General features: G+C 40.8%; 1 pseudogene; it reads right to left on the bottom strand.

The window, feature by feature from the left end:
- Nucleotides 1-45,964: 45,964 nt before the first annotated feature.
- Nucleotides 45,965-46,082, bottom strand: LOC126212961 (5S ribosomal RNA; annotated as a pseudogene).
- Between the last annotated feature and the right edge of the window lie 26,007 nt (nt 46,083-72,089).

The following is a 72,089-nucleotide window of genomic DNA, read 5'->3' as shown; positions in this document are numbered from 1 at the left end:
ATTATGCCATAGGTGGTAAATCATTGGAAGCGGTAACGACCGTAAAATACTTAGGAGTTACTATCCGGAGCGATCTGAAGTGGAATGATCACATAAAACAAATAGTGGGAAAAGCAGGCGCCAGGTTGAGATTCATAGGAAGAATTCTAAGAAAATGTGACTCATCGACGAAAGAAGTAGCTTACAAAACGCTTGTTCGTCCGATTCTTGAGTATTGCTCATCAGTATGGGACCCTTACCAGGTTGGATTAATAGAAGAGATAGACATGATCCAGCGAAAAGCAGCGCGATTCGTCATGGGGACATTTAGTCAGCGCGAGAGCGTTACGGAGATGCTGAACAAGCTCCAATGGCGGACACTTCAAGAAAGGCGTTACGCAATACGGAGAGGTTTATTATCGAAATTACGAGAGAGCACATTCCGGGAAGAGATGGGCAACATATTACTACCGCCCACATATATCTCGCGTAATGATCACAACGAAAAGATCCGAGAAATTAGAGCAAATACGGAGACTTACAAGCAGTCGTTCTTCCCACGCACAATTCGTGAATGGAACAGGGAAGGGGGGATCAGATAGTGGTACAATAAGTACCCTCCGCCACACACCGTAAGGTGGCTCGTGGAGTATAGATGTAGATGTAGATGTAGATGTAGTGCTGTTTTACCTTGCGCAATCAAAACTGCCTATAAACGGTGAGACGAGGTGCTGAAGGTGAGTTATTGCGCAAATCTATTAGCGGTTGTTTACCTAGAACATTGCAAATGGACTGATCTTTTCTGGAAAGATGAGGCTTGGCTTTGGATACTGAAAGATCAACAAGTCCAGAAGAAGATGAAAAGTGGAGCTCTAGTGCCAGTAATTGAAGGAGGATTTTATAGTTTTGTGCACTGGCCGGACTACTGCCCAAAAAGAAGGATGTGGGATTGGCCTTCATAGGTATTTCACTAAACTGTGGAAAATTTGGAACGGATCTGTGTTTCGTACGACAGAGGAATTATAGTAAGACATTTAACATGAAACAGTACAAAATTCAACAATTTTTTCAGCCACAGGAGCAATAGCATATTATTTATTTGGTCGCACCAGTGCGTCTTTCGTGGTCAATAACCACACCGTACACAATAAAGCGGTCCTGAACACGTAATGCACAGAGCAAAAGTTATTTCTGACGACGACCACATACAGTCTGAATTGCAGCAATTGAGATTCAGAAAGAATGGTTATAGCGAAAGAGAAATTTCAAACGCTTTCAGGTGCCTACGAAGAAGAACACCTTGCGAATCGCCAATTGACGTCACTCGGTCACGCGGCGGGCAAGAGCTGCTATGAGCTTGTCCAACGCACCTTCCCCGCTCGCGTAGTTTCGGCCCTCTCTGACTGGTGCCAGTGACCGTGATCGTGGCTATTTCATCGGAAAATCGTTCCAGTCCCGGCAGTCAGTAGTCCTACTCCTGATGACGATCGCGGAGATAGACATCGAAAGCTCGAGAGTTTTATTTGCATTGGCACGGCTTGAAAGCCGGGAATAATTTATTCGATGGTGTTTAAAGACAACACATAATATTTTGAGAAATGGCTGTAAAAGTGTTCAATATTTCTGTGTGTGTCAAGCAAAAGATTAATATGCAATTTAATCATAAGATTCCATAATACGAGGACATTGCTAATGGCCACAGAATAGATGACTCACAAGTCAGGACTGTCGCTCGGCCGCCGCACGTCCGCCGCGTAATCGCTTTACACCGTTTTTCATTTCCTTTTCGACGCTGCCACGCTGTCGTTGTTCTCGCACTCGCTCGGCAGTGGATTCTGCAGGTTTTTTGTATTCCTTTCGACGAAGGCTTCCTCTAACTTTCTGTAAACTCCAGCATATTTACGAGTTATATTCCATTTTTCATTGCCTCGTAATTTTCAATTTAATACCATTTTTCATTTGCATTCTGGCGAATATTTTTATTGTCTCTCTTTGGTTCCCAGTAGTGCTTCGCATGCTATTCCAAATGACACCTGAATCGATGTCCTAGCTTAATGCATTTCCACGCTACACCAGTTTGTACAAAGCCAATTCATAACAATGACGCGTATGCGCCTACGCTAGTACGATGACGCCACAGAGAACGAGAACGAACAGACATGATCTATTCTTTGTGGGCTCAACAACGTTTACGCGTTATTAGCCTCGTAGTTATTAGTGATTAAACTTTCATGGCATATATATATATATATATATATATATATATATATATATATATATATATATATATAAAGAAAGATGATGTGACTCACCAAACGAAAGCGCCGGCACGCATATATATATATATATATATATATATATATATATATATATATATATATATATATATATATACTCCTGGAAATTGAAATAAGAACACCGTGAATTCATTGTCCCAGGAAGGGGAAACTTTATTGACACATTCCTGGGGTCAGATACATCACATGATCACACTGACAGAACCACAGGCACATAGACACAGGCAACAGAGCATGCACAATGTCGGCACTAGTACAGTGTATATCCACCTTTCGCAGCAATGCAGGCTGCTATTCTCCCATGGAGACGATCGTAGAGATGCTGGATGTAGTCCTATGGAACGGCTTGCCATGCCATTTCCACCTGGCGCCTCAGTTGGACCAGCGTTCGTGCTGGACGTGCAGACCGCGTGAGACGACGCTTCATCCATTCCCAAACATGCTCAATGGGGGACAGATCCGGAGATCTTGCTGGCCAGGGTAGTTGACTTACACCTTCTAGAGCACGTTGGGTGGCACGGGATACATGCGGACGTGCATTGTCCTGTTGGAACAGCAAGTTCCCTTGCCGGTCTAGGAATGGTAGAACGATGGGTTCGATGACGGTTTGGATGTACTGTGCACTATTCAGTGTCCCCTCGACGATCACCAGTGGTGTACGGCCAGTGTAGGAGATCGCTCCCCACACCATGATGCCGGGTGTTGGCCCTGTGTGCCTCGGTCGTATGCAGTCCTGATTGTGGCGCTCACCTGCACGGCGCCAAACACGCATACGACCATCATTGGCCCCAAGGCAGAAGCGACTCTCATCGCTGAAGACGACACGTCTCCATTCGTCCCTCCATTCACGCCTGTCGCGACACCACTGGAGGCGGGCTGCACGATGTTGGCGCGTGAGCGGAAGACGGCCTAACGGTGTGCGGGACCGTAGCCCAGCTTCATGGAGACGGTTGCGAATGGTCCTCGCCGATACCCCAGGAGCAACAGTGTCCCTAATTTGCTGGGAAGTGGCGGTGCGGTCCCCTACGGCACTGCGTAGGATCCTACGGTCTTGGCGTGCATCCGTGCGTCGCTGCGGTCCGGTCCCAGGTCGACGGGCAGGTGCACCTTCCGCCGACCACTGGCGACAACATCGATGTACTGTGGAGACCTCACGCCCCACGTGTTAAGCAATTCGGCGGTACGTCCACCCGGCCTCCCGCATGCCCACTATACGCCCTTGCTCAAAGTCCGTCAACTGCACATACGGTTCACGTCCACGCTGTCGCGGCATGCTACCAGTGTTAAAGACTGCGATGGAGCTCCGTATGCCACGGCAAACTGGCTGACACTGACGGCGGCGGTGCACAAATGCTGCGCAGCTAGCGCCATTCGACGGCCAACACCGCGGTTCCTAGTGTGTCCGCTGTGCCGTGCGTGTGATCATTGCTTGTACAGCCCTCTCGCAGTGTCCGGAGCAAGTATGGTGGGTCTGACACACCGGTGTCAATGTGTTCTTTTTTCCATTTCCAGGAGTGTATATTAGGAGTCGTACTGTGGGAAGCGAAGAAGTTCAACGGGTTGTCCTCGCATTTGGTTGGCATACTGCACGCCTCTGCCGTGAATTACACCCATGAGTAAATTGTAAATCATTACCAGAGTGTCCTGTTCCCGGCGTCAGTCCTTCAACCGTGTCAATGGGAGAGCTGTACAGACAGCAGGTGATCTTGGAGGCCAAGGTACAAGCCCTGCTCGACATATCCTTGTGGGACCATATTGGTGCGTTAGCAAAATAAGCCGGTGCCCCACCATTTCCCAACTATAGACCACGGATCAAATTTGAGTCAAGCCAGACAAGAACATAATCGAAAAGTCTACCTTTCAAAAACATTTATAGCCTACTTACTGGAAGAATATTCCATACTAAAGTCGTAACCACACGACTTGTTTGTGGACGCTTGAAAAGTTTTTGCTTCTGTTATCTTATACTCTCACCAACATCAGTTTCCGCTATTAGTTAAGATCACGGGTCACTATCCGCGTTATAACCTGCGAGGCATCGTACGAACGAAGGAACAAAGATTTCACAACGGAAGAAAGCACATACTGAGCCTGCGAACATGATCCAGGCCACAGCGCCACACACAAAATGGCTGTAAGCACATCTGAGGTCATCAGTCCCCTAGACTAAGAACTACTTAAGCCTACCTAACCTAAGGACATCACACACATCCAAGCCTGAGGCAGGATTCGAACCTGCGTCCGTAGCAGCAGCGCGGTTCCGGACTCAAGCGCCTAGAACCGCTCGGCCACAGCGGCCGGCGCCACACACACATCCGGCACTCCACCCCACTCCAACCCTGTTCATCGTCCCACTGGTAGTGATGTTCTGAAAGATTCGAAAGGAATAATTTACACTGATTAGCACTCTTGTACTTAGAGCACTCCGATCGCATTTGCCCAGACAAAGGTCGAGGAGGATTCTGGCGAGTTGTGTCACCCCAGTTCCCCACCTGTTTAACGTTGCCGATGTTGTCATCACGGTGTAAGCCATGGACAGCACTTCGGGCGTCCTCGTTGTCGTATTTGGTCGACTTCACTCGATGGGACCAACCGAGGTTGAGGTGGTCGCCCACAACCTGGGTGTCGACGACGTGGGCGTCGCCATGTTTTACCGCCACGATGTCCGGCTTCTGGAATCCTCTGGGCGCGGCGTTCGGACGTGAGGCTCAACAAAGTCGTTAAACTCCTTCTGCGCCAGGCTCCGCGCGATACATTTGATGACCCGGTCGTGCCTCCTGACGCGCGAGCCATGGGTCCTGCTACAGCTCTGGACAACGTGGTTGGTTGCTTCTACGGAGTTGCAACCTTCCTTGCACCTCTCCTCCGCTTCCCGGCCGCGACTACAGAGGGCCTTGGATGCAAGGTGTTAATGTGCGCCGGAACGTAGTTGATGAAGTCGCTGCTCTAAAGGAAGCGGCTATTGTCAGCGGCCCACTAATACTGGCCAGGTGTTGCGGCATATGGCATCAGACCAGCCGCATCAGAGATCACGTCCGCGACTTTCCTCGTCAAAACAGTGGACGGCCTTTCCATAGAAGCTGTCGTTCTACCGCTTTCATCTCTTGATGTATCTCTCCTTAGCTTCCCTCACCCGCTGTGAAACAATATTTGTAGTTTTTCTTCCAGAAGTTTCCCAAATACATACAGTGAATCGGAATTTTTCGCTGTGAATGTCAACACCACGACTTTCCGCTAGCAATACCGAAAACTCTGAAGGAAAAGAACAATGAGAACTAACAAGCTTGTGCTACTTTCAGTTCTGTCCAAGCCGTTCTCATTCACAACAGTTGGGGTGCTTGCATATCAGATGTCTTCAACGGAACTGTACTATCTGATCGAAAGTATTCGGACACCCCTTTGCTATGTGGAGCTGACCATCCAATGTCACGAGAGGCCGACGCTCAAGTTTAGAAGTAGGCGGGAGTATTGTGTTGACAGGAGAAAAGTGGCAACAGTAGAATGTACAGGTCAGGGAAGCTTAGTAACAGCGAACGTGGACCAGCCATTGGATGTCACCTGAGTAACAAACCCATCATGGACACTTGAGCCCTTCTAAAGCTGCCCCAGTTGACTGTTGGTGATGTAACTGTGAAGTGAAAACATGATGGCACAACCTAAGCTAAAGCAAGGCCAGGCAGGCTTCATGCAAAAACGGACAGAGGCTGCCGACCATTGTTCGAAGGTGGTTGTAAAATATCGCATGAAATACTAGTGAGTTCCAAAGAACGATTCCAAACTACGTCCAGCAGCCCAGCTAGATGAATGAGTAAGAAATAATGGGTTACACTGGTTGAGCAGGGTCTCATAAACAAAACATTTCTGTAATCGATGTTAAGTGACGCTTGAGGTAGCATAAAGGGCGACGCCACTGGACAGTGGATTACTGGAAACGACTGATTTGGAGTGATGAATCATATTACACCCGTGGCAGTCGGATGGGAGGGTTCGGGTTTGGCCAATGTCGGGAGCATATTACCAGCCACTAACTGTAGTGCCAGCAGTGGAGTACTGAGGAGGTGGTGTCACACTATGAGGTCGTTTCTCGCGATTACATCGTGTTCCTCTTATTATGCTTAAAAATGTTAAATGCGGATGGGTATCGACACACTTTACTGCATTGCGTTCTGAGTACAGTAAAGCAAAAGTTCGGAGACGAGAATTGTTTGTATCAACATGACAGTCCACTCGGTCATAAACCAACGTCCCTGAGGCAGTGATTTGTGGACAATAACTTTCCTGAAATGGAGTGACTTGCCCAAGGTCCCGACCTGAACCCAATGGAACACCTGTGGGATGAGTTAGGACGTCGACTCCGCTCCATAACCCGTCAAGCATCACTATCTTCTCTACTTTCGATACTCGTAAAAAATTGACTGCCGTTACTCCGCAGACTCACTGAAATTGTCCCCAGAAGAGCTCCAGCCTTCATAAAGGTGAAGGGCTGATACATCCCATATTAATGTGTACTAAGAGCCCGGATACTCTTGGTCACATAGTTTATGTATTAATGTAATGAGAATGTGACAGTGAAATGTTGTGTTTGTGTGGGTGATGATGCAAGATGGTAAGACTGGAACCTTGAATCGGTAGACTGGCTGCTCCTTCCGAGTTCCACCAAGTACCAACCCGAATTCAACCATTCCAATGAACTAAAGTGCCATAATCCGCCCCCCCCCCCTCCACAAAACACGTCGGAAAAATTTCTTGTATATAGAACGCAGGCCACTATACTGTGCATGTTTGAGGACGCATTGCCATTCCAGTTTCCGTCCTATTTCATTCACGTATGGACTGAGAGGAAAATGACTCCCTATGTGGCTTCGATACGCACCCATATCTCTCTTATCTTATTCTCTCGCTCCCTATGTGAGATATGCGACTGAGATAACCGAACAGTTGCACAGCCGTCCTCGAATGTCGGTTCTCTGAATTTACCAAATGAAGTGCAGAGAGAACAGTGTCTCCTTTGTTCAAACTTTTTCTATGTCTGCTACCTCAACATCCCCATTGAACTTTCGTAGGGGCTGTACTGACCCATTACGATGCTAACAATGAGTCTCTTGATTTTTTTTCAATGTCTGATGCTGTGGAGCCTATAAGGACTCAGAATACAGACGAATTACACTACAAAATGAAGCGTTAGCGACTTGGTTTTGTGTATAACAGTGTCCACCATTGAAATCTTGGTTATAATGATAAACTTCTGTGCATAACCCTGGATCCAGGTTAGGTCGCAAGGTGACATTTTGTGTGAGTTGTCGATGCCAACTAATGTGAATACAGAATAGCCAGAGATCTGTGGGGTAGTCCTTGGAGTACGTTCCCTCCATATTTTACACACTTCTCGTTATAAATAAATAAAACTGCAAGGTAAATTTTTTAAAACTGTGTTGCGTAATAAAAAAATTTACAGTGGGTATTTCGGTGCATACTATGTACGTGTTTTGTACATGAACTATAAACAACGCAAAGCAGCGACTTTTGTGTAGGTTTCAACACACAAACATAGCAGTTTCTTTTTAGTCCTCTCAACAAATCTATTGTAACGTCCCGTTATAAAAATTATGAATGACTGTGCTAGTAAGGTTCTACATTATTTGATACAAAGACAGCTGGCTAAAACTGAACGAACTCAAGACAGTTCTCTCTTTACTTTTTCTGGTCATCACTAAACTGACACAAAATATTTGTTTTAGCGCAACACAATCTGACTTTCAACAATCCCTACAAAAGATTGGCCCTGACAAACAATAACCTATATCTTTCATGAATCACTTACCTCACAAAAAACTGCGTTACTCGAACTACTGCAATACAGCGAGCGCCACTACTGCCAGCTAAATAAAAGATTCCAACTACTGAAGGCACTAACTACTGATAGCATATGTAGCAAATGAAAGATTTTGATAGAGAACAAACAATGTATTTACCTTAATAGCGTTCAAAAGTCATTATTTAGATATAATTTTGTGACATCCAATTAAACAAATTTCCTTTTTCTGACGACGGACATACGTCCAGATCGTCCGCTCAAAACTCTGGCATCTCTCTCCCCACATCCACCACTGCCGGTGGCTCACCTCCAACTGCTACGCTACGCGCTGTTCACATCCAACAGCACAACACTACACTAGTGAATATTTCAACAATGAGTCCAACCAGCCACAGACTGCACACAGCGCAGCCAGCGATTTTCATACAGAGCACTACGTGGCGTTACCAACATAAAAACTTAAACAGCCTACTTACACTATGTTTTCCATTCGCCATCACTTTGGTTTCTCGTGTTGACATGTGTCCTATAGTTTCTTAGTTTTACACTGAGGCGATAAAACTCATGGGGTACGTCCTAACATCGTGTGCGAACTCCTTTTATCCGGCGTAGTGAAGCAACTCGACGTGCTATGGACTCGAGAAGTTGTTGGAAGTCCCATGTAGATATATTGAGCCTTGCTGCCTCTATAGGTGTCCACAACTGCGAAAGTGTTGCAGGTGCAGGATTTTATGCACGACTATGTCCCATAAATGTTCAATGTGATTCATGTGAGGCGATCTTGGTCGTCAGATCCTTCGCTCGAATTTTCCAGAATGTTCTTCAAACCAATCCATTAAAATTCCTTAAAAATTCCCGTTGTTTCGGAACATGAAGTCAACGAATGGTTGCAAATGGTCTCCAAATGGCCGAAAATAACCATTTCCAGTTAATGGTCGGTTTATTTGGACCAAAGGACCCAGTCCATTTCATGTAAACACAGCCCAAACGATTATTGAGCCACCACCAGCTTGCACAGTGCCTTGTTGACAGCTTGGGTCCGTGGCTTCGTGGGGTCTGCTCAACACTCGCACCCTATCGTCAGCACTTACTAACTGAAATCGAGACTCGTCTGACCAAGTCACTGTTTTCCAGTCGTCTAGGGTCCATCCAATATGGTCACGAGCCCAGGGGAGACGCTGTAGTCCATGTCGTGCTGTTGGCAATGACACCGGCGTCGTTCGCCTGTTGCCATAGCCTATTAATGCCAAATTATACCGCACTGTCTTAACGGGAACGTTAATCGTACATCCCACATTGATTTCTGAATTTATTTCATGCTGTGTTGCTTGTTTGCTGGCACTGACAACTCTACGCAAACGCCGCTGCTCTCGGTCGTTAATGATGAGAAGTAATGTCTGAAATTTGGCGATCTCGCCACAGTCTTAAGTCTGTGGTTCTCGGTATATTAACTGCAGACTGCAACTATAGATTGTGTTGTTCATTGTTAATCCTCCGCTTCGTAATATAGGATGGAAATAGTTCGCACTTCCAGACAGGCAATCCGATGAACAGATTTGCAGAGCGGGCTGCTGTCCTGCCTTCCCGGACAGCTCGTGTCAATGATCTGCAGGCACTTACTGACGTTTGCTGCATCACAAATGGAGCCCATATTGACCACCCGTGATGTGTGTTACGTACTTGGAGAGATGCTGTAACCACTGATCTGTATCTGTATCTCTTGAAGTTTTTGTGCAGTCATCTTCTGAAACCTCGGAGGAAGGCCTGCCCCCCCTAGGCTGGAATACAAAACAGCCAGAAATATATTTTTCGTGTTGTTACTTCTGACTACTATATTAATTAAAATACACATATATTAATGTCTGTCACTGCGAAAAGCTATTGCTAGTAAAAAGTTTAAACTATCTTAAAAACCTGTAGAATTTTACCACTAACATAATAGTCGCATAATGCCAAGCTATTCATATTTTTTTGCATATTATCTTGCGTTCATCTATACTGAAAGAGAGGTGATTCATTATACGAAGTAGAAGGATTCTGGAACATATACTGTATTCGAAAATTGTGAATTATCTCGAAGAAAACGACTTATTGACAAACGTTCAGCATGGATTCAGAAAATATCATTATTGTGAAACACAAGCTTTTTACTCTCAAGAAGTAACATGTGCTATCGACAGAGATGTCAAATTTATTCCGTATTTGGGATTTTCAGAAGAATTTCAACACCGTTCCTCACACGCGCCTTCTAACTATGGCGTACCTTCTCAGTGGTGTGATTGGGTTCGTGACTTCGTGTCAGAAAGGTCACAGTTCGCAGCACAGTTCGAACAAACCATTAGTGATATCTGGCGTTCCCCAAGAAAATGTTATAGGTCCTCTACCGTTCCTTATCCACATTAAAGACGTAGGAGAAAATCTAAGCAGCTCTCTTAGATTACCTGCAGATGATGCAATCATTTCCTGTCATGCAAAATCATCAGATGATCAAAACCAATTACAAAATGCTTTAGACAAGTTATCTATATGGTGCGAAAAGTGGCAATTGAATATTAGTAATGAGGAGTGTGAATTCATCTACATAAGTATTAGGAAAAAATCCCAATAAATTTTACTTACACGATAAATCCACAAATCTAAACACTGTAAATTCAACTAAATATTTAGGGATTACAGTTGCGAATAACTTAAATTGTAAACATTACATAGATAATGTTGTGGGTAAAGCAATTCAAAGACTGCGATTTATTGGCAGGATACTTAGAAAGCGCAACAAGTCTGTTAAGAAACTGCTTACACCACACTTGTCCGCCATCTCCTGGAGTATTGCTGTGTGGTGTGGAACCCGCATCAGGTGGGACTGACGGAGAACATCGAAAAAATTCAAAGAAGGGCAGCTCGTCTCGTATTATCATGAAACAGGGGAGAGAGTGCCATGGAAATGATATGTGAATTGCGGTGGCAGTCATTAAAACAAACTGAGCGAGGTGGCGCAGTGGCTAGCACACTGGACTCGCATTCGGGAGGACGACGGTTCAATCCCGAGTCCGGCCATCCTGATTTAGGTTTTCCGTGATTTCCCTAAATCGCTCCAGGCAAATGCCGAGATGGTTCCTTCGAAAGGGCGCGGCCGACTTCCTTTCCTAATCCGATGAGACCGATGATCTCGCTGTCTGGACAACCCAACCAATTAAAACAAAGGCCTTTTTCGTTGTGGTAGGATCTTCTCGCGTAATTTAAATCACCAGTTTTCTCATTCTATTACGAAAATATTCTGTTGGTGCCCAACTGCATAGGAAGAAACGATCATCAAGATAAAATAAGAGAAAACAGAGCTCGCACGGAAAGAATTAAGTGCTCGTTTCTCCCGTGCGCCTTTCGAGGTTGGAACCGTAGAGAAATGGCTTGAAGGTGCTTCCATGAACCCTCCGCCAGGCAGTTAATTGTGAATTGCAGAATAATAATGTAGATGTAGATCTAGATGTGAAGATATGTCTAAGTCGCTCCGCATTTTCTTATAGAAATGCAGCGATGATATTTCCCTGCAGACAATAGCGTGATCAGCGAACAATACGAGCACTACATAATAAATCTTTTATGTAGACTGTATTTACATAATGAGTGGTTCTATAACGTTTCCTTTAGGCACACCTGAAGTTTCCGACATTTCTATTCGACATTCGTCTACCACTATAGCATGCTGGGTAGTATCAGTCAGCATACTTTGAGGTAGTCATGTTATTTTTTAAGGCACTTTGTATGATCACTTTTTGGATATCAGAAGGCAATCTTCCTGATGATCATCTATTATTTGCAGGACACAATGTGTGAAAATAGCGAGCTTCGTTTTATCTGTGTAGTTTTCTGATGGACTGAGAGAAGGTACGTATTACCTAGAAATGTTGTAATACTATATCACCGTACAGTAAATTTACCATGGGGGTGTTTGTGTGTAGCTGTGTGCGTCCGTTCTTCTACTCTTTTTGTAAATACCGTGGTTGCACACTTTTGCAGTAAGGCTGGATTTCTCGCTCTACTAGAGGATGCCCATAAATGTACGCTAGAAAACTAGCTGTTTGCACAGTGTATTTTATTTGAAATCTAAACGGAATGCGATCAGATCCTGGATCATTGATTCAAAAGAAACTAAAACGTAACATTGTCCTCACGCGTGAGTAAAACATGCCGATATCTTCGAATATAGCGTCACACTGGACTTGTATTTCGAACGACAATTTCAATTTTGCAGCGCGCGAAATGATTTCTTAACACAATCTTACGGACGTACACCATATCTACAAGCGGCTTACGAGGTAATCGAGCGATTGATGTTTGAGGACCTACTGCACATCTACTATTGCATGGCAATCAGGAGCCTTGAAGAGAATGACTACTGTTTATTGCCTTTACCTACCTATACAGCTGAGTTCTTTGAAGATTTATCAACTTAGTATGAGGGATTATTGTCTACACGAACGAAAACACAATGCCTCATTCCTGTAAAAACGAACTTACAACAAGACAAATATACCTAAAAACAAAGAAAGATTCAGTTAAAAATGGTATCCAGAAAACCCTCTGTGTTAACATGAGTCAGAAGGCACAAAGAAATAGAAACCAAAATACTTTTATAATCGTTTTAATAGTTAGAAAGATAAAAATCAAAAAGTTTGAAAAAGAAAACAATATTGTTGCTTCAGTGGCTTCGTGTCATCTAGGTCACATTAACTCAGATGCTTAAGTTGTTTCTCATCTACATATACAAGGTTACTCTACAAATCCCAGTTAGCTGTTTGCCACAGGGTTCATAGAACCACCTCCAGAGTATGCGATTGCAGGCTTTCTCGGCGTATTTCAGCTATGAAATCTTCACGGGTTATCAGCCGAGTGGCGTCGTCTTCTAGTCGCGACGTTTCAATGGATTGCGTATCCGTCATCTTCGCCTGAAGATGATGGATACGCATTTCAATGAAACGTGGCGACTAGAAGACGACGCCACTCGGCTGATAACCTGTGAAGATTTCATACCTCCAGAGTATTTCTCGATCACTCTGCGGCGTGTCTGTTGAACTGTTTAGCATACCCTCCAAGATGCTGTAAGTCCGCTCTCCCTTGACATATAGGAAAGGGAAACTCCTCATAAGATCATAGAAATTTAAGAAAAACAATGTCATGCAAAATAAATGTTTTATTGAAAGAAAACTACTAGGGCTGACCTAATTAAGCGTGCAACACTTGTGTTATTGTGTAAATAAATTGATGTACGTATTGGTAAATAAGTGTCGTGGTTCTGATACCAAGCAGTGACAGAATCAAACAAAATAGTAACACAATCACAGCATATCTTCATAATAAACATAAAGAAACAAAAGAAATACCGTCCGAACAGGCCATGTTTGCATTTATTAAATATCATGTTATCTGCAACTTTAATTTGAATGTATCTCAATAGGATGACTCAAGTTTTAACTGGATAACCACATAAGAATTCATATCAGTTGACAGGTGAGTAATTGTTTATGTGTTCAATGGCGAGTTCATATACACTTCCTTGTGCAGTCCTCCCACACAGATTCACTAATGATTCGGGTTGACTTATAGCCGGTCTGATAACTAACATTGTCGACGTGGTTTAGAGGACCTGCGCAGCATCTATTCATGATCAGATCAATGGCTGGCATTACGTCTGTCGTGGTCATTCCGCACGCCGTGCTCTTTTGCAGAAGCTTCCATGATGAGCAGAGTGGACTTTTGCACTGGGCCACTGACTTGGTGCACTTCCTCAGGTATGCGACCTGCAGCTGGGCTGTTCCCCTGCAACAGAAGTCGCTCTGTGGGGTGTCCCTCGTCAGCCAGCACTCAGTCAAGATCTCATCCCTTTCTCTGAACGGCTACCACTCTGCTCAGGTGTCCACCTCGCCTTCTTGTGTGGCTCGTATTGCTCATAATATTCGTAAGCCCTTCAAACAGTGTTGTATTGGAATATTATACATACAGAAACAAAATTTACATAAAAAGTCATTACGTTCAATATCCTTGTTTAATAAAACTACTGTCAACAAGCATGATAATAACAATTATGGCTCTCTAGCCTCAACAATTCAACAACTAATAAAGTATTGTATCCCTTAGGTCTTCAAAAGTTATGAAAGTATTGGTGAGGTACATATTTCTCTGGGCTGCATGCTCTCTAAAAGAGAAAATACTAAGCTCTTGCTCCTGGGTCTCTTAATAAATGAATAAACAAATTTTGATGATTAATATATAAAACCGACTTTATAACAATTATAGTTTTACAGATGCTTATTTTTTATGTTCCCTGGAAGGCAAATGATTAGTTATTGCTGTGGTAGTTAGCATCCATGCAGTTAGTATACAGCAAGTGCGATGTCGTTAAAAGTTTTCTGCGGTATCTGCAGATGTAAACAGAATCCTCTCTATTTATTTGAGCATGTGCCTTACATAAGTGCCTGACATGTTATTGGTGTACCATACAGTTAATTACTGCGCTGGTAGCATGTGCTGACATACTCCCTGATTATCACGACGGCTTTTCTTCTATTTCTATCTCTCTATGATGCTTCCTTCTTCCTACAAACCTTCGAATTCTGGAAACTATTGTTCCAGATACATCCCAGATGACTCCTCTGAAAATGCAGAAATATAAAGTATGGTTGACAGAAATATGTTTTGTTTATAAATATATCTCCTGCTACCTGTCACGATTTTCTTTATATACTTTTCACACGACGCATTTCGGGAAATGATACTCATTTTCCAGTGCGTTTTTTGTGTCTATTATGCCATTTCTGTGTGATGTTGTCGATGTGTGAAAATCTGCTTCATTTCACTGACTTTACTGCAGTATATAAGAAACATGCGATTTTTTAGTTGGTTCTCGGTCTTTTTGTGAAGTTAGTGACGAAATTTAGAAGAAGTTGTTCTTACAGTTTTCTAATGGTCCATTTGTGCAGAGTCCAACACACACTAAACATCACAGACAATTTGCTATACACTTAAAACATCGAAAATGTCTTACATAAACAAAACAGTTACAAAGATGTTCTTACAAGTAGTCCACAGAGATAACATTATAGGCCTTCACAGAGTATGATACGGTTTTGTACAGAGGTTATATGCCTTAACAATTTATATCATAATTTACTTACATCGATTTTACAAATGTGCTTATTTCTATGTGTTAGTATTTCTATTTAAGTGTACTATCGAAACATCTGAAGAAATTCACTGATTCACTTTCAATTTATTCGTTTAATATTTTGTCTTCATATTTTCTGGTGTTGAAATTTCGGCCTGTTTGTCCTAGGCAGAATACAGAGCATTCCTGGCATGTTACCTTGTATATTCCAGAGTTTCAATATGGATCTTGGTTACACTTTATATTATGTATTAGTTTTCGTTGCAGTTTATTAGATGCAGAAAACCGAATTTTCACTTTGTGATTTTTGAAAATGTTTCCAATCTCTCTTCCTCATTTTCACTTGTGTTTCTTCGTGAATCTGGCCCATGTATTTCTTTGATTTCTCTGATCGCTGAGTCGTCTTTAATGTCGACTATCGTCAGTCCAATGTGGGGTGCCATCGGAGGATTGTTCCTACTCCACTTGTTACCATTATTACGGGAGGGATGCCTCGCTCGCCAGTTCGCATTAGACGGTCCATGTCGTGGCGGCTTGTCTTGCATGTGTACACGACACTCTGGTTCCCTTACATCAACTTCTCGATCATAGCCAAGCTCATCAAGTAAATGTAAAAATGCGCTGCTGCTTTCATACCACAAACGGCCAGTGAAATATCTTTCTGAATTCGGTTAGGGAACTTTGTTTGCCAGATCCATATGAACTTTTTTTACTCAAATAGTGTGTCTAAGAACTGATTTCTTTTGAACATTTGCTTTAAACACAGTACTGGAGTATGAAACAGCTGTCTCGCACAGGGATCCATCATCAAAATGCCTAGTCTGGCACACTTCTACTTCTCTTGCGCCCAAAATTCCCGAAGAAACGCCTGTTTAAACTCTTTGTAAGTCCTGCAAGTTGCCACAATTATTCACTTCATTCCATTTGCCTCTTCCTACAGATACGAGCAAATGATATTGCTTTTATAATCAGCAGACCTAGGAAGTCTGTTCTGGAACGTTCGATCTAAATTTTGGGATGCAAACTGTTCTTTCTGTCTGGAAACAGCGCATACTTCTGAAAGAAAACAAACTGTTTTCTAATATTGTCCTCTTCAACTTCTTAATAATTTATTCCTACCGGTACAGACGATTGTACATTCATTGTTGGCCTCTCTGGATCGCCAAATATATGACAGAGTCTGTCTGTTAATCCACGTAGTTCCTTCTGATGCTTCCGTACATCTTCCGAACTCATTAACATCTTTCCAATACGTATACTGTAGGCTAAACCACTCTTTAAACAATACCCCCGGCGCTTCACGATTGTGACGGTTGCTGCCTGCTCGAATTTTTTTAAAGTGGAACAACAATTTTATTTCTCCTGATCTTTTAAGTCTACCGGGAAGGTCCTATCCAAAACCGTATCATTATGCACGGACAGTTTCTTTATCTGTTTTTCGACTTGCGATACAATATCCACAACTTCATATTTCCAATCTTTAATGACATCTGTGTCCCTGCTTATTTCTGTGGTTGCGCTATTCTCCTCTTGCGTTATTATGCCCAGTTTATTTTCGCAAGTGTTGACTTCTTCCTCGTTTAACTGTTCCGTATTCTCTTCAGATTTCTTCCCCGACCTTTTTTTCTAATTTGTCAGTTCTTCCGTTACACCATTGTACGTGACATGTTACCTCGTGTTCTAACCTCTTAAAATGATCACTATGCACCCTGAACTGTTATTCAGTCTTTCTGAAATGCGCATCATTCTTCTTGTCTTACTTTTTGAAATTTTGGTCTCTCTTTTTTAAATTTATGTCTGTCTTCTTGCAAATTTCTTCTGTCTTTTTCTAACGCTCATCCATCTTCTTATGTTGTTCTGCGATCGTTTTGTAATGCAGGTCGTTTCCTCATGTGGATACTTGTTTTCCAAATCCATTTAGACTAACAAAGACTTAGATCGAAATGTGGCGGTGAAGAAGAATTTAATACGCGTTAGGCATCACTCTGCGTCACAGCTTACGGTAAAGTGGGACTGGAGTTCTCCATTACCTACGACAGCCTCACATTCTCTTCACATAGCAACTTCCCCCATGAACCATGGACCTTGCCGTTGGTGGGGAGGCTTGCGTGCCTCAGCGATACAGATGGCCGTACCGTAGGTGCAACCACAACGGAGGGGTATCTGTTGAGAGGCCAGACAAACATGTGGTTCCTGAAGAGGGGCAGCAGCATTTTCAGTAGTTGCAGGGGCAACAGTCTGGATGATTGACTGATCTGGCCTTGTAACATTAACCAAAACGGCCTTGCTGTGCTGGTACTGCGAACGGCTGAAAGCAAGGGGAAACTACAGCCGTAATTTTTCCCGAGGACATGCAGCTTTACTGTATGATTAAATGATGATGGCGTCCTCTTGGGTAAAATATTCCGGAGGTAAAATAGTCCCCCATTCGGATCTCCGGGCGGGGACTACTCAAGAGGACGTCGTTATCAGGAGAAAGAAAACTGGCATTCTACGGATCGGAGCGTGGAATGTCAGAGCCCTTAATCGGGCAGGTAGGTTAGAAAATTTAAAAAGGGAAATGGATAGGTTAAAGTTAGATGTAGTGGGAATTAGTGAAGTTCGGTAGCGGGAGGAACAAGACTTTTGGTCAGGTGATTACAGGGTTATAAATACAAAATCAAATAGGGGTAATGCAGGAGTAGGTTTAATAATGAATAAAAAAATAGGAGTGCGGGTTAGCTACTACAAACAGCATAGTGAACGCATTATTGTGGCCAAGATAGACACAAAGCCCATGCCTACTACAGTAGTACAAGTTTATATGCCAACTAGCTCTGCAGATGATGAAGAAATTGAAATGTATGATGAGATAAAAGAAATTATTCAGGTAGTGAAGGGAGACGAAAATTTAATAGTCATGGGTGACTGGAATTCGTCAGTAGGAAAAGGGAGAGAAGGAAACATAGTAGGTGAATATGGATTGGGGGGAAGAAATGAAAGAGGAAGCCGCCTTGTAGAATTTTGCACAGAGCATAACTTAATCATAGCTAACACTTGGTTCAAGAATCATAAAAGAAGGTTGTATACCTGGAAGAATCCTGGAGATACTAATAGGTATCAGATAGATTATATAATGGTAAGACAGATATTTAGGAACCAGGTTTTAAATTGTAAGACATTTCCAGGGGCAGATGTGGATTCTGACCACAATCTATTGGTTATGAACTGCAGATTGAAACTGAAGAAACTGCAAAAAGGTGGGAATTTAAGGACATGGGTCCTGGATAAACTGAAAGAACCAGAGGTTGTAAGGAGTTTCAGGGAGAGCATAAGGGAACAATTGACAGGAATGGGGGAAAGAAATACAGTAGAAGAAGAATGGGTAGCTCTGAGGGATGAAGTAGTGAAGGCAGCAGAGGATCAAGTAGGTAAAAAGACGAGGGCTAATAGAAATCCTTGGGTAACAGAAGAAATATTGAATTTAATTGATGAAAGGAGAAAATATAAAAATGCAGTAAATGAAGCAGGCAAAAGGGAATACAAACGTCTCAAAAATGAGATCGACAGAAAGTGCAAAATGGCTAAGCAGGGATGGCTAGAGGACAAATGTAAGGATGTAGAGGCTTGTCTCACTAGGGGTAAGATAGATACTGCCTACAGGAAAATTAAAGAGACCTTTGGAGAGAAGAGAACCACTTGTATGAATATCAAGAGCTCAGATGGCAACCCAGTTCTAAGCAAAGAAGGGAAGGCAGAAAGGTGGAAGGAGTATATAGAGGGTTTATACAAGGGCGATGTACTTGAGGACAATATTATGGAAATGGAGGACGATGTAGATGAAGATGAAATGGGAGATAAGATACTGCGTGAAGAGTTTGACAGAGCACTGAAAGACCTGAGTCGAGGCCCCGGGAGTAGACAACATTCCATTAGAACTACTGATGGCCTTGGGAGAGCCAGTCATGACAAAACTCTACCATCTGGTGAGCAAGATGTATGAGACAGGCGAAATACCCACAGACTTCAAGAAGAATATAATAATTCCAATACCAAAGAAAGCATGTGTTGACAGATGTGAAAATTACCGAACTATCAGTTTAATAAGTCACAGCTGCAAAATACTAATGCGTATTCTTTACAGACGAATGGAAAAACTGGTAGAAGCGGACCTCGGGGAAGATCAGTTTGGATTCCGTAGAAATGTTGGAACACGTGAGGCAATACTAACCTTACGACTTATCTTAGAAGAAAGATTAAGAAAAGGCAAACCTACGTTTCTAGCATTTGTAGACTTAGAGAAAGCTTTTGACAACGTTAACTGGAATACTCTCTTTCAAATTCTGAAGGTGGCAGGGGTAAAATACAGGGAGCGAAATGCTATTTACAATTTGTACAGAAACCAGATGGCAGTTATGAGAGTCGAGGGGCATGAAAGGGAAGCAGTGGTTGGGAAAGGAGTGAGACAGGGTTGTAGCCTCTCCCCGATGTTATTCAATCTCTATATTGAGCAAGCAGTAAAGGAAACAAAAGAAAAATTCGGAGTAGGTATTAAAATTCATGGAGAAGAAGTAAAAACTTTGAGGTTCGCCGATGACATTGTAATTCTGTCAGAGACAGCAAAGGACTTGGAAGAGCAGTTGAACGGAATGGACAGTATTTTGAAAGGAGGGTCTAATATGAACATCAACAAAAGCAAAACGAGGATAATGGAATGTAGTGAAATTAAATCGGGTGATGCTGAGGGGATTAGATTAGGAAATGAGACACTTAAAGTAGTAAAGGAGTTTTGCTATTTGGGGAGTAAAATAACTGATGATGGTCGAAGTAGAGAGGATATAAAATGTAGACTGGCAGTGGCAAGGAAATCGTTTCTGAAGAAGAGAAATTTGTTAACATCGAGTATAGATTTAAGTGTCAGGAAGTCGTTTCTGAAAGTATTTGTATGGAGTGTAGCCATGTATGGAAGTGAAACATGGACAATAACTAGTTTGGACAAGAAGAGAATAGAAGCTTTCTAAATGTGGTGCTACAGAAGAATGCTGAAGATAAGGTGGGTAGATCACGTAACTAATGAGGAGGTATTGAATAGGATTGGGGAGAAGAGAAGTTTGTGGCACAACTTGACTAGAAGAAGGGATCGGTTGGTAGGGCATGTTTTGAGGCATCAAGGGATCACAAATTTAGCATTGGAGGGCAGCGTGGAGGGTAAAACTCGTAGAGGGAGACCAAGAGATGAATACACTAAGCAGATTCAGAAGGATGTAGGTTGCAGTAGGTACTGGGAGATGAAGAAGCTTGCACAGGATAGAGTAGCATGGAGAGCTGCATCAAACCAGTCTCAGGACTGAAGACCACAACAACAACAACAGCAACTCAAACGCGGAGAGTTCTGTTACTCTGCCAGTTATTTAAATCTCTGTCGCTAATGACTTTCACAACTTTCTCTTATCTTAGCACTGTTGAATTGCCTTGTTCGACTTAGCTTGCATATTAATATCGCGGTCTACAGATAATGATGGATTCGCTTCTTCCCTATAGAGTGTACTTGTATTTTTTAAACTATGTGCACGAGAATAGAATAATTTTTGCATAACTAAATACTGACGCAAAACTCAAACACTTCCTCCTAATGATCAGTATCTTAACTTAGACATACCCTGAAACACAATACAAGCCTACCTTAAACGAAACACATTAAAATTTTTCCATCGAAATTGAGGGGTCTAAACTCTGGACAATAATTAACTTTTCCTTACGTCCATTTCCTGTAAGAAAAGCGCAAATTAGTAAATTTTCATCTTTATTTTTCTGGTTAAAAGGTCATTAATAAGCAAATGATTCAAATAGTGAAATTTGTTGATCTAAAATTTTGAGTACATAAATTAGAATACCACATAATTTCGTATATTAAACCCTGGACAGGATCGCCAAATTCCTGTACGAGATGTTGATGGAACTGTTTATAATATTCCTCACATGCTATAAATACAGTCCCCAATGACCTACAGGGAAGGGAAACTCTCCATAAGATCGTACAAACTTAGGAGAAACAATGTCAAGCAATGGAAATGTCTCAGTGAAAGAAAACTGTTAGGGGTAGTCCGAGTAAGCAAGAAAGTACGAGTATCACTCCACATATGGGTTTACTAAGGGAGGGCCTTACCTACCTACAACAGAAACTATTGATCACTATAACGAGTTGGTTTATCACCATGAAACATCAAACAAATGAAATATCCATTGAAATAAATATGTATCAATTCAATAAGTGGACAAGAGAAGCATAGTTATGACATCTATCCTTGGCACACATACGCATGTGGATTCATGCAAGCATAACATGAAGCCATATCACTGATATTGCCGGAGACTGTGCAAATGGTTAGCGGTTGAAGAAATAATATGAACACCAGAAGAATCGACAGGGTACCTAATGGAAGCAACTACCTGGCCGTTAACATTACAACCTGTGTACTCAGTTATAGCAAATAAACATCTCTTCATGCGAAACTTTGGCAGAAAGCGTGTCTCCTGAGGGGAAGTGTTCTGTAATTGGTCGTCTGGCAGAAGTCTTGCCTCATCGAGCATCTGGCACCAAGAGTCGTCCAACTTAACTCTTCGAAACTAGGCTGTTTCTTCTTAAGGTGGCATCTCAAGGGCCAATTCCAGCAAACCTTGTGACTTCTGACTAATAATACTGTAATGCTGTAAGTAAGTTAAACAAATTCCTACTCTCCCAGATTCTGCTAGGGCTAACCAGTGATGGTGTGGTGTTGGCAGAGCCGCAGAAATGCTATCTGACTCCATGATAACGTTTCTATACCTAGTCTCCTGAAGGGCTTGTAGGTAGACTGGTGTGGGAAAGTGCGCCTTGTACAAAGATAATCATTATGAGCCAATCACATTCTTCCATGGGATGATCGCAGAGAAATCGCTGGTCTCATACCTAACCATTCTGGTGGGTACACATTGCTTCACATGTAGTTTCTCCATAACGATTCCTTCAGTCATGTCACACATCAGAGCTTTACAGCACATAATAGACCCCCAGTTACCTTCTGCACTGTTGCAGTGTTGCGAATTCCCCATCTGCTGCGTGCTCTGGAGGGCTGCTTTCTGTTCCAATATGTTTATGATCCCTCCTCATCCTCTTAAGTAAACTTCTATGTTCGCAAAACAGCTAGAAAACTTTCAAGGTAGCAGAAAATTATAAGCAGGAAGACAAGAAGCAATTAATTATGTAATCATTTCAGTACAGAATGTTTTCCGCATAAATGATGCATAGTTAAAGGGTTAACTACATTCACTATTTAGATGTGCCTATTACATTATGAACTATGTTGAGTGACATTTTGCGTATAAACTACCATTAACAGTTCCACTCTTCAGTAGCATAGAGGAAAGATGAACACCTGCATCTTTTGGTATATGCTCTGATTTCTCTTGTTTTATCACGATGGTTATTACTCACTATCTAGGTGAAACTCATCAAAATATTTTGCTATGCAAAACAGAAAGTTGATGATTGAAATTTTGGAAAAGATGTTTCAGTGACGGAAAACATCTTTGTTTTAATGATTGCCTCCACAACTGGCTTATAATTTTCCTGACACTGTATCCGCTATTTTTCGTTTCATGGCAAACTTTCATTTTATCTGGTTCAATTTTTTACTGAAAGAAGAGCTTTACAATTGTTTAAGGATTGGTTTAGTCAGCAAGAGACTTTTCCAGATATATTCCGCTAATTCCAAAGAGGTAACTATGCCATAAGCGGTAGTGAGTCGTAAGTTTAGGAAAAATCCTTTACAAAAGTACTGAGGGATATGAAATTTTCTAACACCTAAAACCCTGAGAAAGACGAGGACTGGAACACAGACCTCTGTCTATCTGTTATGGATCACCTGGAAGTTTGGAAGTTTAAAGTTCAGGAGAGAGGTGTTGGTGCAGCCAAATCAGTAAGTCTTGTCGGCGATAGCCGAAGCCCATTTTAGGGTCAGAGTCTGTCTTTAATCTGTCAGAAGGCTTTACTATATCGCGCATTCCCTTACTGAATGAAAACCTCAGAATGTATTACTTTTCCTTACACAAAAACCAATATAAAGCCATAATGGCAATATCTCAGACAGTACCACGTAAATTTCTGAAGAAATTACTGACCGACTGAGCTAATCTACACATTGGAAGGAAGATTTAAGATCTACTGAGCAACGAAGATATTACACATTGTTACGGGTTGCATGTGGATGTTAGAAGTCTACTTACAACAGGACCACGCCAGATAAAGCATTTGCGGAAGAGCCCTGTCAATTCTCTCTCTCTCTCTTTCGTTCGATTGGTGACTTTACAAAGAAAATAATGCAAGTATGAATTGCATTTCGTAGTAAACCAATCGCTAATTAACTGAGTACAGATTCGCTTCTACATGTACGGATACTTTAATGAATCTACCTTTGAAACGTCACGATGTGATAGCGAGAGTAAGTACGTATATTCCATAGCGTCACAGTACGTAAACCGCTTTTCAGTAAAGTTTCATCCGCACGCACGTGCCTGTTCCACGTCTTTGTCAGTCGTTGAACAGCTCAGAGGCTATTAGGGCACGCCCTTCGATGGCCGTGGCTAATATACGTTTCTTAATGGCCCCAAATTACAAATTAATAAGCTCCACCCAGCCTGTACAAACGTTCATATACAACCCTTTGCAAATGTTTGTTGAGCGGACAAAATTTAGAAAGCAGTGCCCAACACATGTTAAGGGCGATAATTAACCGGAGAATACGTTAGTAAGTAACTTGTCTGAATAGGCTCAAACGAGACTGCTTATTTGAAACCAAATTTTTTTACTTGTTGGAGATAACTCAAAATCTACATAACACAATATAGTGTTGTCTCCGTGGATGTCGCTCTGTTTGATAGGGTCGTTCATTCGGGTTATCAGCGTTGTCTTAGACACTGCTGGAGACAGTAAACTGTCGCCATTACCATTAACAAACAAAAATGTCTCCGAGAATTATAATACGATTACGTAACAGTGGAAATATCATGTTATTTATAGGACATTAAAGGATGAGTAAAAGGGAAGTAAATCTGTCCTCGACCCGAAGGTTGGTTTGAGCACTACAGTGTTTTACTAGGCGTACTGGGGTTGTTGTTGTCTTGCCTTCCTCCGATCTTTAAATTAAGCCACCCAGCCAGTTTTAGGGGCACAGATGGTTTTTACACTGAAAAATCATTACTAGCCCTTTCGAGGGCAGCGGGAAGCATGCTCCCCACCAATTGTATTTTCATACCGGGTTCGTAGGGATACGTCGTACCACCTCCGTACACTCCTGGCATGTAGTGGTAGCGGGCTGCGTCAGCTGTAGTTTCTGTTTGTTGTGAAACATAGCTTTTAATTCTAGCGAAATGTTTCTTGTGTCTTTTAGAAACCATATAAAGTACACATATCACCAAATAACTTTGTTTGAAAGGCCATTAGAAGAGCACTTACCACCAAAGTAATTTTTCAACGGGACATGGGAAGTATACTTCCACAAAATTAATATTTCTTTTTGTAGGCTACCGCAAGAATACTTTGCAAAGTCGAAATTGTTTTACTACGCTCATGGGAATACGTCTTACCACGTCTACTTTATTGTGTGATAAACGAAGTTTCTAGGATTATTGTCCTTTACAATGAAATGTCATCCTGTAACCTTTACAACCTTTACACCATTAGCAGACCGTGTTCGACTGGTAAAAGTAGGAGCTCACAAATAGACAGTGGGAAGAATACTTACCGCCATGTTTTGGTCCAAAATCACAAAAATTGAATTATCAAAAGTTAAATATAGTCACTTGATCACAATGAATCAATATGATTAAAAAATATCTCCGCTGAGTCACAACAAAACGTGTTCTCACGAAAGGGTAAAGGACGAGTACTACACGTCGTTGATTCCTGTTTGTGTACGACAACCGATGCATGGGCTGAAAAATATTGTGCAAAGTGACAGCATAAATATAAAGAGTTGCGTAAAAATGATAAATGATGCGTGTCGTTGTTGGACAGCTGTAAGAATTACAAAAACGTTGACTACGTCGTACTGGAACCAACAGCTCTAGTTATGGCTAAATCAAGAATACGAATTAGAGCTATCTGTTGGTGTTTGTGAATGTGCCTAGTCATCCCGTGAAATACAGTTTTAAATACTACAGCAAGCCTTTGAAGCCTGTCACTCCTGGAAGAAGTGATTCCATCACTGCAAAAAGAGATGCCGCACCTCTGTTGAACTGCAGCAGCGTGTGTAGGGCTGGACGTCACTGTTATGTCAGTATTATAACAGTTTTGCTAACTTACCGCTGTAGACTCGTGAGTATGACGAACCTGACAACAGTAACCCTGCGGCCACTTCCTACTAAGCGATTCATTCTCTTATTGAAGCACGCGGGAGCGTGAGGTTAGTAGCAATTTGGTATGAGCGATTGCAGAATCAGGTGGGCTCTGACAAAGCTAAATGGATATCAAATATTAAAATTAATTCACAGCATTCCTCAAAATAGTTTGATATATTCACATACTTATTGAAATATATACATATGTAGAAACATACATATACACGGTGTCTGATTTGTAAAAAAAAAAGAAAAAAAAATGTTCCGGTACTGTGACCATCTGGGGCGCGTTTTTTAAAAATTTACCCGTCTTAAAACATTATTTTTATGCTTTCCTTTCGTCAGAGGTACCGGTACGGTGCACCAGCGTGTACCGTCACAAATTAAGCACTGCACATACATACACACAAAAACACACATTCACATGCATATGTATCTACACACACACGAACATATACATACACATATGTATATACATTGAGATACATGTGGTTGTGTCATTACATAGTACTGCAACCAAAAGTTTCTGTTATGGCCAATTTCGAGAATATGAATTTAAGATATGTTTTGGTGTTTGTGAATGTGCTTAGTCATACCGTGATACAGATTCATATATACGAGGTTTGGAACTTTAATAGTGGCAACTATTTATTTACAGCTAGTACAAAATAGATAAGTGTCGTCACTTCTGTCTCTATGCTGTTCATTTTTGGAACACAGCCTACGACCAGCTTAGAGACAGAAGTGATGACACTTTCTGCAGGACCTGACCATCATTCTGCAGGACAATGCTCGAGCACGTACAGTGATTTGTTTGACTGATGGGGCTGCTAAGTGCTATACCACCAACTGCACTCCCCTCACTTAAGCCCTGGTGAGTTCATATTGATTTCTAAACTGAAGGAAACACTTCACGGCATTCGCTTCAGAATTGTTGCTACAAATTAGTCAGGCAATAGGCCCTGCCGCTCGAAATGTCAACACAGCTGGCACTGCTACTACTTCCACGTCGCTGGCAACGGATTATACACAATGCTGGTGACTATTTTGTAGGTCAGTAAAACTTTGAAACATATATATATATATATATATATATATATATATATATATATATATGTGTGTGTGTGTGTGTGTGTGTGTGTGTGTGTGTGTGTGTGTGTGTGTGTGTACAAAGACCAATATTCACTGCTAACTGACCAGTCATAGCACTGATATGCCAGGTGATTCAGCTACCCCTGCTGCTGGGTTTTATGCAACCTGCAACGCCGTTAAATACCATGAGCACAATTTTCACCTGCTACACTCAAACTGTTAGTCCTATAGAAAAAAACTCGTAGAAAAGTTAATCCACTTAAACTTTGTACTGGGATATGTTTTCGAAAGCGTTTTTCTTGCAGAAATCGAAAACCGTGGCCTCCAGCTAAAACACAGACCAGTATAAAATTTAAGTACGTTATGTTTCCTACAAAAAGGTTCTGTTAATTTTTACCATAGGACTAATAGTTCGCGCCTTGCCAGCGAGAGAATATGAAAATCTCGTACATGGTCTTTGATGGAGCTGCGGGTTGCATAAGACCCATCGGAAAGGGCAGCTGAATCACCCTGTATAACGATCGTCATGTATGGTTCAGTATGTAGCGGGCAATGCCGCGAGTGCTCGGTTATACTTGCGAAATCGCATGCTTACTGTACTTTCTATGCTAATCAGCGACGGAGATTAGCGAGAGGAATCTCTGAACATATGGAGACGGACAGTTCAAAGATGACGGCATAGAACCCCCTGGCAAGATTAAAGCGAGTACAAAGAGCTCACTTCTGATCTCTACCGGCTACCACAAGAACCACAACCTAAAACTAGCGCTAGGTGAACCCCTAGTTTCAATGTGTCAGCAAACGTTACCCCAAGCAGCTCCTTTCATTCATGTAGAAGATATAGTACTTTGAAAATGGATGAAATTTCTGTAATATGCTTTATTTATTACGTAATAAATTACAGTTTTGATCAAATCATGCGAAAACTGAAAATTTCCGGTTTCAACTGTAATCAACAGTTATCTCCAGGTCTGGTGTCACGTCAGAAGAAGATTCGTAAACTGAGCCTGGTTAAATAAAAGAAATACAGTTCTTCACAAATCACTGCGTAATCCAAAAAGACAATGATGTATTTTACAAAATTAGGCTTATTACTACAAGAGAAGGTCAAACCAGCACTAGTTTCCATTCGTATGTTTGTAATTCATAAACGTTTTGTTCGTTCTTTAACTCTCAAAAGCTGTATTAATGATATTGAGGTCAACAGAGCTTCGACGTGACTATTCATCTGGAATCAACATTCATGTCAGCGAGAGATATTGCATGTAGATCAATAACATCACACAGTCTAACAGGTGCATGCGGCAAATAGGATCGTAAAGGACGGAGTAAAGATAGAACGAAGGGGGCAAATTATTTCGGTTATCTATTTAGAAGAGCAGAAGAGAAAAGACGGCCAGTCTTTTAAAAATTAGGCAGCGGAAGCCCCCAAACAGAGAAAAAAGAGAAAGTCCAACAATTAAAAGAACAGCAAATAAATACGAGGGACATTCAATAATTAAAAAGACAAACTGATGTAGAAAAAAAGCTAAAATAATGATGAACTAATTCTTTATACCTGACGCAAAGAAGTCTTTTCCTTGTTGTCTGCGTCACTTTCCCACAAATTATTTGACCTCCACGTTTTCGATGAACTTTTTTCCAGTAATTTCTCCTTGAGTGGACCAAACAAATCTGGACTGTAGGGTGGAGGAGGCAGTACCTCTCGACCTACTTTTTCAGTTGTTTCTTGGGTCAGCTGGACGGTATGAGAGTGAGCATTGTCATTTATCAACGTCACACAATTTCTTCTTTCTACTGTAACCTTATGGACTACACCAACACTTACTGCAACTGTTTTTGCTATATGTTCAACTGTAATACGTCGATTTTCACGAATAATGTCTTCAATGTCGGTTCCAAACGAAGGAGCTGACACTGTGGGGCGGCAGGTAGAATTAATTGTTATATAAAAGTTTGAATGTTGAAACACTGCATTTCCTGTTATTTAGAATGTTATTTATGCTGTCTTTCGCCGTTCTCAATACTGGCTCTCTAACTACAATATTGGCAACCAGAAAGTGATTAGCAAAACGTGAAGCCTGTAATTAGAATTCCTAGTGCCCACTTCATCTGAGAATACACTTATAGTTACAGCTTATAGCTCTGAGGAATTAGGAGATTGTCTGGGATTTATAATCAAAAACGGTCTTGAAAAAAAAACGTTCTGTATTCTGAAAGTCACAGATGAAAACAAAAGAATCCACACAATCTAACTAACAGAGCAGTTCAGAGTCTAATGCGCTGATGCCACTATAACTGTCCAAGTTAAATATTTAAATGAATGCACGCCATAATTTGATGATAAGGTTCATCAAACGCCACGGCACGTGAAAATACGACAATACGCAAACTGAAGATGGATAATTAAAGTCAACCCAGAATTAACACTTCACTCGAAAATGATTTCATGGTTACGCGTATCTCGAGTAACTTAATACGGCATCCGAGGCCGTTTGTAGCAATGATACCGACGTGACGCGACTCCCGACACAGATGACGTGCTATTCAGCGTCTGGAGAGAACTGGGGCCTTCCTTCCTCGCGCAGCGTTCTTATATATAATGCCGCGGTGCGGACGGCTAAGGGAACGCCTGATCAAATCGGCTCTCCCGACTAGCCGATGGGCTAGTAATGCACCACTTTAAGTTACTGAATAAATCATAGCTTCTTTTGCTGATGGCCGATGAAGCTCTCAATTTAAATGTGCATTCAACACACAGGTAAGTAATCATAATAAAATTTTGATGTGGCTAAGTTAAATATTTTGGGCGAGAGAATTAATTTAATTACACTGCACGCAGTAGACGAGCTCTGAACTGGCCCTTTGGAGAAACGCTATCGCTATAGTTTTATAGGTATTCAAATGAAACTTCTCACATCCTTATGGTGATAGCGGATCTCCATTCTACTTAAATATAAACATCCTAGCCTCATTTATTAGCCTACTTAATCTATCTTGTTTCCTTAAGTTTTAAGACGAAAACCAGAAAATCATGAATTTCCACTAATATTTTAAATTGGTGAAATCCGAAGTACTGTTTTTATTAAATTATTATGAAAGATGAATCTAAACATAAAATTTTAACTTTCTAGCTCTTTTCTGTTGCGCCAATGATTTTTACAGAAAAACGTCAAAATTTCGAAAATGGTTAATGTTATCGAACTGATATTCAACACATATTAATTTAGTATTACTCCTGACATGCTAGAAATGTTTTAGGTTATTTGCTTGATTTTTGAAGTATTGCGCAACATTTATGACGTCAGAGCTAGTTACAGCAGACTGTCTGGCACACAATGGAAAGACTGATGTGAATTTACTACAGCGTGAGTAGGCTGCTTCCCTACAACACTTCAACTGGCCATCGAGGACGTTGCTCCATCAGTCAATGTGGTTCGACCAATTTTGAACTATTCTACCTAATTATAAAAATTTTAGCCGTTCTTACAACTTGCACCATACTGTAAAATCACTAGAGAAAATATTTTAAGCGGCTTTTCTCATTCAGAAAGCAAACTACGGATCACTAAACGCTCTTCAACTAATGTTGAAACTTCTAATGAACACGTTGAAACTTCTAGTGAACAGGCTGTCGTTATATGCAATTTTTGTCCCTCAGCTGTTCTCCGCTCACCCCAGAGATGCCAACCTAAAGTCATGAACGTACAAAACTCCTTCTAAAAACAGTTTGATTCCTGAATAGTTGGTCTCTTTAATTATTTAATGTCTCTAGTAGAACAGTAAACAGCTAGTTGAATAGCAGACAGTTGGAGGAATACCAAACACGTGACAGGGGTTGTGGTATGATGGAAGCAATGAACGGCAGATGCTACAGGTCTTTGGCCCCAAATAATAAAAATACCGTAAGCGACAGTTTCTAACGGTTTCACATACGAAAAACATGTTTTGGGCGTTTTTCTTTATTTTTTCTTGTCTGTGTATTAATACTGAAACAAAAGCTGTAGCGTAAACCCTTCTTTTTCAATAATTCTTTTGTTTCAGATCACTGAAGGTTAACGTTCGTGTAAGTAAGCGACTGTAAATCCTATGTGTATACTCTTCCAGAAAGTATGAAATTTTCTGATGAAATACTCGCTGTATCTCAATAAAGATGATTAACATCTGAAGGCTGCATGCACAGTGTCGGCACGCCTAACAGTCAACACCGACTAAATGAGCTGTTTTATTCGCCAGTGGGTGTAAACACTGCCATATTCGAAGGGCGTGGATGTGCTGTCAGGACTGACGTCACAATTTAGCAAACATGCATGTTCGTCAATGCTCAGATATTACCTGTACAGTCGTGACGGATCGCTCATGTTTCAAAGCCTGCGGGCAGCACAATTTGTTCTCTTATACGCGTGAACTCTGCACGCAACCTTTGACGTCGTACAAACTTACTTAATTCACACATAAAAGTAGATGAAAGTTTCACGCATATAAAATTGTATTTGCTTCTCACGGATAGATACTTCAACAATCAACCTTTTGTTTTTCCACGGATAGTTACTTGCAAAGACATAGACTAACTGAGATGTTTACGTGGTTTAGAAGGAAACAAATTTGGCAAAAAGTCAATAAGTAATTCTGTGGAGAAGGCTATTTAATAATGAACCAAATCTAATACAGCTCGATGCTAGATACCTTTCGTGATGAGAACATAGAACGAAAATCGTTTTCAATAAACTTCTTTTGTGTTAGAATGTAAATGTCGTATGGCATTGTGGCTGGGATATCCCACACGGTTGGTTTGGCTGCCTGTCGGAAAGGTGTTTATTCTCCCTCCGCACAAACTGGCCCCTTCCCTTGTTGATATTTGAGAGCTATGTCGCATGTATAGATGTACAGTGTAAGTGAATGTAATGAATGAGTCTATAGTGTAATATATTATTTGTGTTGTATGATGATGATGATGAAAGAAGGTAGAGGATGAAACCTGGTGTCGCCACATAGACTGTTCTTCTTGAATCGCACTAAGGGAGTCATTCAGTAATTGGAGACGTACGAGAAAATGCACGGGTACATATAAGCTAATGTAACTTGCTGTCTGAGAGATAACTGTACCAAATTTTGGAAATTTATCGTTATGTTATTGGCTATAACGTGGAATTCCTTAAATTATTTGTCTAATAATTTAATCAGGACGTTTCTGGATACATTTAGAAAGCATACTATCACATGGGGAACATTTCCTCAAAGGTTACTTCGTTTATTACTTTCACAAAGTAGTAGTTTATTCTTAGTAATTAGATAAACAGATCTGTTTTTTTAATATCAGTCCTAGGACTTCTGCAGCAATTTTTTAAATTTAGTGTATGATACAGCGCAATTTTTGTTTCACAAAAATTTAAATAAGGTTTAAATTTTGTACCAGGAGAATTTGAGTTACAGTATGTACGAGACTGTAGCATGTTTCACCTTTCTAACTGCAATGGTTCAGGAGAAATCGTTTCTTATTACCTGAAAAAAAAAAGCTGCAGGAAATGTAACAAAGGCTTTGTTGGCACTGATGCCATAAATGAGTACGTCAGTCTTGCCCATAACCATTCATATAGTTCTTTTCATCTTGTCTGATCATTCTGGCGTCCATTTTCGCAATACTCTTCACTGACATGTCAGTTTAGAATTAAAAATACGCGCACTGATCATTCTTTCGTGGACGATCACACTCATTTTTTCAAAGAAATTACCGCCATTTCACTGTTAATTGTTAATTTATTTTACATAATCATCATTTAGGCTTTACAACCATTCTCAAGTACATGTTGAAATGTTAAAATATTTCTGACTTGTCTGTGACGTGTTATCGTCGAAAAAACGTATTTCTGGTCTTGTCGTATTACAGAATACGGAAATAAATACTAGTCTCATAGTGTCCTGGTCTTACAATGTCACGATCACTGAACTGACAAGCATCATAGGAGGCAATTTTAACAACAGTAGATGAGCAAAACGTTGTCTCTGGACATCTGTTCCAGATGAGGTTATTAAAGCTTCCGTTCGTATTTTGTGTTCCACATTTCTTTAATAAATACATGGCAAACGGGCTCACAGTCTTCTACACTCTTCAGGTGTTTCTCTGACGACAGGAAACAATAAAGCATGAAAAGAAGGACAGAGTCGTGTAGCAAATGTACACTGGCTGGAACAAGAAGGCTTTTATATCATTTTAGCACGAATTAAACTATTAAAATTGAAGACAGTATTTCTAACACGCTGCAGAACTACGTGGTTACAAAAAATCTGAACTTTTTTACGATTTTACGTTCACCCCCCTTCGTTCCCATCCCTCAGATGGACGACCATCCAAAGGGTCACATGCCTTGACGTCATGAGACATTGGAGAGATGTTTAGAATTTAATCCAGGACATTGGTGCAAGGACTGCTGACAAGGAATTTAAATCCACAAACTCTCCTCCCCTTGCTGGCCAAATATGTTGTAAAACAACCGACGTTTTGGCTACCGTTGCAGGCTGCGTTCTTCAGGGTGGGCCGAAACGCCGATGGTTCTATTACGTTATTACACGATCACATGCCGAGAAACGTCGTACTGAGAAGGACTCCGACTGCAAGGGTCTACGTTTGTATTAAGAAAATCGTGTTTGCCGTTGGAGATAAAAGACTCGTACATTCAGTGCTTGCCATGTCCATGTGAGACCGACAATTAGTATCTGTTTTTCTTCATAAGACACCATGAACTTTAAATTGAAATAACTGAATGTGGTTCGATGGACTGTCTTAAGCGGAAACGTAGGATCTAGTACTTTTAAATGGGTACTGAAGAACTAGCGATTAGGACCAGATGAATAATTAGGGAATCAATTGCTCTGGAAATTTAAACCGACGTCATAACAGTTCTGTAGATGAGTGTTATCCACATCTGGTTCCAACGTAGGGGTTGCTGACACGTGCTAGTGTGGTGGCGTTCAACTTTAAGCACATAAACTCGAATTACAGTGGCAGAACAAAGTTTCATCTCCAGCACTTGGCTAACTAGGGAAATAGAGGTGATTGAGTATTCACTACAGTGCTATCGACTTCCCCGTAACGAACCAAGTCAGTATTCAGTTTGTCATGAAATTACAACGTGTGTCATTGTTGATGGCGATACAACAGTCAGATAAATACGTCGAGCACGCCCGACCCACGATGCTCTGCGATAAAAAGAGGTTTCACGCTTTTACTGGACTCCAACCTCAGTCTTGCTTACACTTCCATTTTTATCTACAACTGGAAAAGCCCAACAGTTCATTGCTAAAGTTCTTGTCGCTGTCGTCTACAGGAACATAACTCTGTGGAAAGAAGAACGTCCACACGCAACCGAATCACAATATCCACGTTCGGACTCGCAATACCTCGCTTCTCTCGTAATGCTTTTAACTGAGCAACAGATTTTCAGTGACCCCCTTAAAGGTTTCCCTAATGATGTGTTTCTGAGCTAACTGGCTATGACTATCACACCAATACAGACAATGCTTGTGACATGAAATCTACCAGCTTGGGTAAAGCGTTTCTCTTCCATTTTTCAGCTACAATGAAACTGTCATTGTATTATGTTGTAGGATATTGCCACCCATATGGTTGAAATAGCACACACGAAGGTACTCTAAAAAAGAAGAAGTACTGAATTATATGGACTGAAGTGACAAAAGCTGTGGTGTACCTCCTCATATCGTGTCGAGCCTCCTTTTGTACGGCGTAGTGCAGCAAACCGGCGTGGCATGTATCCAACGAGTCGTTGGGAGTCCCCTGCCTCTACAGCTGTCCACAATTCCGAAAGTATTACTGGTGCAAGATTCTGTGCACGAAATGACCTCTCGATTGTATTCCGTAAATTTTCAATTCGCTCGAAGAGTCCAGGATGTTCTTCAAATTGCAAACGATTCTGGCCCGGTGACACGGCACACTGTCATCCATAAAAATTACGTCGTTGTTTGGGAACATCAAGTCCATGAATGAGTGCGCATGGTCTCCAAGTACACGAACACATCCATTTTTAGTTAATAATCTGTTCGGTTGGACCAGAGGACTTCATCCATTCCATGTAAACACAGCAAATACCATTATAAAGTCACCCTCAGTTTGCACAGTGGCTTGTTGACAACTTGGGATCATGTCTTCGTGGGGTATGCACCACACTCGAACTCTACGATCAGTTCTTACCAACTGAAACTGGGATTCATCTGACCAGGCCAAGGTTTCCCAGCAGACTACGGTCACGAGCCCTGGGGAGCCGCTACAGGCAATGTCATATTGTTAGCAAAGCCCTTGCGTCGGTCGTCGTGTACCATACCCCATGAACGCCAAAGCTCGCCACACTGTCCTAACGGATACTTTCATCGTACGTCTCACATTAGTTTCTGAGATTAGTTCACGCAGTGTTGCTTTTCTGTTGCCACAGACAACTCTACGCAAATGCCGCTGCTCTCGGTCGTTAAGTGAAGGCCGCCACCCATTGCATTGTCCATGATGGGAGGTAATGCCTGAAATTTCGTATTCTCGGCACATCCTTGACTCTTTGGATCTCGGAATGTTCAATTCCATAATGATTTCTGAAATGGAGTGTCCCATGTGTGTAGCTCCAACTACCATTCTGTGATCAAAGACTGTTAATTCCCGTCGTGCATCCATAATCACGTAGGAAACCTTTTCCCGTGAATCACTTGAGTACAAATTACTGCACCTCCAATGCACTGTCCTTTTATGTCCTGTGTACGTGATACTACCGCCATCTGTAAATATGCATATCGGAATCCCAGGACTTTTCTCGCCTCAGGGTAATTAGAAAATACTGTTGTTTACGGCTCTCGTTTTTGTGTTTATAATAAGCTATTCCTTTAGCGTGATTACTAAATGAAAACAAAAAAGTAGGAAAAGTGAAGTTCTGTGCTATTCTGGCTAATAATCAACTGCTGAACTTTAGTAGTTGTCACACGGGCTCATACATGTGACTAACGATCGACATAGAAATTTTCGGGCTCTGGCATGTTTACTATTGACGAATAACTATTCCACGTCCTAAAAAGTTCTTTATTTGACTCCACTATTGGTTTCAGCTTTTATATTGAAGCCATTTTCTAGTGTAATCAGAAACCGACATTGTTTTAAATACAACGAAACGTTGTACATAATTTTATAATGAAAATTTATATAGTTTACATTAAGGAGTTTCAACACTAAAAATCTTCAGTTTCACACATGTGCAATCAGGACAGATAAAAAGAAAAATATAGATTACACTGTGTGGCACTGAGACAAAGTCAAATTATTGCGAAAGTAAAAGTGGGACAAAATTAAAAGTTATGTGCCCAATAACGTCGTAGGAAAAATGGCGTCTCATGATTATAGAAACAGTACATTTTGAACATTAAAGGTATTGGCATATTCAAGCATTTTAAAGGGCTTAGATATTGACTTTTTAGAAATTTTAAATTTTATGCTTCCTGTCTATGGACAGGTTTCATATAAAAAACGCAATGCACATGTCGCGTATACATCTTAACCGTCACCGCTACGTTTTTTAGCACACATCATTCACACAACGCAAGCCTCATAACAAAACAGTGACATATACAAAGCTGCTGTGACTGTAAGGACAAATGCGAAGGAATTTGAAAACACGATACAAGGCATACACAGAATTAAAAAAATACGAAGGGGTACAAAAAAAAAAAAAACAAAAAAAAAGCAGAATAACATTTCCGGGGGCGGAGCTTGAGTAGTACGCATTTGTGCCATTAGGTATGTATAGCGCAACTCATTGCCATTTCAGTGTCGCCTGTGTTTAGACCTGGCTTTTTCTGTTCGTCTACAGTGATTGTATTTGCTAGCGCTCTTTCGTTCTTATTTCGTTTTTTATGATAGCAAGCTTAAGTGAACTATGTGCAGCTATGAAATATTGTTTTCTACTCAGTAAAATGTTGCTGAACCTGTTTTAATGTTGAAAAGTGTACGAGTGATTTGCTCGATTTAAAACTGGTGATATGTTGATTGATGACAAACCTCATTCTAGAAGTCCACCAGCTGCCCGAATCAACGAAAATATTGAAAAGATTCGAGAGCTTGTGCTCACAGACTGTCGGCAGACATCTGATCAACCGTCAGAGATAAGGAGTTGTCTCAGTTCAGTGAATTTTAGCGGAAGATTTGGGAATGAAAAGCGTTGCTGCCAAGATTATTCCTCGGATTCTGACTGACAATCAAGAGGGAAATCGAGTTGAAACATGTCGTGCTTTGAAACAACAGCTTGAAACTGATCCAGATTTTCTGTCGAAGGTTGATTGATGATAAATCACGGTTACGACACAGACACAGAGCAATAGCCATCCCATCGGAAGACGTCATTAAATAAATGTCGTCAAATCAAATCATGCATCAAAACAATGCTGGTATGCTTTTTGGATGCCAAGGCCATAGTTCGTTCGGGGTTTGGTCCCCCAGGTGAGACCGTCAATCAAACCTTTTATTTGGAAGTTTTAAGAAGATTGCGCAACAGTGTTCGTCAAAGAGACTGTGTCTTTCAGCACGACAATGCACCTGCACACACCGCCATCTCTATTAGACAATTTTTGGCTGAAACTGGCATGGTTCCGCTGCCCCACGCACCTACTACCTGACCTGGCTCCGTGCGGCTTTTTCTTAATTCCACGCATGAAAAGGGGCATGAAAGGATACCGATTTGACAACATGGAAGAAGTCAAGAAAAAACGAGAGAGGAGCTGAAATAATACCGGTTTGTTTCGGGTACCTGCTAGTATGTAGACAGTAAACGCACATTCTTAGTTGACCTCATACAAGTTTGTCATGAAGTGCACAGCTTCGAAAATGACCTCGTAATTCTTCATACTATGAAGAAGGGGTGCTTTATGGACATGAACAGGGTGAGGAAAATAAAACTGACGCGGAAAATATGTATAAGACTGACGCGGAATTGAACCTCGGTAGAGAACAGTAGAACTGCCCACCACAGAAAGTGCTGGAAAGCGTAATTTAAAGGAACCAGTCGGTTGCTATCACATGTCTGCGCATGCGCATCTCTCACATGCTCTGTTCCGAGTACTTCACTGTGTTATTACATTCGAGTGAGAGGAGCAGACGTGTATAGAGACCAGCTGAATGGAGATAAACTAGTTCTCACAATAAAGTAATGCGTGTTCATTCTCGAGTAGTACGCGGAGCACGATTCGTGGAATAAATGTGCAGAACTGTTTGTGCAAGACTGTAAGAGGAAGTGTTTTCCAAAATGTCTAGCAAAGCCTGCACTGCAATACAGTGGCAGAATGACGCGGACGGGCTCTGCAGCAAATAAAAGCCGTAACCTATCTCAAAAGAGGTCGAACACCAGGATACATCGCTCGATTGAAGGAAGGCTTGGAACAAAGTCAGACGAAATTTCAACGCCGTTTGTCTGTGAAAGCGGATATTGAGAGATCATAGTGTCGGATCGTTATTAAAACGAGCTGCATCTTTCAAATTCGCCGTCTTGTGTGAGATAACGCGTCAGAACGAACTTTCGCGTGTTGAGTTCTGTCGGTGGGTTCCGAATGTAGCGGAATCAAAACTTTTGGATCCCCAGTTTTCCGTTTCTTCTGATGAAGCCTAGTTCAGTCTGTATTGGTATGTAAAGTCACAGAACTTATTCATAGTCACAAAACATCCGCCATTAAGCATCAGAAAATCCCTATCAGTACTCAGAAGTATCGTTGCATAATCTCAGTATTGGTGTTCAGTACGTAATGTCTGATATCTGCGTCGTAATACGATTCTTTGTAGGCACTTTGAATGCTACCCAGTATATCCAGAAACTGTTTAATCCATGCGTGAATCAGCTCACAGAAGATGAACGACTATGTGGATATTTTCAGCAAGGCGGAACAAAACCACACACCTTCTTGACAACCTTGTCACGAGTGGATGAGTATTCGGTGAGGAGATGGCAATCAACAGAGGCAGTGCAATCTCTTGACAATTTAAAATTTTTATTATATTTCTCTTAATGCTGAAATATGCCAATGTTTTTAATGAATCAAAATACACAGTTCCTGTAATCACGACACACCTATTATTACTATGATATTGTAAGTAGGCTGTTTAGGCTGTTTAGGTTTTTATGTTGGTAACCCCACATAGCGCTCTGTATGACAATCATTGTCTGTGTTGTGTGCAGTCTGTAACTGGTTGGCATTGTTGAAATATTCGCTATTGTAGTGTTGGGGAGTTGGATGTGAACAACGCATAGCGTTGCTCAGTTGGAGGTGGGCCGCCAGCAGTGGTGGATGTGGGGAGTGAGATGGCAGCGGACGATCTGGATATGTGTCCGCCAGAAAATTTGTAATACTGGATATCATGAACTGATATATATGTTATGACTTTTGAACACTATTAAGGTAAATACATTGTTTGTTCTCTATCAAAATCTTTCATTTCATAACTATGCCTATCAGTAGTTAGTGCCTTCAGTAGTTAGAACCTTTTATTCAGCTGGCAGCATTGGCACACGCTGTATTGCAGTAGTTTGAGTAACGAAGATTTTTGTGAGGTAAGTGATTCATGAAAGGTATAGGTTATAGTTAGTAAGGGACATTCTTTTGTAGGGATTTTTGAAAGTCAGATTGCGTTGCGCTAAAAATATTGTGTGTCAGTTTAAGCACAGTCATTTATAATTTTTCTAAGGGGACGTTTCAATATTATTTGATTTATGGCTGTAATTTTCAGCGACTATAGTATATATATTTCAGAATAAAAATTAGCTGTCACTTGCAAACATATTTTTTATTATGCCTCACTAATATCGACAAACTAATTTGTCGTTTTCAGAAACCTACAAAATTAGGCTATACATTTATGTGAACTATAGGAAGTATATTACAGAAATTCACTTACTGCTGATTTAGCAGATGTCGATATCTTCTTCATAGAAGATCATTGTAAAACCAGATATACAGTTCGCATTAACTGTATCACATCTATGTACATGCTAATCTGTTGTGCTAGCAGCAAGGAACATACATAAAGGTACCTAAAAATGTAACACACGAACATAAATAAGTTATATACAATAAATTTGACAAATCATGGCACATATTTCTAATATGTAAAAGGAATGAGCAAATTTTCGTATGTCATAAGAGTGTCTGCTTTTTAATGCAAGTTTATCATTCAATAAATCTTTTGAATTTATCTGGGAGATTTAATATATTTCAATTTATTATAAAAGGTAAATTTTGTAGCCCTTGTCGACTATAAGCAAAATTTTCTATGTTAAGCAAAGATGGAGTAGGAAGAGTGTGTTTCTCTATTTTGAGATGTTCTGCAAAAGTTGAGTTATACGAGTATGAATTCTCGCCGCCTTTGCTGAGCAAGCACTAACAGTATTATTGCAGACATCATTTTTAAATTTACCTGACTTTTACTTTCTTAATCATTCCACTTAGCTTCACCACAGCACATGGTAAGCTACATTTTTCTTTAAAGTTTTTTCATGAAACTCCTGCATTCCTGTTCCATAAATTATTTAAATATTCATTATATCGTTACCTACATTTTTTTAGTTCCCAATTTTCCATTGTGAATCTGATCTTATAGTTTCCAGAAGGACTTTTGGTGCATGTAGGTAGGTAGTTGGTAACTGTGTTATTTGCTGACTTACCATTCCATTGCCTTATGCGATCTGGGAAAAGCGGCTCCCTATTAAAAAGTGTAATAATCTCAAATTCTCTAAGTTAATTCACTGTTATCCTTCAAACATAAGAAGTACAAAATTATAGCTCGGAACCTCAGAATTTTCTCTTTTTCCAGTAGTGTTTTCTTTTCCAAATCACAGCGAAAACATTATCTCAGTGCAAACCTTGTTCCCTTTGGATTACATCTCTGAGTTTAGTACTGGATTCTACTGGAAAAGTACGTACTGGTACTCTATGTCTTCTTTCTCTGAGTTAATTCAGTGTTACCCCTCAAACATAAGAAGTACAAAAGTATAGCTCGGAACTTCAGAATTTGCTCTTTTTTCAGTAGAGTTTGCTTTTCTGAATCACAGCGAACACATTAACTCAGTGCAAACCTTGTTCCCTTTGGATTACATCTCTGAGTTCAGTACCGGACTCTACTAGAAAAGTACGTACCGGTACTCTGTGTCTTCTTTATCTTGTGCCAAAATTATTGGTCATTAGCAAATTGTAATGAATTTATCGTAATATCAATTACAGGAATCCCCAAGTTTCCACATTATCTTTTCCGGTTTTCCAATGCTTTTTCTGTATACAGGGTGTTACAAAAAGGTACGGCCAAACTTTCAGCAAACATTCCTCACACACAAAGAAAGAAAATATGTTATGTGAACATGTGTCCGGAAACGCTTACTTTCCATGTTAGAGTTCATTTTATTACTTCTCTTCAAATCACATTAATCATGGCATGGAAAAACGCAGCAACAGAACGTACCAGCGTGACTTCAAACACTTTGTTACAGGAAATGTTCAAAATGTCCTCCGTTAGCGAGGATACATGCATCCACCCTCTGTCGCATGGAATCCCTGATGCGCTGATGCAGCCCTGGAGAATGGCGTATTGTATCACAGCCGTCCACAATACGAGCACGAAGAGTCTCTACATTTGGTACCGGGGTTGCGTAGACAAGAGCTTTTAAATGCCCCCATAAGTGAAAGTCAAGAGGGTTGAGGTAAGGAGAGCGTGGAAGCCATGGAATTGGTCCGCCTCTACCAACCCATTGGTCACCGAATCTGTTGTTGAGAAGCGTACGAACACTTCGACTGAAATGTGCAGGAGCTCCATCGTGCATGAACCACATGTTGTGTCGTACTTGTAAAGGAACATGTTCTAGCGGCACAGGTAGGGTATAGCGTATGAAATAATGATAACGTGCTCCATTGAGCGTAGGTGGAAGAGCAAACTAAAATGAGCACTAACATGGAAATTACGCGTTGCCGGACACATGTCCACTAACATCTTTTCTTTATTTGTGTGTGAGGAATGTTTCCTGAAAGTTTGGCCGTACCTTTCTGTAACACCCTGTATATTTTGTAAAGTGTTGGTGACAGGACCCTTGACGTAATCCTTTTGTAACTTTAAATACAGGTGAAAGATAATTTTGTACTTTTAATCTTGCCACAGAGTTTTTGTAAATGTTCTGATCTGGTTTAATTATGATGGAACTAACATTAAACGCTTTTAAAGCTTTCCACAAGTTATATATGGGTGTTTTATTATAGGCATTATCCATGTCTAAAAATACTAAATGAAGGGGCTGATTTCTAATTTTTTTCTTTTCAGGTATTTGTTGCAAGCAGAATATATGACCTATAGTTGATCTCCCTGCTCTGAAACCAACCTGTTCCTCAGCCTCCATTTCCTTAAATTCTGTTTCCAAAAAAAGTTTGATACAATTATTCCTCTGTAGTTCTTGAACTCATCTTTCCTTCCTTTCTTGTGGATCGGTGATATAAATCCTACTTTCCAGTCTCCTAAGCATTCTTCAAAAAGGCTTCTCAAAAGTTCATGTAATTTATGTGTGCCATATTTCACCACTTCAGTTGGCAACCCTCCAGTTCGAGTAGCACTTCCTTTTTCTAAAGTTTTAATTGATTTTCTTATTACTTCTATGCCAGCAAAGTGCTGCCACTATTTTCTGTTTCTTCTATATCTTTATTCATTGTACCCAAAAATTCAATCAATAATTCTTTGAAGTATTTTTCCTTAGTCTGGATACTCATGTAGTTAATTCGTTGAGTTTCTTTGGAATTTTTTCAGCGTTTTCAGTATCTTCCATGCCTCTGAGCTTCTCTTACGTTCAGTTAGATTATTTACTTTATTGCAGGTATTTTCCAGTTCTTACGTTTTTGCTTCTGTCACAATTTTCCTAATTTTTGCTTGTTGTCCTCTTAATTCTATCTTATGCTGGATAATTTGTGTATTCAGCTACTTTAAATATTTTTCTTTCTTTATTTGCACCTTTTTCTCTATTTCTGTATCAAAATAGTGTAAAGATGTTTTTGTTCACACTTAATTTATTCGCCCATGACTTCCTTGGCTGCCACATGTAGATCATTAAGTGTATATTTATCTAGTATATCTGTATTGTCAAATTGTGTTTCAGTTAACCTTTCATCTAACCTTTTTTGAATAGAAACACTGTACTTTCATTTTCTAGGCTATGTGCGTCATACTTTGGGATTATTACTTCAGTTTTAAAATCTTCCTTCTCATTAACAATTTCTTCTTTACTTTTTGCATCTACATATCGAAACACAATTTTACAGTTAACCAAAAAATGATCACTCTGGGTTACTCCTCTGCATGCTCTGATGTCTTGTGTTTTTAAAATTGTTTTTGCTGAATTATTATGTAACCAGTTATTGTAATGTTTCCTAATGCCATGTATATTTATGAATTTCTTTATGTGGATAGAAACCATTCAAATTTTGTAGTGAATTTTTTTCACGTACTGGTATATTAATTAATCCTAGCCCATTATGATATACTATGTTTTCTCCATGTGGTTCTACTATTTTATTTCCTACTTGTCACCCTGTTCTACTTTTGAAATATCCAACAATCATTATTTCTTTTGTATTTCCTATCCCTTCTACAAAGTCATTTAATTGATTGAAGAATATTTCTTTGGTATGATCTACATAGACTCCTATTATAGTAGTTTTATGTCCATATAAAGTTATGTTCACTTTAATCAGCTCGTCGTCAATAGGTTCCCAACTTGTAATATGTTTCTGCAATTTTTTCTTAATATTGAGACTACTCACTTTTCCCTTTGATGTTTTTGAACCTCGCTGTATAAGTGTATATAGGATCCTTTATTTTCTATGCTATTTCCCTTCTTTTTTGTTTTTGATAACACAATGTTCTGTTATCTTTTTTTCTAACTATCTAATTTATTTCCTCTTCTTTATGCCTTAGTCCTCTAATATTTCATGTTTCAATTTTCATAGTCTGTTTCCATAGCTTTCTGTTCACTATTTAATATGCCAGGCTGTATCACCTTGGATCTTTTAACATTGCATATGTTCCATTGAATGGGGAATTGGTCCATTGCACCAACCCGCAACCTGGAGGACCAGGTAATTTTTAATTCAAGTTTATCTACATTTGGCCTTTGATAAGCCAATATCTAACTACAAGGCAGCAACTGCTAGTTTGGTTCACCCTAGGTATTTTATTTCCTCAGTACCCACTGTATCCAGCGAGCATTCCCCTATCTGCCACTGGGGAGGCGCTCTATAGGAGACTAGCAACTCGATTTCCTGAAATAGATCACAAATTTAGGCGACAAGATATTTCCAATAGGTGAACAAGATGTATGTCTCAACAGTCCAGGGACAGAAAAATACCAGGTAAGTGCAGCTTCCCGGCTGATAGAGAAACAGTGACAGGCAGTAGTACATTTCAAGTTTTTATCCACTACCGGTACAAAAATTATGACAGACGCCAGCTGAGGACTTCACTCCTGTTTTTCCCGATCGCAGTTTAGTGTATTGACTATGTGGCTTATCCCTAATGTACTACCTAAACTAAGTAAACAGTTTTATGTAATTACTCATGCCATCACTGCTGACTGAGCTGTCTATGAAAGACAAATTGTTGAAAAGTTTATTCCAACATATTTTCTTCAAACAGACATATAACATTATTATAAATCGACCCAACATCTTGAATACAGGTCTCTGTGGAATTCTTTTGACCTTTCATGAATTTAAAACAAGCAAAACAATCATCAACCAAACTCCTCCGTGATTTACTAGGTTTGCCCCCACTGTAAGTGGAATGCCTTTGCTTTCCACCTCCTCAGCTTCACACCTGTAAGGCAGTCTGAAATTGAACGTGGAGTATTACTGTTTGTGCAACTTCATATTTTTCAAACACTCTCTTCAGCCTGTTGTAAGGCGTCAAACAAATAACGCACCTTACATTGAATTCCTGCAACAATTCCAGTTAAATCAATATGTCACACGACATAGTTATGTGAAAAGTTACTAATTTTATTAATATGTAGATCTAATAAATAAGCCAGCATTTCATGACTATAAACCATTAACACTCATACTAGTAATTGCACGCAAATAATTTCCCTGACCGAGCTACGAGATGCAGTTCTGAGAGAAAGAGAATTTACGACGGCACGCCACGCCATCCCACGCGCAGCTGAAACTTCACAGTAGGGCACACAAATGACACAATGAGGCCGGAGCCACTGCGTAAGACGCCGCAAAAGTAGTCTTTGTCCCTGCTTTTAAGGACGACCCTTCGGAAAGCCTTTCTACAAGAACATGGCGGGAAATGGCAGATAAAACGTCCAGAGAAACCAAACTCAAAACGTAGGTGACTTACTGTAGCCACATGTGTTAAAAACTTGCATGAAAGAAAAAGCTGTTTATATCAGTGTTATGTTGGGGAAGTTAAACTTTGCCCTACGAAAGAAACGACGCCTGTGATAGGATACAAAAACTCTAGTGGGTGGAGTTATAACGCCGGCCGGTGTGGCCGAGCGGCTCTAGGCGTTTCAGTCTGGAACTGCGCGACCGCTACGCTCGAAGGTTCGAATCTTGACACGGGCATGAATGTGTGTGATGTCCTTAGGTTGGTTAGTTTTAAGTAGTTCTAAGTTCTAGGGGACTGATGACCTCAGTTGTTAAGTCCCATAGTGCTCAGAGCCATTTGGAGTTATTATGAGTACGATTGCTCTGATTGGCCAGAAAGAAAACACGTGGCCACCAGCTTAGATACAGACAGAGTAATTGGCTCTTCTCTTGCAGAAAATCGTCGAGTGTTTGACAAGATGATGTGCGCTGCACTTAGTCAATTGTGAGAGTCATTATGTGAACACTTCTTCTCAGGCTTGTCTTAACTCATAAGGAGTTAAACTGAAAAGTGTCCTAGTAATGAGAATTGCACTGAGCACTGACAGTTAACGCTTGCAAGTGATTTGAGGCTAATGACATATGCACTATTCTAGCTAAATAGTGCGGACCATATCATTTAACTTAAAAAAAAAAACTAAACCCCTCCCGAACAGACCATGAAGGCCCAATGGTACGACCGGCCGCCATGTCATCCTCAGACGTAGGCGTCACTGGATGCGGATATGGAAGAGTATGTGGTCAACACACCTCTCTCCCTGCTGTATGTCATCGGAGCCGCTACTTCTTAATCAAGTAGCTCCTCAGTTTGCCTCACAAGGGCAGTGTGTACCCGCTTGCCAACAGCGCTAGGCAGACCGGATGGTCACCCACCCAAGTACTAGCCCAGACTGACAGTGCTTAACTTTGGCGACCTGATGGGAACCAGTGTTACCACTGTGGCAAGGCTGTTGGCGTCAATTAACTTAGCTGGGGAATAAACAGGAGTCTTGGCTTCACCAAAGATGTGGGAAACTTATCAGACTGGTGTTTAACAGCCGAGAGAGATTTAGAATAGATTCTCAGATTCACAGCTCGCTCCGACAGCCGCTACTGCCGCCGCCTACGCAAGGTAATCACATACGCTAGTACTATGCCAGCAAGTGAAATTCAGTTAACACTCAGAACTGCGCTCCTCTCCACCTACCCTAACTTTCGTACATTCAACCATAATCTGTATTAAACATATTCACAATTGATGGGCTTAATTGAAGCAGACATGCAAGACGTCCGTGTTAATGAAAATGATTGATCAGGCATTGTACAGTATTTTATACTATGGCTTGTTGAATTGTTTTAATTGTGTACTTCTTTTTGATTGTTCTTTACCCACCCCAATTCAATTTTGGGCATTTTCATTGTGCATTTTAGCGTAATTGATATCTCTGGCTCCAATTGTATTTAATTTGTTTGTATTTTTGTCGACCCCCAGACATGGGCATCAATCAATCATCTTACCATCAAAGGATCTTATAATAGTCAGGGATGTCGCTTCACAGTTGTGAACAACCAGTTTCAATATTTTACCACCCTGTAAGTAATTTTGCTAACATTGCTGTCATGAGGTCATACGAGGGTTGAATGAAAAGTAATGCCTCCACCATCGTTAATTGGGTTTGGTTGGGAATATTTTAATAAATCAGACGCAGAAACAATCCTTAGATTGTAATCTTGAATTACCAATATTCACTTTTCCACGTTATCACCAGCCAACTGGATACATTTCTGATAACGATGGACAAGTTTTCTGAATCTGTCACGGAAGAAGTCGACATTCTGTTTCCACAACCACATTCTAACAGTCTTCTCAACGTCTTCATCAGAAGCATAATGATGTCCTCGCAGATCGTCTTTCATTTTCGGGAACTGGTTGAAGTCAGACGGTGCTACATCTGGACTGTATGGAGGATGCCGTACGGTCGTGAGATTCAGTCTCTGAATTTCTGTTGTCGTGGCACGTGAAGTGTGTGGTTTGGCATTATCATGCTACAGGAAAACATTTCCCTTTTCCTTTCGGATCCTTGTTAGCCGTCGTTTCTGAGATAGCAGCGTTCTGATGTAACGCTCAAAAATTTATTGTTGTTCCACGATCAAGGAAATCAACATGGATAACACCATCTGCGTCCCAGAACACTGTGGCCATTATTTTCCAGCTGAGGGCTGCGTCTTGTATTTCTTTTTCTGGGGCGAGTCTTTATGTCGATATTCCATAGACTGACGTTTCGTCTACGGGTCTTAATGGTGTAACCACTTTTCGTTTCCAGTCACAACTGAATGGAGAAAGGCGTCACCTTCATTCTCGTAACGCGAGACGAGTTCCTGGCAAATTTCAAGTCTGTGGGCTTTCATTTCAGGAGTCAGCATCCGGGGTACCCATCGTACACAAATGTTTCGATAGTCAAGCAAAGCAAGAATGCGACTCACACTTTCTTGTGAAATGCCGATTGTGCTTGCAATTTCTCTCTGAGTGATACGACGATCGTTCTGAATCAATCTGTCAACATTTTGCTTGTGAAACTCGATGGTTGCTGTCACAGGATATCCAACTCTGTTTGTCACGTAGGTCAGATGTTCCCGCCTCAACATCTTTATACTTACTCGCCCAACGACACACAGTAATCACATCAACACAATCTCCAAAAACTGCTTTCATTCCCTGATGAATCTCCTTTGGGGTGACACCTTCTGCCGTCAAGAATTCAGTGACTGCACGTTGCTTAAATCGTATTGACCGGCCGTTTGCGCAAGGTTCCATGCTTAACTCTGTAACAACAGAACCGTTCAATGCTAAGGCTTCCCGCCAACTGGAGCTGTAGAGAAGAGGCTACGGAACAAGTCTGTACCTGCCGGATACCAATGCTGCCAACTGTTGAAGAGTTATGAAGGTGGAGGCATTACTTTTCAGTCAACCCTCGTACCTAAAGTAAAAATAAGCCTTAATAACGAAAATCTAAGATTTTCATTTTTTTGCCAACATACACCCGTACACTAATTTCTGTTAGCAACAACGTTTCCTTAACAGGGAGTGTAGTGGAACCGACATTGAGAGCAATGTCCGATTACATCACTCTCCGTACTGCTGCACTCTTCTGAACTCAGCATGCATGAGATGGTGTCTTCCTACCTTGCAGGCCATAGGTTCTATACCAAATTCTTAAAACACTCACAGAGTATCCTTGTTTAACCGTGGTAGGAATATAAATCAGAACAGTATCACAAGTGTTAGACTGTGTTAAAAGTTGTTTAAGATCATGGTAGGAAGCTGTGATCGATTCCCTAACCTTAGAATACGTATTCTCGCTTTTAAAGTATGAACAACTACCTTATTGTCCATAAATTAGCAATTTATCAGACCTATAACAAATCAATCGAAACATGAAGTTATCCCGAATATCGAATAGAAAGTTATGTATACAACTACACAAACTTTGGAAGTTATTGATCACTGTACAGCAGGAGGTCACTTATCTATTCTTCTCTCTCTTCTTATATTCGCAATGTGCGTCCTTACGTAAAATGTGTGATGTCAGCATGAGATAACATTAGCAGTATCTTGATGGAAAGGAGGTTATCATAAATTTCTTCCCTATTTTGTTTTTAATTCTATGCTTGCGTTTTATTCCGCTTGCAAATAAAGTAAGCCATAAAGGAAGCTAAGGAGAAATTTGGAAAAGGAAGAAAATAAAAATTAAAAAAAAAAATTACCCATGCCATTGTGAAGAACAGAACGGAATAGTGTACTGAGACGAAATTAACAGATGTAAAGCAATGGAATGTTGTAGAAGTACTGTAGTTGACGCTGAAGGAATTAGACTGGGAAAAGAGGCGCTGCAAATAGTAGAAGAGTTTTGTCATTTGGGCAGTCACTAAATGACGATGGCAAAAGTAACGGAGTTTGATTCCATGAGAGCAACTGTGCCCCACTATCGTGATGTAATCCAGGACAGAAAGAATGTCAGCATCGGTCGTAATATCTGTATTTTGTTGCAGATCTAGATTTCAGGTAACAGTGCAGCTATCATCAGTGCGCTATAGGTGGTTATGTAGGTTCAGCATAGTTATATCGACACATTTTACAATATAATGTTGGCACGTGCAAGCATCTGTTCGACTGATGCTCGTAAATGCCAACGCTATATTGTAATATGTGTCGATATAACTGTGCTGAATCTGCATCACTACCTACAATGTACTGATGATACTTACGCTGTTAGCTAAAATCTAAATCTGCAGCAAAATACAGATGATATTGAAACCTTCCCGTCTCCTTTATATCTCTTTTGTTACGCAACCTTCCCTTCCACAATAACTTATGAAACCTTCCCTTAGGATTTCTATCTCTTGCTTAATAATAACAAATGAAATCTTCCCTTTGAAATTAATTCTCTTTCTCAATGTTCGCATACAAATTTAAATGCTGCTTATTAAAAGTGATTTTCTGTTTATTTCGACGAAACATAGAATGTGTCGTCGTCGTGGCCCTCAGTCGTTACCCGCAATAACCCAAACTGTTCCTTACCTCTTTTACTGTTACTGAATCGCCATCTGACTGCTACATCGAACTGCGACATGAACATACTTACTCTGTTAGCTGCTGGTGGGCTGTCATAATAAGTGGCTGTATTTATTACCAAAGGTGACGTTATTCTTTAACAGCAAAGCTGACTTTATTCTTTAATTAATTTGACTGAAGTTACGTAATTCATAGTTAAGCTTCTTCTTGAAAACAATAAAATTTTGCAAAGTTTTAAGTTCATGGTTTTTGGGACGGATTATAATCAGTAATGCAATATTGCTGGCAAAAATTAATTATATTCTGAATGAAATGATTTTACAAACGTTCAAATGGGACTTACTTTTTACAATAATCTTACAACTAGGATTGCGCAAACATACCTTTAGTAGTCTTGAGTTTCTCAAAAAAATAATTCAATAATATTAGTTCTTCTTATGATAATAGTTAGCTGATGTCTCTGTACATCCGTTTATAATTTCTTGTAAATCATAGCTGGTGGCTGGCAGGCACACCGCTCCTCTCAACCTCTCGCGTCAGACCTGCTACCCACTCGCTTCACTTCTTGCTTACTACTGACTTCCTACGAATGCTAAAGTGCGGTCTCTCCCACCAACAATGTTTTCTGGTGCAGACAATCCCTGCTACCATTACAAAATGTATCAATGCGCGGTCTTTCCCGCTCTTTTCTTAAAATGTATCCATACGCTGTTTCTCCCGCCCTTTTTAAAATTATATGAATGTGCGGTCTCTCCTGCCAACAATACTTTGGTGCAGGCATTCCCTGCTACCATAATTATCTCCAACATGACAAAAATTAATTATTCCTACTTAATCCTATTAATAAAATATAAACATCTTTCATAAATTGTGGTTTGACAATAGACATTAGAAATATACACGTCTTAGAATATTACGACCGATACTAATCACTTTTCTGTTCTGAAAATATAAATAAGATTGGGAAATGAGATGTTGAAAGTAGTAGCCAAGGTGTGTTAATCGGACAGCAAAAGAACTGATGATGGGAAAAGCTGTGGGGATATAAAATGCAGATTGGCAGCAGCAAGGAAAGCCTTTCTGAAAAAGAAAGTATGTTACCATTTAATATAAATTCAAGTGTTAAGAAGTGTTTCCTGGAAGAATATATGTGGAGTGTAATCATATTAGGGAATGAAATATGAACGCGGTTCTGAATGGAACCGGGAGAAAGTAAATTTATGTTACAAGTTGATTAAACGAAAGTATAGGTTGCGGTTAAAGAAATAGCTAATATGATATTGGTGGGAATCATAAGAGGCAAAAATTATAGACCGCAACTCAGACTGGACTACATTAAACAGTTTCAAATCTATGTAGGTAGCAGTAGTCATGTTGACGTAGATAGACTTGCACAGGATAGACAAACGTGGGGAGTTGCATACAACCAAACTCTTTACTGAAGACCACAACAACAAACGCTACTGAAGCTCAGCAGTTGTTTCATCTTTGTCATAGTATCATCATCATGGCTAAACACGAACAGAAAACCAAAGGTAAATGAAGAACATTTACAGCGTAGAAATTTCGCCTAAGCGTCTGTGTGATATCAGATAAGCTAAAAATTGTGAAGAGTGAGAGAAGCTCCTGCTGAAACCAACCTGCAGCGATCAGTGGCTACGAATTACGCACACAGGTCTCGCCACAGAGGCGTATCAAGAATAATAGCATCACAATGTATTACACATAATCAGATGAATTGTCAACGTCGATCTGATAAATGAGGAAAAAAGAGGAAAAATAAATTGCACTAACAGAAAATAGAAATTTTACTAACATAAATTATTTTAGAAATTCCTATGTTAAAGTCTTTTGACGTTTTTGCTTACTTATTTAGCGTAGTAAATTAATCTCGGATGAAACTCAATTTTTTGTTGTAGGACTGAATGCCATTCTGTTCCAAGTATGAGTATTAAATCAACGGTATGCAAATGTTTAACAATGGATACCGCACATCCCTGGAATAAAGCTCGTAACAGAATACGTGAGCTAATATTCTGTCATCTATGTTACCTATCTTCCCCCATGAACCATGGACCTTGCCGTTGGTGGGGAGGCTTGCGTGCCTCAGCGATACAGATAGCCGTACCGTAGGTGCAACCACAACGGAGGGGTATCTGTTGAGAGGCCAGACAAACATGTGGTTCCTGAAGAGGGGCAGCAGCCTTTTCAGTAGTTGCAGGGGCAACAGTCTGGATGATTGACTGATCTGGCCTTGTAACATTAACCAAAACGGCCTTGCTGTGCTGGTACTGCGAACGGCTGAAAGCAAGGGGAAACTACAGCCGAAATTTTTCCCGAGGACATGCAGCTTTTCTGTATGATTAAATGATGATGGCGTCCTCTTGGGTAAAATATTCCGGAGGTAAAATAGTCCCCCATTCGGATCTCCGGGCGGGGACTACACAAGAGGACGTCGTTATCAGGAGAAAGAAAACTGGCATTCTACGGATCGGAGCGTGGAATGTCAGATCCCTTAATCGGGCAGGTAGGTTAGAAAATTTAAAAAGGGAAATGGATAGGTTAAAGTTAGATATAGTGGGAATTAGTGAAGTTCGGTGGCAGGAGGAACAAGACTTTTGGTCAGGTGATTACAGGGTTATAAATACAAAATCAAATAGGGGTAATGCAGGAGTAGGTTTAATAATGAATAAAAAAATAGGAGTGCGGGTTAGCTACTACAAACAGCATAGTGAACGCATTATTGTGGCCAAGATAGACACAAAGCCCATGCCTACTACAGTAGTACAAGTTTATATGCCAACTAGCTCTGCAGATGATGAAGAAATTGATGAAATGTATGACGAGATAAAAGAAATTATTCAGGTAGTGAAGGGAGACGAAAATTTAATAGTCATGGGTGACTGGAATTCGTCAGTAGGAAAAGGGAGAGAAGGAAACGTAGTAGGTGAATATGGATTGGGGGGAAGAAATGAAAGAGGAAGCCGCCTTGTAGAATTTTGCACAGAGCATAACTTAATCATAGCTAACACTTGGTTCAAGAATCATAAAAGAAGGTTGTATACCTGGAAGAATCCTGGAGATACTAATAGGTATCAGATAGATTATATAATGGTAAGACAGAGATTTAGGAACCAGGTTTTAAATTGTAAGACATTTCCAGGGGCAGATGTGGATTCTGACCACAATCTATTGGTTATGAACTGCAGATTGAAACTGAAGAAACTGCAAAAAGGTGGGAATTTAAGGAGATGGGACCTGGATAAACTGAAAGAACCAGAGGTTGTAGAGAGTTTCAGGGAGAGCATAAGGGAACAATTGACAGGAATAGGGGAAAGAAATACAGTAGAAGAAGAATGGGTAGCTCTGATGGATGAAGTAGTGAAGGCAGCAGACGATCAAGTAGGTAAAGAGACGAGGGCTAATAGAAATCCTTGGGTAACAGAAGAAATATTGAATTTAATTGATGAAAGGAGAAAATATAAAAATGCAGTAAATGAAGCAGGCAAAAGGGAATACAAACGTCTCAAAAATAAGATCGACAGAAAGTGCAAAATGGCTAAGCAGGGATGGCTTGAGGACAAATGCAAGGATGTAGAGGCTTGTCTCACTAGGGGTAAGATAGATACTGCCTACAGGAAAATTAAAGAGACCTTTGGAGAGAAGAGATCCACTTGTATGAATATCAAGAGCTCAGATGGAAACCCAGTTCTAAGCAAAGAAGGGAAGGCAGAAAGGTGGAAGGAGTATATAGAGGGTTTATACAAGGGCGATGTACTTGAGGACAATATTATGGAAATGGAAGAGGATGTAGATGAAATGGGAGATAAGATACTGCGTGAAGAGTTTGACAGAGCACTGAAAGACCTGAGTCGAAACAAGGCCCCGGGAGTAGATAACATTCCATTAGAACTACTGATGGCTTTGGGAGAGCCATTCCTGACAAAACTCTACCATCTGGTGAGCAAGATGTATGAGACAGGCGAAATACCCACAGACTTCAAGAAGAATATAATAATTCCAATCCCAAAGAAAGCAGGTGTTGACAGATGTGAAAATTACCGAACTATCAGTTTAATAAGTCACAGCTGCAAAATACTAACGCGAATTCTTTACAGACGAATGGAAAAACTGGTAGAAGCGGACCTCGGGGAAGATCAGTTTGGATTCCGTAGAAATGTTGGAACACGTGAGGCAATACTAACCTTACGACTTATCTTAGAAGAAAGATTAAGAAAAGGCAAACCTACGTTTCTAGCATTTGTAGACTTAGAGAAAGCTTTTGACAACGTTAACTGGAATACTCTCTTTCAAATTCTGAAGGTGGCTGGGGTAAAATACAGGGAGCGAAAGGCTATTTACAATTTGTACAGAAACCAGATGGCAGTTATAAGAGTCGATGGGCATGAAAGGGAAGCAATGGTTGGGAAAGGAGTGAGACAGGGTTGTAGCCTCTCCCCGATGTTATTCAATCTGTATACTGAGCAAGCAGTAAAGGAAACAAAAGAAAAATTCGGAGTAGGTATTAATATTCATGGAGAAGAAGTAAAAACTTTGAGGTTCGCCGATGACATTGTAATTCTGTCAGAGACAGCAAAGGACTTGGAAGAGCAGTTGAACGGAATGGATGGTGTCTTGAAGGGAGGATATAAGATGAACATCAACAAAAGCAAAACGAGGATAATGGAATGTAGTCAAATTAAATCGGGTGATGCTGAGGGGATTAGATTAGGAAATGAGACACTTAAAGTAGTAAAGGAGTTTTGCTATTTAGGGAGTAAAATAACTGATGATGGTCGAAGTAGAGAGGATATAAAATGTAGACCGGCAATGGCAAGGAAATCGTTTCTGAAGAAGAGAAATTTGTTAACATCGAGTATAGATTTAAGTGTCAGGAAGTCGTTTCTAAAAATATTTGTATGGACTGTAGCCATGTATGGAAGTGAAACATGGACGATAACCAGTTTGGACAAGAAGAGAATAGAAGCTTTCGAAATGTGGTGCTACAGAAGAATGCTGAAGATAAGGTGGGTAGATCACGTAACTAATGAGGAGGTATTGAATAGGATTGGGGAGAAGAGAAGTTTGTGGCACAACTTGACTAGAAGAAGGGATCGGTTGGTAGGACATGTTTTGAGGCATCAAGGGATCACAAATTTAGCATTGGAGGGCAGCGTGGAGGGTAAAAATCGTAGAGGGAGACCAAGAGATCAATACACTAAGCAGATTCAGAAGGATGTAAGTTGCAGTAGGTACTGGGAGATGAAGAAGCTTGCACAGGATAGAGTAGCATGGAGAGCTGCATCAAACCAGTCTCAGGACTGAAGACCACAACAACAACAACAACATGTTACCTATGAAAATATTATGTTTACGAGTTATGCAGACGAATTTACTGAGAAAACTACAACTGTAATTTCGATAATTAAACTCGACAGAATCTAGTTAAAGCGAATAAACGTGGAAAATATATATTAACAGCAGAAGACGAGAGCACTACGTTATAAACATGTGTGAATAATATGAGATGTAACATTCATTTGTGGCTGAAATCAGCAGCAGTAGATTCTATCTCTCCGATTTTCCGCACTTGAAAATTTAAACTATTCAAAACTGCCTGATCCTGTTCATAAAATTTTAAAATTAGTCTGTATGAAACTGATTTTACCATATTTTTCGTTTATGGGACGAATAGCACAGCCACTTTTAGTGCAAAACAGTGAAACTTACCTCTGGAGTGCAAAAAATGGAAAGGAAAGCGACGTCATTGTTAAACTGAAACCATTGGTGTCGTCATTGTCTCAAAGAGTACACAGAAATCACTGAAAATTTACAGCGGCCATGAGGAAAGAAGAACCAAGTATATGAATGCGTAGTGTCTGTTCTTTCGGATATGTCATATAATTCACATAATTGTTTCGCCTGAATGGACAATTAATTCGTCACTTTGAGTGTGGATGCACAACTATTTTCGACTTCTTGTGGGAATCTCAATAGTAGCGAGCATGGAGGACATGACGGGGACTGTGGGTAGGTGCCGCTGGGTGACAGTGTGGGTCGGTCGGTAAGGAAGTGGTAAGTTACTATGGGACCCAACTGCTGAGGTCATCGGTTCCTAGGCTTACATGCTACTTAATCTAACTTAAACTAACTTACGCTAATTACAACACACACACCCATGCACGAAGGAAGATTCGAACCTCCGACGGGGAGAGCCGTGCGAACCGTGGCAAGGTGCCTAAGACCGCACGGTCGATCAGGAGGCGTAACGAGGGAGTTCGTGCAATTGCGGTAAAGACTCTGTCCGAATGACGCAGTGGTTAACCTAAACGCCTATTTTGCACGAGGTTCCAAAAAAATGGTTCAAATGGCTCTGAGCACTATGGGACTTAACTTCTAAGGTCATCAGTCCCCTAGAACTTAGAACTACTTAAACCTAACTAACCTAAGGACATCACACACATCCATGCCCGAGGCAGGATTCGAACCTGCGACCGTAGCAGTCGCGCGGTTCCAGACTGTAGCGCCTTTAACCGCTTGGCCTCTACGGCCGGCCACGAGGTTCCAGGGCCGACACAAATTTTCACTCGCCGCCGCTGATTCCGCATAAAATCCCGATGCAGCTGACATCAGTAGTCGTTTCCCTTTCCTTCCTCTCTCCACAATCCACTTTCTGTTTACGTAGTAAGAAAGAGTAATCGTTTCCTATATGAGAAGCGAACATGAATCAGACTTGAAGTTCTTCCATTCCTTAAGCCTAATGTTCTCAGCGTCAGATAATAATAACTGCGTGTGGGTCAATGGCCGAGACAAAATATCTCGATTGGATGCCACTTCGACGACTTACTTGCCCGTAATATACCTGTCATATGACCAGAGAAACGAGACCTACAGTTTAACGTGAAATGCGAGCCAAGTGTTGTTCCCGGCGACTCTTTCCATCGTTGAGAGGTGAAATTCCTGTTTTCTGACAGGGATTCGATCCGGCTACCTCTCGGTTTCCAACCACATGACTTACCGCTAGACTACCAGGCCTAATGCAGCATCAAATGAAGCAAGATAATAGACCAAAACTTTTTAACCGAATAATTACGGGGAAAAAGTTCAGGTGAAACGGTGAAAAATATCATTCAAGTCATAGAACGCTATTGTCAGCTACTCGTATATCAGGACTTCACAGAACTGTAAACGTAGTAAAAAAAAACGCAGAAGAGAGTCGATTTTTACACAGGAGGGTGTGAGGAGGATAAAAGAGGTAGTTCGATTATCAGAGGAGAGAGGAGTACAATGTAAAACAGTAAGCATAGATAGAGAGAAAAAGAAGGGAGGCAAAGAGACAGAAAACTACGCTACAGGTTGTAAGTAGGCTGTTTAGGTTTTTATATTGGTAACGCCACGTAGCGCTCTGTATGAAAATCACCAGCTGTGCTGTGTGCAGTCTGTGGCTGGTTGGCATTGTTGTAATATTCGCTATTGTAGTGTTGGGCAGTTGGATGTGAACAGCGTGTAGCGTTGCACAGTTGGAGGTGAGCCGTTAGCAGTGGTGGATGTGGAGAGTGAGATGGCGGAGTTTTGAGAGCGGATGATCTGGACGTGTGTCCGCCAGCAAGAGTAAATTTCTAAGACTGGATGTCATGAACTGCTATATATATTTTGACTTTTGAACACTATTAAGGTAAATACATTGTTTGTTCTCTATCAAAATCTTTCATTTCATAACTATGCCTATCAGTAGTTAGTGCCTTCAGTAGTTAGAATCTTTTATTTAGCTGGCAGTATTGGCGCTCGCTGTATTGCAGTAGTTCGAGTAACGATGATTTTTGTGAGGTAAGTGATTCATGAAAGGTATAGGTTATTGTTAGTCAGGCCATTCTTTTGTAGGGATTTTTGAAAGTCAGACTGCGTTACGATAAAAATATTGTGTGTCAGTTTAGTGTTGATCAGAATAAGTAAAGAGAGAAATGTCTGAGTACGTTCAGTTCTGCTCAGGTGTTTGAAAATCAAATAACATAAGAGGTTTATTAGTACAGTCGTTCATAAATTTTTCTAAGGGGACGTTTCAAGGTTTTTCAATGAACTGTACTATCTATGCAAGAACGTCATACTGTAATACGCGCACACCTCAAGAATATCTGTATTTATACTTCTTTTCTTTATGCAATGTTCAGTTTAGTTCGATACCGCACTCTAAGCTTATCTGTTCTGTGAATGTCTCACCATCTCTGCATAAGTGCTTTAATGTACATCCCTTTGAACCTGTTGACTGTATACCAGCTTTGATTTCCCTTTACAATTTCTCCTTCGCCCCCCTCCCCCCCAATTCATTTCATTATCATGTTATCTGTTCCTCAGTGTCTCAGATCGTGTGCTACCAACCGAATTTCTCTTTCCGCCAAACTATGCCGTAAAGATCTTTACGCTTTTTGTAGAGTCGGTACCTGTTCATTGGTTATGCGATCTGCTCATCTAGTCGATAGCATTCTTTGTTACATTATATACTGTTTCTCTTCTTGTCTGTAATGTTTGTTTTCAATGTTTCATAAATACTTCCAGAAAATATTCCTAATTTTTAAATTTATACTAGATTAGCGACCCGCCCCGTCTTCGCACAGGTAGTGCTAACAAACGAAACTCCCCATCGCACCCCTCTCCGATTTAGTAGTAGGATGACCCAGTGCGTAGCACGTCAAAAACTGAACACAGATCAAGGATGAAAACAGGAAGAAGGTGTACTGAACAGTGAAAAAAGAAGCAAAATCGAAACAGTGAACGGTCCAAACTCAAGATGGGCAACATCGAGGGAATTCCAATAGCCACGGCGTTCTAGTTGTCTGGTCACGGTGTGGGGCTGCGAAGGGGGATATCCGGGTTAAAATCTCCCCCCTACCCCATACACATTTTTAACAAAATTATGAACTGTCCGTCCGGTCATTGACGTGTCTGTTCGCTGTATTCAGATTTGTGTCTGTGCCGTGGTGTAATGTCCGTTTGCAACAGCGAGGTTGAGGAAGGGACCTTCAGACTACGTACCTCCTATTTGTTCTACACAAGTACCACATTTTATGATTCTTGCCTTCCGTTTCTGAAGTATTGACTCTTGAATTCCTTTGTTATGACATAGTCCACTTCAGTTTATTTGTTGCTTTCATTTCTGTGAGAGGTTTCTGCTGCATATCGCCTGCTCGCACTATTCAAAATGGTTCAAATGACTCTGAGCACTATGGGACTTAACTTCTGTGGTCATCAGTTCCCTAGAACGTAGAACTGCTTAAACCTAACTAACCTAAGAACTGCCTAAACCTAACTAACCTAAGGACAACACACACTTCCATGCCCGAGGCAGGATTCGAACCTGCGACCGTATCAGTCGCGCGGTTCCAAACTGTAGCGCCTAGAACCGCTCGGCCACCCCGGCCGGCTCACTATTCACCACACTTACTTCGGACGGTAATTAATCTTATCACATGACTCACATTCTATAACCAGTGTATAGTATGACGACTGCCAACGCTACTGAAGGAGAACAGACACATCAACGGCCAGACAGAAAGTTCATAATTTTGTGACAAAAATGGGGCGTGAGGGAGATTTGAGCACGGACTTCCCACATTGCAGTGGTATTCTTGCAATTCGCACGATGTTGAAAATCTTGAGCTTGGGCCGATCACTGCTTCTGTTTTGCTTCTTCTGTAACAGTTCAGTATACATTCTTCCTATTTTCATGCTTGATCTGTGTTCAGGGCTATTTTATCACCAGATCTGAAGGGAATGCGATGGGGAGTTTCCCTTGTAAATCTCTACGGCCGTATGATCTGTCTGGCGTAGCGGTAATAAAATGTGTACACAAACTTTCTTGTGTACCAGTGTATCTATTAGTGGAAGCCATATGAAAATCCATATTGTACACTCCTGGAAATGGAAAAAAGAACACATTGACACCGGTGTGTCAGACCCACCATACTTGCTCCGGACACTGCGAGAGGGCTGTACAAGCAATGATCACACGCACGGCACAGCGGACACACCAGGAACCGCGGTGTTGGCCGTCGAATGGCGCTAGCTGCGCAGCATTTGTGCACCGCCGCCGTCAGTGTCAGCCAGTTTGCCGTGGCATACGGAGCTCCATCGCAGTCTTTAACACTGGTAGCATGCCGCGACAGCGTGGACGTGAGCCGTATGTGCAGTTGACGGACTTTGAGCGAGGGCGTATAGTGGGCATGCGGGAGGCCGGGTGGACGTACCGCCGAATTGCTCAACACGTGGGGCGTGAGGTCTCCACAGTACATCGATGTTGTCGCCAGTGGTCGGCGGAAGGTGCACGTGCCCGTCGACCTGGGACCGGACCGCAGCGACGCACGGATGCACGCCAAGACCGTAGGATCGTACGCAGTGCCGTAGGGGACCGCACCGCCACTTCCCAGCAAATTAGGGACACTGTTGCTCCTGGGGTATCGGCGAGGACCATTCGCAACCGTCTCCATGAAGCTGGGCTACGGTCCCGCACACCGTTAGGCCGTCTTCCGCTCACGCCCCAACATCGTGCAGCCCGCCTCCAGTGGTGTCGCGACAGGCGTGAATGGAGGGACGAATGGAGACGTGTCGTCTTCAGCGATGAGAGTCGCTTCTGCCTTGGTGCCAATGATGGTCGTATGCGTGTTTGGCGCCGTGCAGGTGAGCGCCACAATCAGGACTGGATACGACCGAGGCACACAGGGCCAACACCCGGCATCATGGTGTGGGGAGCGATCTCCTACACTGGCCGTACACCACTGGTGATCGTCGAGGGGACACTGAATAGTGCACGGTACATCCAAACCGTCATCGAACCAATCGTTCTACCATTCCTAGACCGGCAAGGGAACTTGCTGTTCCAACAGGACAATGCACGTCCGCGTGTATCCCGTGCCACCCAACGTGCTCTAGAAGGTGTAAGTCAACTACCCTGGCCAGCAAGATCTCCGGATCTGTCCCCCATTGAGCACGTTTGGGACTGGATGAAGCGTCGTCTCACGCGGTCTGCACGTCCAGCACGAACGCTGGTCCAACTGAGGCGCCAGGTGGAAATGGCATGGCAAGCAGTTCCACAGGACTACATCCAGCATCTCTACGATCGTCTCCATGGGAGAATAGCAGCCTGCATTGCTGCGAAAGGTGGATATACACTGTACTAGTGCCGACATTGTGCATGCTCTGTTGCCTGTGTCTATGTGCCTGTGGTACTGTCAGTGTGATCATGTGATGTATCTGACCCCAGGAATGTGTCAATAAAGTTTCCCCTTCCTGGGACAATGAATTCACGGTGTTCTTATTTCAATTTCCAGGAGTGTAGTTCCTGAGATTTCCCTTAACATATGGACAAAAATGGGGCAAGCGACTGTAAATCATCATGGTTCAGTTTATTACAGTTCAGACAATTTGCACGAAATATCTATCAATCATATATTCAAACCCTCTTCGTGAATCAGTCTATCTATTAAGAAAATATAAAAATCACTACAATAGTTCCTGAGGTTAGCGCACAAAAGAACGTGGTGGGGGACTTTAATTTAGTAATATGTATAAATGTAAACACACTCTTCTTTTTAACTAAGTCTTTTCTTTCTCTTCGTAGTCTGAATTTTACATCCTCTCTGCTTCCGTCATCATCACGTACTTTGCTGCCCATATAGGAAAATTCATTTTCAGCTTCCACACTTGCACACTCAGAGAATTTTATTTTACGTTGGCTCTATCTCATAAGCCTGGAGACCACCTGTATAGGGCCCCACATACGAGCGACGGATCGTAGCTTTCCTTGGAAAATGTTGGTTACTCTACATAATATATTACTTTTTATCTGACGTCAATTGTGTTGTGTAAATCTGTCCAGTGTGTTAATACAACTTCTTTTCGTTTATTAATCCTCAATTCCTTTCTTATTCCCTAGTGGCAAGTATTTACACAATTTGTTTGTAATCTCGATGTTGTCAATAGCAGCACTACTGAGTACTGTAAATTGTATGAGGAAGAGTTAAATAATATGAAATGATAAGGGACTTGAGTACAGCTGTATAATAGATTTTCCATGAACATTTAAATGAAAATGTCCTCGTAACATCACAGTAAGTATGTCATTCTGTTTATAAATTAAAGACTGTAATAATGCTTGTAACTATTTCGTAAACAGCTCAAAATCATGAGATGGAGCCCTTTGTATAGCGAATGTTATTATGGACTTCCCGCGATTTTACTTTTGTAGTAGAAGCTTCAAAATGCTAACCGCGGCAGAATCGGAGGGTGTATTTTGTATTACTTCTTAATATAAATGCCAACTTCGGCCTTGACTTCTCAGATAAATTCGTTGCTCCTGAGTGACTAGAAATTCTAACGTAAATTTCTTACTCAACTTGGGCAAACCGATACGAAACAAAACTGCACAACGTATTGACAAACGAGTCGGCCATGCGTCGTTGCTAACCATCCAGGCAACCATATTGCAAGCATCGATGCATCATATTGCCTTTGATGATTTCCGTGCGATCAGCGACTGCTCGCTGCGATTTGTCCACACACGTGCGATCTGTCAAGCTATCGGTCTTCTGTATGGTAGGAATGGGAAGAACGGACCGGTTAAAACCGATACCGGTATCTTAGTTCTGAATAACCGATATTGTTCGTATTTGTTTGGTCTGTTATAACAGGTATATTTATTTTTTACTAGTAACCGGTTAAGAAACCGAAATATCAACTAGCCATAGCAGCAGTGCTAAAATTTTTGGTTCCGAAATAAACCTTTTCTTTTTTAGAAAAAAGAATAATTTTTATTCGTAAAACCCTTTTGAAGAACGCTTAATTTTTCTTCGTAAAATTAGCATTGCTTTGAAATATTGCCTTATTATAAAAAAAGGGAAAAGCGATCAGTGTCACAACGCCAGCAGAAACGGGCAACCAACGCATGGCACGAGAGTTGATACAGCATTGCAGAGACAATAGTGTACTGTTATCATTTGCCGTGCTCTATTAGGTGGTACGCATGGACATGCAGTGTGGAAGACTTGCCTCATCTGATCGTTTTGGTTGTTTCTCATTGTCGTCATCGGATATCGGTTGTACTACAAAATGGCACCATCCCTAGTTTGGAAGTATTTTAGGAAGTGCGGTATTAATTAAGTAGAGTGCTCCGTTTGCTTTGAAAGATTAAAATCTGGAGAAAGCACAACAAAGCTGCTTTATAATATAAGGAGAAAAGTTAAAACTTAGCAGTTTACTCATAGTTTACAATAAAAATTGAAAGCAGGTGACTTGCTAGCAGTGTTTACATATTAAATTAAAAGGAAGGTCAGTGTTGGTCGTAATATTGATGGTTTATTGATTGCAAAATCGATTTTCAATCACATAGTGATCATCTTCAGTGCTGTGGTGTATAAATTAAACTCATAGGCACTGGTATTAAGTTATTATCAGTAACCAAAGCTGAGAAACGATCACATCTACATAACATGCCATTATCTGCACACAGCACCGAATTGAGTTCTTCGACGTCAGTTTTCACCTCTCGGAGCTGACTACGTGTAATGCACAAAAAATAATGGTATTATCCCCGATTATAACATGATTTTTAGAAGGAGTTCAAAAAATTTGAATAAATAGGAAAATACTGGTGATTTTTTGTAGAATCAATCACTTATGACATTTTGAGAAAAGGTGGACGGACCAAGTTTCCTTTTATTTCCCTATTTAATTCAATATTTTAATTCTATGTATTCTATCATTCTGCATAGTGTCTGTTTGTTCTAAGTTGTGTCTCCCTACCATTTGTAATGGTCGCCTGGTCGTAGATATTGCTATAATCGCACTATTTCACTCCCATTTACTGAGCTTGTTAGCACTTGATGTTAGGTTGGCGCCATTAAAATGCATTGTGGTAATCGCTGCTGCTTGCTGGATCGCTGCTGTGTCTCGATGTTGATGCTGGCTCTAAATCTGGTTGTCTAGGGGTAAAAAAGATGAGGTTCCGTGTTTTTGATGTGCTTTTGATGATAAATAACGAGCGAAACCAACAAATATTTAAACTTCAAATATTTATTACTCTGGTGGCCATCTTAATTCCACTGTCCACCAAAGACAATGACAACACAAAGTAGTACTTCTTTTACATGTTCCTTGCATTGTTTATCCACCTCGAACAATAACATACATACCCCTTACCAAAGTGACATTTCGACTGCACTCCTGACCCTTCTTGCTGCTTGTATTTATAACCTTGTCAAAGAACTACTAAAAAGAGATATAGTTTATAAGTCACATGTACATCTGTTATCATAATTTGTGCAGAAAAGTTATTAATTTACATCGAGTGACATAATTTAACATGTTATTAAAATGACAGACAGATTTGTTGACTTGACAGAAGAATTCTTTGTTAAAAAAAGGCCGTTTTTTAGAAGTTTGTCAATTGACTTCTCTAATTTGCATAAATAAGTAAATAACATGAATTATTAAGAATTACATTGGTTTTCGTCTAAAATAGGATTGTTTACATGAATACTGAGTGAAAACGGTCCTAGTGAACAAATAGGTTTCACTGGGTGATTTTTATTTAAGGAGATCCAAAATACGAGAGTTGTCCACTATTTTTCGTACTTCATATTAATTATTTAAGATGAACTTAGTGTTTTCGCATGATGACATTTGCTGCATCAGTGATCAAGTGATATTAACTTTTGTGTGGGTCAGTTATTCAGTATGATTTAATGGGCTGACTGTTTATGGAGACATGTTATGCAATCATTGTTAACATACACAATAATTTTTCTATAATCATAAATACCCGTTAAACTGGTTGAATTTGGAGGATATCGCATACTTCGGTAAAGTAAAGCCTTTAATAGGTTCCGTTACGCACTTACGCGCAACGACGCTCTGAGTGTGTTTCATAGGGAATTGACTAGTTTGAACCTGGGACCTGTTGCAGGTAAGGAGACGCCAGACCACACATGACATGTAGAGTTCAGAAAAGTTCAGTGAGACTAGCGATGATATAATCAAATACATAACGATTTCGCCGGCCGGGGTGGCCGAGCGGTTCTAGGCTCTACAGTCTGGGACCGCGCAACCACTATAGTCGCAGGTTCGAATCCTGCCTCGGGCATGGATGTGGGTGATGTCCTTAGGTTAGTTAGGTTTAAGTAGTTCTAAGTTCTAGGGGACTGATGACCTCAGAAGTTAAGTCCCATAGTGCTCAGAGCCATTTGAACCATTTTTGAACTTAATGATTTCAGCGTCAGCTCCACTGCACTTCCTGTAACAGAATCTTAATACTAACTAAATTTAGTGGAAGGGGTTCAAGGCTTTCCTATTTTTAGTTAGCTGGTAAAATAACGTCGAAAAAGCAGTTAAGTTTACCACTGGAATTTGTATTCTAATCACAAAACATTGTTTATAAATTGCACTATTGATAAAAGGAAATATTTTAATACAGGATGATAAAAACCAACTGCGTTCTACAAAATTGTGAACGAATATTCCCTGAATGGGTTACCAAGTTCTATAATGGATCGAAGGATGACTAAGCCATATTGCATCTATAATCTAGGTTTAAATTAAGTTTCATAAAAGAGAAAACTATCAAAAATGGTCTACAGTGACCATCAGTTATCTTTAATTACCTATTTAACTTGTCGTAAATTACAGTGGCTGATGTGACTTCTCAATAATTATATAACAGAAAAATCATCACGTTTCAGATTTTAACTTGAAGTAGCAAATGTGAATACCACGAAGTTTAATTGACGATCAACGCTAGTATTACGTAAAAAGGGGATGTAACAGATGAGACTTCTGCAGTTCTGAGTGAAGCCTTATGCGGCATCGCGTGCGTTCATTACCTTGTCAGTGGTTAGGCAGTGTCAGGGGCGGCGGGTGGCGCAGCTCCACACACCTCGCCGTCTCGGTAGCCACTCTCTCGAACTTCTCCTTACTACTGTTTATCGAAGTTGGTTTAAGAAAAAGGTATCTGGCTGTGTCTTCCACTGACCAATCAGCATCTCAGTGTTAACCTTAAGCTCCACCTACAAAAGTTCTGTCTATCCAATGAGAAACATACTTTTCATGGTGGGGCAATGTTTTTAATATTTGCTACGTAACAGAGACGCGTACAGTCTCATGCTAAAACTTGCAGCTGGTGTGGCCCTTTTAGTGTTATCGTTAGAGCTATACTGTTCTTCTGGAGGGCTCTATCTTTTAACATGGGCTGGGGGATAGACCTCCTGGCGGTTGGCCGGCAATGTGGGTGTCCCTTATCGTAGGGCCTTCTAGCCTACACAGCTCTGCTCTCGGCTTCTGTTCTCATTTCTCCCCTCGAAACTGCTCCTGTTTCACGTTGGGAAGGTATGAGATGCATTTAGGCATTCTTGTGTTAGTCTGTGGTACTCCATTTGCTCACTCGTTGATCGTATTACTTTGGTTAATTTAATGTCAGGATTTATTCGGAGCTATGTGATATATTGCCGGATTTACTATCATGTCAGGGTTTTCATGGCAGGTGTTGGATTTGCCTGACACCTTACAGTATCTTTAAACTAAGGCAGTGTTTGTTCGATTCCTACGTTTCTTACAGGAAATAATAGGAGCAGAAACTTAAAATCGTTTATTTCAGAAACCGGTTATTTTGAGCAGTTTTAAAAATCCAGTTAAACTGGCGTTGGAAAAAACCGATATAACCGAAAACCGGTTGTTTCAGCGATAACCGCCATCCCTAGCGTGTGCAGCCGTAAATGTGGCTCAAACGTTAGTGCTTATAACCAAGTTGCTGCTGTCGTATACCAACAAGACTTTTACCGAAGCTTAGGGCCGGCCTGTGTGGCTGAGCGGTTCTAGGCGCTACAGTCTGGAACCGCGCGACCGCTACGGTCGCAGGTTCGAATCCTGCCTCAGGCATGGATATGTGTGATGTCCTTAGGTTAGTTAGGTTTAATTAGTTCTAAGTTCTAGGGGACTGATGACCTCAGATGTTAAGTCCCATAGTGTTCAGAGCCATTTTTTTAATTTTTTTTTTTAAACCGAAGCTTAGTATAATAGCGGGAGCCGAAGGTCGCATATGCGGTGTTCGCATTTCAGTGAGTGTGTCGGTCATTGTACAGGACCTTGTGAACGTATTCAGAAAACCGTGCAGCACCGCCGCTTCACCTGCGCGATTTACCAACCATAGCTGAATTGTATTCGCGCGTTAAAAGCATTAGCTCGTACCGAGCTACGCGTCACGATGTAATTTGAAGCTGACGTGTCCCGGTGTCACACCTTTTTTTTGTCTCTGTCACGGCTGAAATCTGCGTGTTCCCTCGTGCGCACACACCACCCACCTCTAGGTCGGCAGGACGGAAATGAAATTGAAGCTGATCTGGTCGGCGCGTACATTCTTCCGCTGGGAAACAAAGCGGGATGGGAGTGTTTTATTTTTCAGACGTTCGGCTAGGCTCACCTGGAGCTGTGTCCTGTGGGAGCGGCAGAGGGGAAGGCCTTCCTGGAAGGCTGTGGCCGCGCTCGGGTTTCTCCTGAGCAAACAGCCGCGGCGCAGCACGGCAAATACGTGACGCCGAGGCGCTGATAACGGACACGGCCCAGGCCCGCCGCTGGCACACAAAAGCCACACACACCGCATCGCAGCCTCTCCTTTTGTCCTCCCTAAAATATTAATTTGAAACGAGAAACAAAACATTATTTTTATTATTGTTTATAACGGGCAGTCGAATGAAAAAGAGATAGATGGATAAAAAAAAAATGGTTCAAATGGCTCTGAGCACTATGGGACTTAACATCTGTGGTCATCAGTCCCCTAGAACTTAGAACTACTTAAACCTAACTAACCTAAGGACATCACACACATCCATGCCCAAGGCAGGATTCGAACCTGCGACCGGAGCGGTCACACGGTTCCAGACTGAAGCGCCTAGAACCGCACGGCCACAGCGGCCGGCTGATGGATAAAAAGTAAGTAAACTGTGGAAGGGGGATGTCGCATTTGCGATAACGATTTTCAGGAAGTTTTGGCCTTAAATGTGGATGAAGCTGTGAATTTGATAAATGTACTGAACCTCTGTAACAACGATATAATCATTTTCTTTGTAAAACTTTGCTCGGTACCACAGTTTTTGTTCAGTGAGAGTAATTTTGCTTTGTCAGAGTAAGTTAGAAAGCAGCAGTAGCAGAGTTTGTTAGACAGTCTGGCAATGGTTACAAGAGGATGGAAACTGGCTTGCTGTGTAGAGAAGGCAGCTTTATTTCAAAAGGATTTTGCAATAATATGTTTTGAGGAAAGATATGCAGCAAATTAAAATATGCTAATGGTGAAAATTCTCTAAAAAATAAAAATATAGTAAAAATAATTTAAATAAATAAAAAATATAGACTGAAGTACTCTGTTTCTGATTGTAAGCCTGAGTTGTGGTAATAAAGTAACTTTCGTAATAAAACTTGTACTGTCGTAATGTGAAAGACAAGCTAAACTGAAAAAGCTGTCGTAATGAAAAGGGAAGTCTTCCGTACTGTAAAAGTTAGCAACCTGACTGCAATGAACAGTATAAACTGCCTGAATAATTAATTTAGACTGAAAGGTGTCTACTGGGGCACACTTGTATGTGGCACCAGAATAAGATAAGAATATTAATAAATTAAAATGAAACTAATATACTATTAAAATGTCTCTGATAGGCTCGATCATGTGGATCGCTGACTACGTGACCACAGCGCCAAAGATACTGTACTGCTTTGTTGGAATAAGAGAGCGCTGGGCGCTCATTTGTAGGTAGCTGCCTGTGAGGGAAAGACTAGAGTAGGCAGTCTTTAGGGTGTGCTATCTGAAGCCACCAAGAGTTCGCGTAAGTTAGGTATGTCAATGTTGTAGAACATGGAAGCAGAAGTCTTCATGCAATCAAGGTAAAGATGTTAAATAATTATGATTTCTGTTTGTGCCAGCGTGTTAGTATAGATGAGTCGGCTGATAATTTCTAATTGTTGAGTAACCCCAGAATGTATGTAAACGGTTTTGACAAAAAGGCTTGTTATACATTTCATTTTTCTAATGCTTTTAAGATTTGTTAACAGAGCTATGTGAAATTTGATAATTTGCATTTATGTTGGATTAATGAAGTTAGACAATACTTGCTGTTTAAATCTTATTGTTTGTGAATGAATTGTGAGTAATGTAACATCAATTTTCAAATGTTTTTGAACAATCAAATTTAACTTGCAATATAATTTTGCTAAAAAACTGAGTGTTAGTAATTCACCATAATCAATACTGCCTCCCAGTCCAGGTCATATATTTTTTAAAGAAGCAGAATTTTCTTAAATGTTCTCGTTTATCAGCCAAATGTGCATTTCAAGTGTTATGGCCAGCGCTGCACACTGCTGAGCCTGTACCAAGGATTAATATTTTTTGTGAGAGTCCAGAATATATCGCGTTACTCCATTGCTGCTTTAGAGGTAAGATAATTTAACGTATTTGTTGTGTGCACACGGACCAAAGGTATCAGTTTTGAACGGAGCTAGATTATTCAGTGCATAAGGGGCTGAATATATTGCGCAGAGACTGTATTTCTTTATTGGTATTGGGAGTTGTATTGCCCAATGGATTCGTAAAGTTTTGCCAACAATACCAGAGGAAGCACACCACATGCACTTACAACACGCAGCACGACAATTCGAGTTCAGTTCTCATTCTACAGATCGGACTTAACTCATCGTAATCTTAAAGTTTTTATTAATTCACATATTTTTAAAGAACGTTGCATTTGGCGACAGCTCTGCCAGTCGTTAACTTTGTAAACATTTTGATATTAAAATAGTCAGATATACATATTCTGTTCTCTCAATCACTCTGTAGCGATAATAGCAGTTAGATTTTTTTGGCGCAACGCAGTTTACTAAATTTTACAAAAATTTTCCACAGTTCGTCGGCATTCTTATGCCCTGTCTTTTTTTTTTTTTTTCATGGAGTTGAGCCTTGAAATTTTGGCTTTGGATCTGTGCTATGTGTTTGATTTAAGAAATTGTTCAAATGTGTGTGAAATATTATGGGACTTAACTGCTAAGATCATCAGTCCCCAAGCTTACACACTACTTAACCTGAATTATCCTAAGGACAAACACACACACCCATGCCCGAGGGAGGACTCGAACCTCCGCCGGGACCAACCGCACAGTCCATGACTGCAGCGCCTGAGACCGCTCGGCTAATCCCGCGCGGCTTTGATTTAAGATGCTGCGGCAAAATTGTTAAGGTTCTGGCGCGTAATCTTACAATTAAAGATACCGAATGAGAACAATGTTGAGAATGATACTGACTACTCTGCGGTGCAACAGTTGCAAAGCACCACGGAAAACGTGAGTTCGGTTTCCAAAAATAATGAACAAGCTCCTGTCACTATAATATCACCCACTAATTTGACTAGTAATAAGACGGTAGATTCCGATATTGCGGACGCCGCTGATCTGCGCATGGCTGATGTGCACAATTCAAAACTTGATTGTTTACTGAAAGATCAGGTTACCAATTGTACATCAGAAGAAACAATAGTGCAAAGTACTCAGTCTGTTAAAAAAAAAGTCATATTTCATAAACGTGAATTATGCAGATAATGCAACAAACGAAACGTCCATGGTTGTAGATGATGTCTCCACATCACAAAGGACAACATAGGTGACACCCGATGCATCTATTCAAAGCAATATGGAAGCGATGTTTCAAAATCTCATGCGCTTGTTCAAGGAACAATTTAATAAGACTGATTAAATGACGGTTAAACAAAATCCACAGTTCAATGAACGATTTAATAAAAATTATGAACAATTTTCCATCATACGAGAAATACAAGTTGACGCTACGAATCAGTTACGACAAGAAATACGAGAAATACAAGTTGACACCACAACTCAGTTCAATGACCAATTTTCCACCACACGTGAAGAGCCTAAATCATACACAGAAACGACTGATAATCGTGTCAAACAAGTAGATACAGACATTAAAGCCAGTGAAAACGTCTTTGCAATAAAATGGAAGCCGTAGCCAGGCAATGCGTAGACAGTAACAAAATTTTGAGAGATGACATTAAAGCTTTAAGATATCAGTGTAGTGTAACCTACAAAAAGCTTACAGATGAAATTCAGTCAGTTAATGAACGAATATATCAATAGGACACTCGATTAGATGCACGTCTTAAAGTTCACACTGAGACCTCAGAAAAGCAATACAAAGACTTTACCCGTAAACACACAGAGGAAAACAATCAATTGTTACAGTCATTAACAGTACAAAGACAGTAAATAGAACAGCAGTTGCTCACTAGTCTTACAACCCATGTTGACGCTAGTATAAATTCCCTTACAGGCGAGGTTAATAGAGTAAAACAATCACAAAACCAAATACAGACAGATGTAACTTGATTTCAAAACCACTGTTGACACACGAATCCAAAAGGTCGAAGAAAAGTGTACCGATGACATTAAGTCGTTAGGCTCCCGTCTTGAACAAAAAAGAGCCGGTGCAGGACCCTGACACAATTAAAGCACATTTGAAACAAATGAAGAAAACTACACACAAACTACAGAAGCAAGTCGACGCTTTGGATTCAAACAATTCCACACACGTTCTTACCCTCACGGAAAGATGAACACTTGAAAATCAAACCGAAAATAAATCATACGACACAGCTTCCATTCCGTTCACCGAATCTCAAGAATATCAGCACATGCTGCAAACATTAAACCAGCTTGGTGCACATAACAGTTCGCTACTTAGGAAAGTTAACAGTTTACATTAGGAAGTAGACAATGTTAGAAAATGTACTCCATGTAATCAGTTTCAAACTATCGTACAACAGCAACAGTCGTCTACTTTGCAGCCTGACAATAATATGAGCAGACTACTAGGAATGCGTGACTTTGATACAAGCCAGTCATCTCTCAATCAGATTTTTACCCCGCCTAACCCTCTCAAAATTTACAACAAGAAGGATTCGACTATAAACATTTCCTATCTGTATAAAAATTCAAGGTATTTAGAAATAACCGCACAGATCTGCATCCCCTTGATTGGGTGCAGCAATTTTCATTTTCTCTGACACCAAAGTGGCCAGTGACACACAAGCCCGAATTTATCTGTGGCTTTTCAGAGGGAAAACCCCCGATGCGTATGAGACCCATAGTAAGGCAATGTCATTAAATCGAAGAGTTTCAAAATGCTTGTCTGTCTGCGTATTGGTCGGAAAAGACTCAGCGAGGCACTGAAGAACAGTTCATCAGTTTACCCAATTTTGAACACTCAAGTTTTTCCACCATCACCCAGTTTTTTGAGTATATGGTTCAACAAAACAAGTACCTGACCGAACCGTATAGCCAATCTGCGCTCATACAATTATGCATCTCGAAACT

Source organism: Schistocerca nitens, chromosome 1 (assembly GCF_023898315.1).
Source record: "Schistocerca nitens isolate TAMUIC-IGC-003100 chromosome 1, iqSchNite1.1, whole genome shotgun sequence".
NCBI lineage: Eukaryota > Metazoa > Arthropoda > Insecta > Orthoptera > Acrididae > Schistocerca > Schistocerca nitens.
Note: the sequence above shows the minus strand (reverse complement) of the source record. Positions and strands in the feature narration are given on the sequence as shown.